This window comes from Lynx canadensis, chromosome F1 (genome assembly GCF_007474595.2).
Source record: "Lynx canadensis isolate LIC74 chromosome F1, mLynCan4.pri.v2, whole genome shotgun sequence".
Classification (NCBI taxonomy): Eukaryota; Metazoa; Chordata; class Mammalia; order Carnivora; family Felidae; genus Lynx; species Lynx canadensis.
The window spans coordinates 43,876,706-43,942,416 of NC_044319.2; the positions used below are offsets into that span (position 1 = coordinate 43,876,706).

General features: G+C 46.6%; 2 protein-coding genes and 1 pseudogene across 9 annotated transcripts; 2 read left to right on the forward strand and 1 right to left on the reverse strand.

The window, feature by feature from the left end:
- The first annotated feature begins 7,981 nt into the window (after window positions 1-7,981).
- Window positions 7,982-8,547, forward strand: LOC115504843 (annotated as a pseudogene).
- Window positions 8,548-18,063: 9,516 nt separating this feature from the next.
- Window positions 18,064-38,084, forward strand: RHEX (regulator of hemoglobinization and erythroid cell expansion). 8 transcript variants are annotated; one of them, XM_030302493.1, is made up of 8 exons: window positions 18,064-18,179; window positions 21,025-21,115; window positions 33,310-33,499; window positions 33,606-33,868; window positions 34,082-34,182; window positions 35,481-35,609; window positions 36,915-36,985; window positions 37,518-38,084. In XM_030302493.1, exons 4-8 carry the CDS (start codon window positions 33,858-33,860, stop codon window positions 37,716-37,718), a joined length of 513 nt encoding a protein of 170 aa, XP_030158353.1. In that variant the 5' UTR covers window positions 18,064-18,179; window positions 21,025-21,115; window positions 33,310-33,499; window positions 33,606-33,857; the 3' UTR covers window positions 37,719-38,084. The 8 variants fall into 8 exon arrangements, with proteins under 8 accessions (XP_030158353.1, XP_030158352.1, XP_030158357.1 ...); XM_030302492.1 differs by having other exon boundaries at window positions 33,313-33,499; XM_030302497.1 differs by lacking the exon at window positions 33,310-33,499 and having other exon boundaries at window positions 33,725-33,868.
- Window positions 38,085-45,251: 7,167 nt separating this feature from the next.
- On the reverse strand, window positions 45,252-50,676 carry AVPR1B (arginine vasopressin receptor 1B). Its single transcript, XM_030303426.1, has 2 exons — window positions 49,737-50,676; window positions 45,252-45,580 (listed from the first exon to the last, which is right to left on the reverse strand). Exons 1-2 carry the CDS (start codon window positions 50,674-50,676, stop codon window positions 45,252-45,254), a joined length of 1,269 nt encoding a protein of 422 aa, XP_030159286.1.
- Window positions 50,677-65,711: the final 15,035 nt, after the last annotated feature.

The following is a 65,711-nucleotide window of genomic DNA, read 5'->3' on the forward strand; positions in this document are numbered from 1 at the left end:
GTTTATTTATTTTTGAGGCAGAGAGAGACAGAGCATGAGCAGGGGAGGGGCAGAGAGAGAGGGAGACACAGAATCTGAAGCAGGCTCCAGGCTCCAAGCTGTCAGCACAGAGCCTGACACGGGGCTCGAACTCATCAACTGCGAGATTATGACCTGAGCCAAAGTCAGATGCTCAACCCACTGAGCCACCCAGGCGCCCCAGCCAAAGGCTATTTAGAGTGAAATCTCATGAATAATATGGGTGGTCAATTGGGTAACACTACATTTTGGATTTTCTTAAGGTAACACTGACTTCTTAATATGTGGATGGTAAATCTACCTTAATAACCATTCCCTAATTCTACACATACATTTGGACGTGTGCAAAATGATGTTCTGAATGCATCCCATAATTGTGCCATCATTTGAAGAGCAAAAATAGGAAACTATGTCAATGTCTACTACTAGAAGACCAGGTAACTAAATGGTGGGCATCCATGGAACAGAACACATGGCAGCTGAAAAAAAGAATGAGAAAGTTCTGTACATATTGATCATGAATTGACTCCAAGATGTATTAAGTGAAACAGCAAGAGGTAGAACATCGTGTGTAGTCTGGTATCACCTGCAGGGAAAAAACTGTCTTTCATGCGCGTGTCTCTGTGTCTGTGTGTCTATGTGTTTGCTTATGTGCACACAAGGCATGCTCTAAACTGGAAATGCTCATTGCCTCCAGGGAGGGGAACAAGCTGACTGGGGCGAAGGGTGGAAAAGCAGCTTTTCAAAGACTCTCCTTTTGGAGCTTTTCCGTTCTAAATGACATGAATGCCACATAATAAAACAAAAACATTTAGAAACCCCAAGCTAAAAAGATTACGATGTTCCCTCCTCCGTCCAAAATTAAAGATAAAAACATTTCCGGGGCGCCTGGGTGGCTCAGTCGGTTGAATGTCTGACTTCAGCTCAGGTCATGATCTCACCGTCCATGAGTTTGAGCCCCACTTAGGGCTCTGTGCTGACAGCTCAGAGCCTGGAGCCTGCTTCGGATTCTCTGTCTCCCTCTCTCTCTGCCCTTCCCCTGCTCAGGCTCTGTCTCTCTCTGTCTCTCAAAAATAAATAAACATTGAAAAAAAAATAAAACAATACAAACAATTAATTCCTAACACTTCGAAAGGCTAGTCTCCAAAAAGGAGTCCTTAGTATTCCTCGAGTAGTATGACTGTGAGAAGAAATGTACAATGTGCAAGGGGACGTGTGCAAAGGGGACACTGGAAGGGGACACTGACATGCATTTGTGAAAAGAACTAGTTATTTTTGTAGTGGTGCCTTATTCTTGTCACCCTTGCCCCATTTCACAAATAGGGAAATGGAGTCCAGGCAGGCGAAGTGACTCATCCGTGTTACCTGGACTCTTGGTTCCAAGTCTTGCCTCGTTAGGGGATTTCCTGTCTGCTCCTGCGGATGTCGTGGTGGGTGGGGGAGACAGAGGGGGACAGATACTCTTTCATCGGGTCTTAAACATACCTTTACCCTCACTTCACACCCTGATCGGGGGCTGGAGGCCAAGCGGGAGGTAAGTGCCTGTGATGGCCCCTGTGGGCCACATCTCCCTCACTCTTCCCCTGGGCTGCCTTCCGCCTCCCGGACACTGCTCTTGGCATGTGGTGGGCATAGCAACCCTTTTTCTAGGATTGACATTACCCACTTGATGCCCTACTTCATTACACTTTATCACCACTTTATCACACAATTTGGTTCGGGGTTCGGGGTGACTTTGGGCTGTTTCAAATCAACTTCCCTTTCAAAGGATAAAGATCTGCCATCAACTAAGGGATGCCGAAGCTCGTGGCGGAGGCTCACCATGATTTGGACAGAGGTTGAGCGGCCCTGGGCGGGGTGCTATAAAGGAGTCTTTCACATTTGTTCATTCATTCAACAATTACACAAGGAAGCTATCCATTGCGTAGGCACTGTTCTAGGCGCTGGGGATATAGGGATGATGAAAGCGGGTAAGTTTCTGTCCTTGTGGAGCTTATGTTCTTGTGATGAGAGACGGACAATAGTAAAAAATATCTACATATGATAGAGGTAAATTCATACACTAATAGATGAGAGGTGATGTGGCAGAGAGGCTGGGGGCGTCCACTTCGGACCATGTGCTTGGAGAAAGCCTATCTGAAGATGCTTTTCTTAGGGAAAAAATGCTATTTCAATGTTTTTAAAAAATATTTATTTATTTTTGAGAGAGAGCGAGAAAGTGAATGTGCACGCATGAGTCGGGAGGGGCAGAGAGAGAGGGAGAGAGAAAATCTCAAGTAGGCTTTGCACTGTCAGCTCAGTCCCCCTGACACGGGGCTCGATCTCATGAAATATGAGATCATGGCTTGAGCTGAAATCAAGAGTTGGATGCCCAACCAAGGCACCCCTGCAATGCTTTTTGAGGTCTTCCCCTCTAGTGCCAAGATTCTAACGTTCTCTTCGCCCAACAGGCTCCCGTGGTGGAATGAGAAAGGTAGACAAGAGGGGTGCCAGTTCCCTGGGGTTCTGTCTCTCCCAGCTGCTGCTAGATGCCTCTGAGAAGCTCTGTTTCCAGGTAAGGAGACCACCTGTCCTAAGACCCACAGGACCTGGAACAGGAACCGGCTGAGTGGACTCCCTGGTGAAATGAATTGGACCAACTGTAGGTTCCAGGACTCCAGAGTCAGCAGCGATGCCTTCCTGAACAACCCCTCACCATTGCTCTGCTCGGGTAAGACCAGCTGAAAACCAGCCCTAGGCCAAGTGGCTATGACTTACTGTTAAGTAATAGTCTGACCACTCAGTTCTCAACCCTGTGGGGTTGGTAGTCTTACTATGTTCATTTCACAGGTGAAGAAAATTAGGCGCAGAGAGGTTAAGTGACTGTCTAAGATCACAGTTAAGAAGTGCCTGAGACCCAAGTCACTGGATTCTAAAGCTCAGGCTCTTTCATGGTATCATCCTTCATGCTTGTTCTCCTCACTCCCACTGACCCTCCTTGCCTTCCTAACCCTGGAGGGACACCCTCATGCTGTCTGTCCTCCTTGCTATAAACAGGTGTGTCCTATCCCAGCCAGCCACCCCCCACTGGTGCCCCAGGCTCCCCTTTCATTGTTCTGGGCTTCTGTGTGACATCTCACTCCCCACCCCGGTCTCCCACACATCAAGCCCTGTGACTTGGTTCGTCATCATGGGTGTTGGTGACATGGGCACTGGGAAGATCTGGTTTCCAAGTCCCCTCTCTACCCCTCACTCAGAAGGTGGGCAGGAGTTTGTCAAAGAAAACCTTGGTGAGGTCAGCTATCTTATTTAGAAGGAGGACAGAAAGAAAGGCAGACGGCAAGTGGACCATTAAGGTGCCTGACACAATTCTATCTGACCTTAATGTCCCGAGTGGTCGTGATTCTTGGTGTGCCTACTCCTAGATGCTATTTGTCATCATGCATGTTAGGTTGCCCCAGTGACCCCCCATGTTCCCTTCACCCAACCTGAGCAACAATCTCTGCATCTGGGTGTCTGATAAGCCAGCTCCCAAGAAGTGTCTGGAGAGGTGCTACCTGCCATGGGGGCTGAATTGTGTAGCCCCACTTTATGGGGAAAAGGAAGAGGGAGGAGCCTGAGTGCAGATAAAGAGAACTTTGGGTTTGGGGTCGGAAACATAGGCTCATGGCTCCAGCACTTGTGTGGGGCAAGTGGTTTGTCCTGAAGCTTCTCACCTGCACAGTGGGAGGGTTTGACTAGGTATGTTTTAAGATTCCTTCTAACTCTGAGAACAAAGGCACAGTCTGTGGGGGATGGGCTGGTGTCTTCATCCTTTGGTGCTGGAGAAATGTTTTCACAGTGTGGAGAATAGCACAGCCATCCGCCACCAGTCTGGGCAAGCTCATACACCTGCCACCTCTGCCCAGTATCAGCCCAACTTTCCAGGGTCCTGACCGCTTCCAACCCCACCACATGCCCCACTCTGGGTACCACTCACCCGTGTCATTCTGGTTACTTTTTTTTTTTTTTCCTGGACATCCTGCCATATCTGGTATCGGTCAGCCCTTTGTAAGAATGGGAGAACTTGGGAGTGAAATGACCACACAAAGACAGCAAAGCAGAGCATTCATAAACACGCAGTTTAAAGTCAGAGAGATGTGACTTCAAGTCTGAACTCTGCCACTTACTAGCTCTAGGACCTTGAGCAAGTCTGATCTCCTTCTGAGTTTGTTTCTTTACTGCAAGATGGGAATAATAATTGTGCCTATTTTATTGTCTATTTATGACAATTAAATGAGATAATGAATATGCCTGATGTATGTTAAATCCCCAATAAATGGTAACTAATATTACATTTATATCCTGTAGAGCTCATTCACATGTGTGCTGAGCCTGTTTGGACTGCTATGACAAATGCCCATTGACTGAGTGGCTTCTAAGCAACAGAAATTTATTTCTAATAGTTCTAGATGCTGGTAGATCCAAGATTAAAGCACTGGCACATTCAGTGTCTGGTGAGAGCCCACATCCTGGGTCATAGACAGCTGTCTTCTCACTGTGTCCTCACATGGTAGAGGGGGTCAGGGGGGATCTACAGGGTCTCTTTTATCAGGGCACTAATCCTATTCATGAGGGCTCTACCCTCATGACCTACTACCTCCCAAAGGACCCATTTCCTATTACCATCACATTGGGGGCTAGGATTTAACATACGAATTTCAGCAGGAGATATTCAGTCAAGAGCATGTGTGTAAAAATTACTCTCAAATTTCCTTTCTACTTCCTTTCTGCCCCTTTCTGTAGAGAACCTCACTACGCTGAAGCCAGAGATCAAACCTGATGAACTCAGCAGGTAGGTGAGAGGAGAGCTGGACCTACTGATGAGAAGTGTCGGGGGCTGTGGGAAGCGGTCTGCTTGGCCCAGAAGGGGGATGGGTGTGACTGGGACCATGGCTCTGGAGGTCGGGGCAGAGGAGAGAGGCTCAAAATGGAGGCAGGAGGTGGGTTTTGGGGAAGTGGGAGCCCAGAGGTGGAAGAGCTCCTGTAGGAGTGAGGAGGCCCCAGGACAATTCTGTGGATGGTCACCAAAGCTGGCCGAGGCGGGTGGAGCGTCCTCATTTCTCTGGTTTGCTTCCCTCAGTTTGGGCACAGCAGCCACAGTCATTTCTGGCTCCGTTGGTGTGGTGGCTCTCATCTTGCTCCTGGTGGGTCTCTTGTCCATGACCCTGAAGAAATGGAGACATGAGAGTGAGTTGAGCAAGCTGGCCCTGGACCTGAGAATGAAGAGATGGGGAAAACTGGGGGTGGAGAGGGGGGCAGCTTTCCTGTGGGGCAGCCTCAGGGACGGGAGGAGTGGGTGAGCTATGGTGTCTGTTCTCCAGAGCCGCCAGACGCTGTGCATAGAGCAACAGATTTATTTATGGTACAAATTATTTATGCCGAAAGCCATATATATGTATGGTTTATATGCAGCAACTAAAAGAAATATTAATGCTACACAATCTCACCTAAATAATAAGTTATAAAGTGCACCAGTGGGGCTCACTCTCCCATCTCATCCTGGGCATCTAGCTTCCTCTAAGGGGCTCAATGGGTTCAATACAGTGAATTTTGCATTTCAAAAGTTTAAGCCTAAGGCTAGTAATCAACCAAGTGAAGATGGTTACTATGCCCACTCAAGCTGACTCTGAATCTATTAATTTTTCTAGGGCTATTTAAGAAACAACTGAGGCACCAGACCAACTTTCTCCATAAAACTTCGGTAAGGAAATAGTCATTATACCTAAAGGAACTTCCAGTCCTTTCTGCCACGATTTGATGCTGTTTCCGAAGTAGACCCCATATCAGAGGTGATGGGGATGAGGCAGGGAACAGCCCTAAAAGAAATGTTTTTTTAAGATCGAGGGAAATCCAAGTCTTGCACAAGAACCCAATATTTCATTGCTGTCCTACAGGGGGCCCAGTAGCTGGCGTTATGTATGGATGTCTCTAGTGCTTAGTTATCTGTAACTGGGGTCCTGTCTCTGAAGGAGTTTTCCTGCCACGCTGATGCCATATATTCCAATGTGATCAACCTGACTCCCTGGAAAGAGGATGACTTCGCTGTCTATGCCAACATGCCCCCTTTCGATCGGCCCAGGAAGACATCACCAGACCAAGTGGAATATGCCTCCATTGTATTCCACTGATGGGAAGCCAATGCGATGCTTCAGGCTGAGAGTCAAGCCTATGCCCCAGCTGGTGTGTGTGTGTGTGTGTGTGTGTGTGTGTGTGTGTGTCTAGTTAGAAAAATGCATTAAAACATTCTAATGACGGTAAATGGCTGGGTATTCTTCTAATTGATTGGAAATAAAGTGCAGTTCTAACGGAAAGGAGTGGCATATGAGAGACAGGACATGTCGGTCTGAGCCACCCCAGCCCCAGAAGCTGGTTCCTGAGACAGACCGGCCCACAAAGAAGTCCTTTCTAGTTCTCACCCCTCCCGAGCTAGGTGAGGAGGAGGGTTCATGCTATTCAGGGCTCTGCTTCTCGGTTGTGTCTCTCCTATTCTGCCTTATCAAGAATTAAAACCCTGCCCCTGACGCGTGAAGAGCTGCCGACCTTGTACATCTGCCTGACAGAACTGCTGGGCAATATAGCAACTGGGGGGCGGTGGTGGGAGGGGCAGCAGGGACACGTGAGGTGCTTCTGACTGAGGGAGCAAGACCTGGTGAGCGCCCGCAGGCACGGAGGGCCACCCGGGGAAGGAGCGCCTAGCCAAAGTGGGCTACCTGTCGCCACTAACCAGGGACCGCTCTTGTGGGAACTTTGGAAGATGTCTGGCATCACAACGGAGTCACCCCTTCTTTTCTTTATTTAAAAACGTGTGTTAAACATCACCATGTTCTAGACTCTGGGAATACAGCCGTGAACCCAAGGGACACAACCTCACCCCCAGAGAGCTTACCTTCTCCAAGGGGGAAACAGTCAAGGGACAGACAGGCAAATACACAGACAGGCAGGTGATGGCATGTGCTACGGAGCAAAATAAAGCAAATCAGGGAATGCAGGGAAGAGCAAGTGGGGGCGGGGTGCTGTTTTGCATCGGACGGTCAGGGAAGGCTTCCCCGTCACTCGCCCTAAGTGCAGAGGGGATAAATAGGGAAGAGCATTCTGGGCAGAAGGAAGAGCAAGTGCAAAGGCCCTGAGGTGGAAGTATGCCTTGCATGGTCAAAGAGGAGCAAGGCGGTGCGTGTGTCTGGAGGGGAAGGGAAGCGACGTGAGGAGATGAGGGGTGTGTAACAAATCAGCACCTGGGTTTGGGAATCAGGTATCCAAGGCAGCACTTGCCACCAGCATGTTCCATGGAGTGTTATGTTCATAACAGCAGCCTGGTTTGGGGCGGGGGGATTGTGCCTCTGGCTGCACCACTCTACACTCTGCTGCTCTTCTCTATTAATCTCCAGCGTTCTCCTCACTTACAGGGGACCCCAGAACCTCAGGCCTTGTCTTCACTCCCCCCTAACCTTGTCATCACCTAAGACCATGTCAGTGGCCAGGTAGCCAGTTCCCCAGCGTGTCCTAGTTATGGGAGACATTAATGGATGTAGGGATGGAGAGATTAAATGGATCTGTGACCAGATGAGTTTGGCTAATGACGAATAAGCAAAGAACAGTGGAGAAAAAGAAATTTTCCCTTAGAACCAAAGCTGATGGAAGCCACTGCTCGTCTTCTAAGGAGGCTGGCTGGGTTCATGTCAATAACACCATACTCTATGGCTCCATTGCATTCATAGGGACTGAGGAGAGGAAGAGAAGGAAGCACTAACATTTCCAACCCTCTGCCACCTTTTCTGTGTCAATCGAGGGCAAGTCCAGGAGTAGACAGCCCTTTGTGTTAGCAGAGATGCATGGTTATCCCGTGCCCTGGTTTGCCAGGGAGCTTCCCGCTGCACACCTGTTGTCCCAGAGACGTTATTATGAGACTGCCTTTCACTCGAAAGTGTCATAGTTTGGCTTTTGACTCCTGGCTCGCAGGAGGCAAAAGTTCAATTGTCTTCGGTCACCCCGAATCCGGTCCATCTGACACCAGCCCCCTCCACCAGGCCGCCTAAGTTTGACCCCAAGGAAATCAGAGTCCTATACCTGAGGTGCACCAGTGCCAAAGTCGGTGCCACATCTGCCCTGGCCCCGAAGATCGGCCCACGGGGTCTGTCTCCAAAAAAGGTTGCCAAGGCAACTGATGATCGGAAGGGTCTGAGGATTACATTGAAACTGACCATTCAGAACCGACAGGCCCAGGTTAAAGTGGCACCTTCTGCCTCTGCCCTGATTATCAAAGCCCTCAAGGAACCCCTGAGAGACAGAAAGAAGCAGAAAAACATTGAGCACAGTGGAAATATCACCTTTGATGAGATTGTCAACATTGCCTGATAGAGGCAGCACCGATCGTTAGCCAGAGAACTCTCTGGAACCATTAAAGAGATCCTGGGGACTGCCCAATCTGTGGGCTGCAGCGTTGATGGCCGACACCCTCATGACATCATAGATGACCTCAATAGTGGTTCAGTGGAATGTCCAGCTGGTTAAGAATCACAAAGGAAACTATTTCAATGAAGGATCGTTTGACAATAAAAAATAAAAGTGTCATAATTTGGATGGTAAAGTGTGTGGTCATCCATCAACAAGACTTTGAAGGTGCAAAGGTAGGTCTAAGGCCAAGTAAGGAGGGGAAAGTGAGGATGCCTTATACAATAAAATGAGAAGGAGTTGGGTGGGGGTGGAGGAGGCTGTGTTGGGGGATAACAAGGAAAATTTTGAGGGGAAGGGGCTAAAATCACATAAAAGATTTTTACCGGAGCAAACCTCAGTAAAGCCTGCTTAACACAGCAATGCCCGATGTGGGTATTTTGGGGAAGGAGAAAGGGGACTGAAATCCACATCTTGGTCAGCATAGAGCACGAATAAGAGGGAAGTGGTCAAAGGTGCTATATGAATGAGTTGGACAATTCGGGGAGGGGCTGAATTCAGCTGGAAGTGAGTACAGGAACACAAACCCTCTGGAAATTCTCGGAAATCTCAGGGAGGGCCCCAGAGTTTCCAACAGCTAGAATAGTGAGCCAATGGTATTTAAATCTTAATGGATAGACTGACCTCCACATAAATCTGAGATGTAAAATTTAAACACGTCTCTTTATGGCAAGACTTCTCGGAGCCTCCAATATGTAATGTGCTTGGTGAATAGCTATGTGGTATCCTTTAAACTCTTCATATCCCCAAGGAGCATCCCATAGGGCAGGAATTATTTCTTGTAACACCTTGTGGGAAGAGCTGGAATAAGGGGGCAACTGCCTAGGTGTCACACTGTCACAGAAGGTCCCCGGGGACCAGGCTAGCTCTGCTTCTGCCCAGGGAGAGTGCAGAGTAGCCTTTAGACTTTCATGGGGGCAAGTGGGGTGACTGTGCCCAGCTCGAAGCCAAGACGCCCCTTCTACCAGCCTTGATTTCTGCACGAGGGCTTCCAATTCTTAATGAGGCAACAAGAGACATGTCTGTAGAGCAGCAGGTGTCAGCTGGGAGAAATTTCATACCCCTTCCAGGGGGCATTTGAAGATATCAGGTGACATTTTTGATTATCACAGTGAGATGGGGTGTGTGTGTGTGTGTGTGTGTGCACTACTGGGACACACTGGGTAGAGGCCAGGGATGCTGTTAAATATCCTACCATGCATTGTATCGCCCTCTGGAAGCTAGAATTAGCCTGCACAAAAAATGTCAGTAACGCTGCTCTTGAGGATGGCTGCCCCGGGGTCTTCCTAGAGCTCGTGTGTGAGTCTGCCTTGTTGCTGGCTCCTAGGCTAAAATACAGATATTGCCCAGCTCTCTCTGCCCCAATCTTGGGACCTGTGGTGATTCTAACAACAGTAAAACGAACACTTAATAGTGATTAAGAAATCTTAGCAACTAGAAGGGAGGATGACCAACCATCCTGATTGGCTGGGGATGGTACTGGTTTTAGCATCGAGAATTCCGGGTCCCAGGAAACCCCTCGGGTCTGAGCTAACAGCTAGGACTCCAATACTAAATCAACGTTTGTGACTTTGGAGCAAGCTTCCCTTCCCACTTCAGATGGGAGAATTCTGGACATCTCCAGCTAAGGTCTGGAGATCAAGTGAGCTATGTGCCCAGGTCTTGGGCTCCAGGATAAATTCCTCCAGCTCATCCTCAGAAATTGTCCACAGATCACCAGCCTGGCGGGGGTAGCTGTCTTCCTCTCTCTGTTACCCACCCGCACCCATGGCTCCTGCATCAGTCTCTGAGGAGCTGCTCAGTGCATTTTGCTGAATGAGTGAATTGATGCTGTTCTTCTGGAAGATTCTTGGGGAATTCTGTTAAGTAGGTGGAGGAGCTTCTAGACGTTGTGGCCATTGTTATTTCCCCTGGAAAAGTACAATTCTGCAAGGCCCTGAAAACCCTCAAAGAAAATGTATCTGTTTTAACAAGGACAGGGATCTGGAACATGAAATGCTTTGCAAAGTCCTAAGAGAAATCTCTCTGTGTGACTGGAAAAGAGGTTTACTTGCTCTCTTAATATTTCTATTACAGGATAGAAAAAACCAGCTTCTCAGTGCCCAGCAGGGAGGAGTATTTTATCACTGACATTATTTAGAATTATTGGCTCAGGGTGATAATAAAAGCAGACTGCTTTTAGTTTCATTGTTTTAAAATCCCCCACAGGGCACCTGGGTGGCTCAGTCGGTTAAGCATCTGACTCTTGGTTTTGGCTCAGGTCATGATCTCACAGTTCATGAATTCAAGCCCCGCATAGGGCTTTGCACTGACAGTGTAGAGCCTGCTTGAGATTCTCCCTCTGCCCTTTCCCTGCTATGCTCTCAATTTCTTTCTCTCTCTCAAAAATAAATAAACTTTAAAAAATTAAAAAAATAAAATCCTCTATAGACAACACACCCCTTTAACACCTGCCTCCCAGATGGACAGCTCCCACTGTCACCTGCATCACCCCCTTGGGTTACCACTGAGCTGACAGCGTAACCCAGCTGTTCGCTGATTGTGTACAACCCTTACCAAGTTAACTAATGTCCAGCTTTTTCCTCTAAAATGGAAATAATAATGACTATCTCAACAGGAGTTGTCCAATGATGTTATACGAAAATATTCTATAAACTGTAAGATGCTATAGAAAATGTGAAGAGTTATTATCGGCTGGTTAATACAATTGATTATGTTCTAAGGAGTTATTGCTCATTGACTAGTAGTCGAGTGAACTAGAATCAGCAGGACTATGTTGCCATCACTCGAAGGGAGAGCCCATTATCCATTAACATGGGTAGTGTTTTTTGTTTTTTGTTTCCAAACCTGCCTCAAGTATCATTTAGCAGCAGCTTCTCATAAAAAGGAACTCGACAAATAAATCAATCACATGACCCCCAATTTTTCACTTCCTTAGGAGCTGATCATCTGAGTGGGAAGCTAAAACAGACACAAAAAAGTAGAAGACAGTTTGTGCACCGGGTGGGCTAGTCTAGATGGAAGAAAGGACACACTCGATGTGCAAACATCGAGTATCCCAAACTTAATGAAATTGACGAGGATCCTTGTTTTTAGAAAAAAATGTATTTCAGGCTTTGGAAAAATAGTGGACTCCTCTAATATACTCTGAAAATACGTTTCTTGGCGTAGATGTTTGAAACTTGATCTAGTAGGGGCGCCTGAGTGGCGCAGTCGGTTGAGCATCTGACTTCAGCTCAGGTCATGATCTCACAATTCATGGGTTCGAGCCTGATGCTGTGCTGACAGCTCGGAGCCTGGACCTGCTTCAAATTCTGTGTCTCCCTCTCTCTGCCCCTCCCCTGCCCACATTCTGTCTCTCTCTCTCAAAAATAAATAAACATGAAAAAATGTTTAAAAACAAACCTTGATCTAGGAAATTCACTGACACCCCCTGGAAACACAGCAGCTGGGACAATCCTGACTGCATGAGGAAAATGGGGGGACATACAGGGGCCGGAACATGTTAGATGAGTGTTCCCTGAGACCTGGTGTCTATGAATTGCTGTCTCATACCTCCTGTGTCTTTTCCATGATTTGAGGGTCTCCGCCCGTCCTTCTGATGTTGGAGCACCACAAGGCTCTCTCCCGGGACCTCCATCCCTTCATTCTACTCCCAAAGGCTTCAGGGACATCTGCTTGTGGAGGCCACTGAACTGTCCATCTCAAACTGTAGATAGAAGCTAGGGTTTCTCTGACAAAGACTGTGATGAGCCTCTGGGTCTGTTTTCCTGACTCCCTTTTACTTTCCAGAATATAGCACTCACCACACCTTTGTGTGATTTCTTATCTGGAGTCTATGATCCCAATCCCTTGAGGATAGTGACCACGTCTATCTTCTTTACTCTGTATTCCAAGTGCTTAGCATAGGGCCAGGCGCATCACGGACTGTCCAGAAACATCCTCAGGATGAATGAATGGTAGAGCCATTTAGGGGAGAACAACACAGTGGTCATGGTAGGAAAGCCCTTGATTTTTTCTAGAATTATTTTTTTAATACCAGCTTAATTGAGGTCGAATTCACTTACCATACAATTCAATGCCACAGTTTGCAGTCTGCCCACAGAGGCATATAACCAGCACCACGATCATTTTTAGAATAACTTTCATCACCCCAGAAGGAGCCCTGCTCTCAGTAGCAGTTGCTCTCCATTTCTATTTTATTTTATTTTATTTTATTTTATTTTTTATTTTATTTTTAATTTTTTTCTAACGTTTATTTATTTTTGAGACACAGAGAGACAGAGCATGAGTGGGGGAGGGGCAGACAGAGAGGGAGACACAGAATCTGAAACAGGCTCCAGGCTCTGAGCTGTCAGCACAGAGCCTGATGCGGGGCTCGAACTCACGGACCGTGAGATCATGACCTGAGCCGAAGTCGGACGCTTAACAGACCAAGCCACCCAGGCGCCCCATCTATGTTATTTTTAAGAGGTAATAGGTTCAGTGGGTTAAGTGTCCAACTCTTGATTTCGGCTCAGGTCATGATGTCACAGGTCATGCATTTGAGTCCCACATCAGTCTCTGCGCTGACAGTGCGGAGCCTGCTTGGGATTCTCTCTCTCCCACCTCTCTCTGCCCCTCCCCTGCTTATGCTGTCTCTCAAAATAAATAAATAAACTTTAAAAATGGAAAAGATATTAAAACCTAATGTTTGCAGAGTGTTTTGCAATGAATGGAGTGCTTCACGTGAACTCATTAATTCTTAAGCAATTCGGGGACGTGGGCATCTCAGTGCATCTGTCACTGAGGTTAAACTTTAGGTTATAGACTGAGATCACGAATCAATAAAAAGTTTGAACTGAAAGGGAGGAGAGGAGTGGAGGGGGTGGCCAGGGGCAAGAAGCTCCTGGCCATAGACTGTTGACTCTGGGAAGGTGCAGGGCTTGGTGTTTGTCATGTGAACTTAGGGTTGTGCACTGCACAACCCCATGGCATTGAGTGTCAACCTACTTGCCGATGCAGAAAATCCATTAGGGGGTATAGAAAGTATGCAAATATTGCAGAAAGCAAGTGGTTTTCAAACTGATAATAAAAGTTCTGAGTTTGAATCCTGGTTCTGCTAGTTACTACAATCCTGAATTTGGGAACCTCCCCAAGTTTCAGCTTCTTTATTTTCTTTTATTATTAAATTTTTTTTAATGTTTATTTTTTTGAGAGAGACAAAGAGACAGCACAAGCTGGGGAGGGGCAGAGACGGAGACACAGAATCTGAAGCAGGCTCCAGGCTTGGAGCTGTCAGCACAGAACCTGATGTGGGGCTCGAACTCACAAACCATGAGCTCATGACCTGCGCTGGAATTGAGAATCCAATGCTCAACTGACTGAGCCACCCAGACGACCCCAGCTTCTTCATTGTAAAATAGTATCCTCCTTATAAGTTTGTTGTGGGGGTCAAATGGATTAGTGTAAAGAAAGCAAGTGGTACAGTTGCTGACACTCATTAAATAATAAAACATTTTATTACTAATGATAAGCAGATTTGAAAAAAGTAAACTAAAACCTTTGTGGCAATAACACGCTGTCATTACTGAAAAATGATCGTTCATTGCTCTCCAGATTGTAGATAATGGGCTCACTCCAATCCTGCTACTGGAATACATCTTCTGCAAGTAGAAGGGCAAAGTGATTCAAAAACCATAAGAGCACTTTCCTTGAACGTAGATATTCACTTCAAGAACTTAATCCTAAGGAAATAGACTGAACTAAGGGGGAAAAAAATCAGTGTGTACAACGTTATCCATGATGGTTTTGTCTGTAATAGTAAAAACACTGGAAACAACTGAGTGATGACCCAAGGAATGGTTTGAATTTGGGTTATACTAGCAGAGTGGGATATTAGGCAGCCATTAAACATACCACAAAGGGAAATCTAGGTGGCTTAGTCAGTTAATCTATCTTGGCTCAGGTCATGACCTCATGGTTTGTGAGTTTGAGCCCCGTGTCAGGCTCTGCACTAACAGCATAGAGCCTGCTTGGGCTTCTGTCTCTCCCTCTCTCTGCCCCTCCTCTGCTCTCTCTCTCTCAAAATAAATAAAATAAACTTAAAAAAAATACCATGAGGGGGCACCTGGCTGGCTCAATCAGTAGAGTTTGCAACTCTTGATCTTGGGGTTGTGAGTTCAAGCCCCACGTTGAGTGTAGAGATTACTTAAAAATAAAATCTTTAAAAAAATGCCTGAAAACTTTTTGGGCCCCGAGGGACCCACCTGAGCAGACACCCTGAGGAGAGAGGGAGCCTGGAAAAGGATGAAGAGAGAAAAGCAAGCAAAATACCTGAGATACGGCTAAAAGGGTGGTGACTGCCAGATAGTGGGAGCCTTCTGGATCTTAGTCAGGATCTTGGATTTCATCCTAAGTGCAATGGGAGGCCATGGGAGGCTTTGGCAGAGGATGCCATCACCAGAGCTGTGGGTTTTAAAAGCTCCTTTGTTACAGTGCGGAAAACAATTTGGAACAATATTTTTAAAGAGCAAGTATGCAGGGGAAGTATTATAAAAAATGGATCAGGAAATGGATTCGGAAAAACGGACTAGGAAAATGATTGCATAGTGAGCAGGGTGTTTTCTCTTTGCCTGAAAATTCCTATTCCTGTTGACACACATTAACGATGGAGAGAGAAAATGCTCTCCTGTAGAGAGTAGCTGCGTTCTCTGGGACACACTGGGTCCCACAGATGTTGGAGACATCGCACAGAAAAGGGCTTTGGAGGGGAAGCTGTCTTATGAACTGTCCGGGGCGGGGAGGGAAAGCATGTTATCGAGGTCCATCAGCCACTCCAGCAGGTGATAAACTATCAAAAATAGCTTCCTGTTGATGTTACAGGTATTATAACTTCATTTATCACTGTTCTGATCTCCCCTCGGATCCTGCCTTTGGGGCTGGAGTCTGTTAGGCTCAAAGCAGAGAGAGGAGAGCCATATCATATGGGGCTCCGCAGATGACGGGGGACTGTGTGAGGAACACGTTCCCGGGGCCTGCGAGCCGGAGCAGGCTAAGCGCTTTTGCGGGTGAATCCTCAGCTCATCTTCGGCAAGTGTGTGCGTGCAGTCAGGTAGTGCATGAGCCCCTGGCATACCCCAGAGCCCTCGAACTCATTCACTCTCTTATCCACGCCACAGACATTTGTCAAGCACCTATTACAAGTGCAGGCAGAGTTCTGGCAACCCGGGACATGGAGAAGAATAAGACAGAGACCCCCAATAATTCTTACTTTGCTATTTAGAGCAGAGTCGTGGATGATCTAACTACAACCCCTTCCACTTCTAGATGAGGAAAATACAGTCCAGAGAGGTCAAATGCCTCAGACCTCTAGGGCACTGAGGTCCAAGTCAAGCGGACTTCCTATTATTCTAACACTGTCTAGAGAGAGTGCACAAGTGGAGGACCCAAAATACATCATGTTCAATGATCCTTAATAACTACATGATCCTGTGAGCCTCAGAGAGGCTCGTGGAAGGTTCTGGTCCAAGAGTGGTCCATGCAAAAGAGCAGAGCTTCGCGAAGTTTGAGCAACTCTGGCTGCTGCCGTAACTACAACGGGTTTGTGTGAGAGGATAATCAAAGTGCGGAGATTTGTCTTGATTCCTGTAGGTTAACTGTAGCTCGAGTTAATCACTTAGAGATCACGGCAGAGTCGGGAGCAGAGAGAAGTGTAGTTGACATTAGCAGTTCAATGTGGAGGACTTGGACAGTCCAGTTAGGAAATCACTCTTGTGTGTCCCCAAATCTTGAGAGATAGCAGGGCTTTGTGTTCTCAACACAGCCCCAAGCAGCAGCTACCGCCACAAACGTATTTCCACAGTGAGCCGATGACACATCGAGGGTCATAGAACACTGAGCCGGACTCAGCCTAAAGAATGGCTTTCTAACTTTCTTTCAGAGAATAAAAGTATAGATCGCTACCATTTGTTGTTTACCACAGAAAGGAACTTCTGTTAAGTGCTTTGCCTAATTATTTATATGACTTCACTTTAAAAAACCTTATGAGTTGTGGCAAGAGCCTAAATGTCCATCAACTGATGAATGGATAAAGAAATGGTGGTTTATATACTACGTGGCAATGAGAAAGAATGAAATATGGCCCTTTGTAGCAACGTGGATGGAACTGGAGAGTGTGATGCTAAGTGAAATAAGCCATACAGAGAAAGACAGATACCATATGGTTTCACTCTTACGTGGATCCTGAGAAACTTAACAGGAACCCATGGGGGAGGGGAAGGAAAAAAAAAAAAAGAGGTTAGAGTGGGAGAGAGCCAAAGCATATGAGACTCTTAAAAACTGAGAACAGGGGCGCCTGGGTGGCGCAGTCGGTTAAGCGTCCGACTTCAGCCAGGTCACGATCTCGCGGTCCGGGAGTTCGAGCCCCGCGTCGGGCTCTGGGCTGATGGCTCAGAGCCTGGAGCCTGTTTCCGGTTCTGTGTCTCCCTCTCTCTCTGCCCCTCCCCCGTTCATGCTCTGTCTCTCTCTGTCCCAAAAATAAATAAACGTTGAAAAAAAAAATTTAAAAAAAAAACAAAAACTGAGAACAAACTGAGGGTTGATGGGGGGGTGGGAGGGAGGGGAGGGTAGGTGATGGGCATTGAAGAGGGCATCTTTTGGGATGAGCACTGGGTGTTGTATGGAAACCAATTTGACAATAAATTTCATATATTAAAAAAAAACCTTATGAGATTAAAAAATAGGTATTTATTGTTAACCCAATTTTACAGATGAAAAAACTGAGGATCAGAGAGGTTAAGCAACTTTTGTCAAGTCACACAGCTACCAAGTAGTATAGCAGGGTTTAAATCTGAATATATCTGATTCTGAAGCCATTATTCTATACTGGTTAACTTGTCCTGCGACAGGGAGGTGATATCACAGAGATTTATAAAATTCTGCTTTCTTGGTTTCCTATCAGGATCATTTTATCCTCATCACATCTTCTTCACTCCCAAATTTCAGTCCTGGGGGTGCAGCTTGAGACCCGCCCAAAGCGGGTCTATCACACAAACTGCAACAACCACCCTAGGCTGGCCCCATTTAATGTTGAATGGCAAAGAAATTGTCCTTGGAAAATGATCCCCATCAGTTGCCCTGCGTCCCATACGCAATCTCTTAATCTATGGCCACATCAAAGATGGGCCAAGCTGGAAGGGACCTTTGCTAATATCTCGAGACCTACTTCTTCATTTTATGGAGGAAGAACATGAGGTTCCTCGTGGGAAAGTGATTTGTCTGAACTCATGCAGCAAGTTAATATCCGAGGTTGGACTTGAACCCAGGCCTCTTGACTGCTCTTGCCCGTGCTCTTTCCCCTCTACCAGGTTATGTGCATATTGGTGGTATTTCAATGTGCATTCACATGGAGAGAGACTACTAATCTCTTCCATCTGTGTAAACTGTCTGCAAAGAGGAGCAGGGTAGAGCCCTGCTGAGGGAGATAGAAGGTGTTATCTATTGCCTCACTCGGTTCTACTCAACAGAGCTAGATTATTATCTTCTGAGCAGCCTGTCCCCGCCCTGTTGGAAATGATGAAACATTTGCGACTGACCTCCAATGAGTGAGGAGCTTCCGGGTGGGGCTGGGGGGTCTGTGGAGGAGATGTTTCCATCATTGGAAACATTGTCGAAACACCAGCTGGGATCAGACCTTGCTCTTGGCCCTGGAGGTAAGTATTGCCTGGGTAGGTAGAATTTTAGATTAGTTGAAGGAATGTGTATCTGTGAACATACGTGTGTAGAAGTCTCAGAGGGGATTCTCTGTTTATGTGCTGGGATTCCAGAGTGTGGAATTCGATTGCATTCAGCTTGGACTGGACCTGAGATTGAGCAGTTTTTACTTAATGGATATTAGTTTCTTGTTCCCAAGATCTAAGGTTATGTCTGTACTAATTGCGGCATGTCTGTACTAATCAGAGCTCCTGGCTGGAAGGTGGGTAGACCTTGGATCCAGACAGAACTAGATCCAAAGAATGCTGCTAGCCCTGTGTAAGCCTCAGTTTCTTCATCTGTAAAATGGGTATAAAACCACCCACCATCCAGTATTGCTATGAGGATTACAGACAAGGAGTAGTTTAGTGCCCAGTAAAGTGCTACTTTTAAAATAAATTTCTTTTTTTAATTTGTTAAGTCTACTTATTTATTTTGAGAGAGCAAGATTAGGAGAGTGGGGGAGGCGTAGAGAGAGAGAGAGAGAGGGAGAGAGAGAATCCCAAGCAGACTCCTCACGGTCAGCAAAGAGCCCAATGTGGGGCTCCAGCTCACGAACCACAAGATCATGACCTGAGCTGAAATTAAGAGTCTGATACCTAACTGACTGAGCCACCCAGGTACCCCTCCATAATGGCTGTTAATTAATTACTCTGGTCCACTGGAAACCAGATCCAAGAGGATATCTCCCTGCAGAAGGTTTTTCCTTCAGGTTCCAGAAGGTTGTTCTGAGTTGCAAAAAAACTGGTGTACGTGGTGGGAAGCGGACCGGGGTGGCAATTTGAAAATGTTATGAATGGGTGCGGGGGGAACCTGGGCGGCTCAGTCGTTTAAGCATTCAACTCTTGATTTTGGCTTAGGTCATGATCCCTGGGCTGTGGGATTGAGCCCCGCGTCAAACTCCTTGCTGAGTTTGGAGCCTGCTTGAGATTCTCTCTCCTTCTCCCTCTGCTCCTCTTCCTAGCTTTCGTGCTCTCTCTCTCTACAAAAAGAAAAAAAAAGAAAAAAAGAAGGAAGTTAAAACAAAAGACAATGTTATAAATGGAAGTCAGAAAATGCGGGCTGTCAAAGAGGAGAGTCATGGAACAACAGCAAAGAATAATAGGTGACCTTACGTAGAGTTTGCTATGCGCCCGCAACTCTTCTGATAGCTTGACATATTCTAATTCATTTAATCCTTACAGAACGCCTGAAAATGTGCTATTCGTAACTTCTCTTCACAGATGAGGAAACTGAGGCACAGAGGTATTAAATGACTTGACTGAAGTCAAACAGTGAAAGAAAACACTTGTGGAGAAGTTAGCTCGGAAGAGTGTTCTGGGAGCAGTCCTCTGGGGGAGTTTGGAAAGCTCAGTGGTCAGAAGTGTAGCTGAGGCACTTAGGGAAGTTGTGGCAGTGGACAGGCCTGTTGCTTGTTCTGTAAACTGACCTTATTATTCAAGCTTTGGCAACTCTACTCAAAATAATACCTCGAGTGGGATTGGCTGTGCAATTGGCAGGGCGGAGGACAAATGGAAATCTGGGGTTCCCTGTTAAAAAGTTACTAAGAATTTATTTATTTATTTTTTAATGTTTATTTACTTTTGAGAGAGGCAGAGAGCAACTGGGGGAGGGGCAGAGAGAGCGATGAGAGATGGAGACACAGAATCCCAAGTAGGCTCCTGGCTCTGAGCTGTCAGCACAGAACGCGAACCCATGAACCGCGAGATCCGAAGCCAGATGCTCAACCTACTGAACCACCCAGGAGCCCCCCAAAATTATTAAGAATTTAAAGATGGCGGGGCGCCTGGGTGGCGCAGTCGGTTAAGCGTCCGACTTCAGCCAGGTCACGATCTCGCGGTCCGTGGGTTCGAGCCCCGCGTCGGGCTCTGGGCTGATGGCTCAGAGCCTGGAGCCTGTTTCCGATTCTGTGTCTCCCTCTCTCTCTGCCCCTCCCCCGTTCATGCTCTGTCTCTCTCTGTCCCAAAAATAAACGTTGAAAAAAAAAATTAAAAAAAAAAAAAGAATTTAAAGATGGCAAGAGCAGAGCCCGAAACCAATCAAGGGGCCCTCGCCCTACGAGGCAGCATAGGAGTCATGCCCAAGAAGCCAGCGCTGGTCCTGAGACCCAGCAGTGAGGCAGGGAAAGTGCTGGAAGGTCTCACAGTCTCCCTTACCCCTCTTGATAGACTCTTTGAGGGAGACGTTTGAATTCCCAATGAGCTGAGGAGGCAACGGAGACTCAGGGACATCAACCCTAAGGTTAAACAGGGTTTCTCCTATGTGAATTGATTTGATTGCAAAGAATGTTACAAAGTGCTTCTCTTACACGTCGTCTCCAAGTATCGTGCCAGCAACTGCGGAGTAAAAAGTATGGACAAGCCCTGGTCAGAGCCACCGCAGCATTCACAAACTGAGCATAATCTGTAGGTTCTTCGTTTCTCTGAATTCGGGTTGCATTTATCTCGAGCAATTGCTGACACAATGACTTCCCCAATATTATGAATTAGACATTTCGTATAACTTGGTTTTCTTCCTCAAAAATTGTCAGTGCCTGCCCCTATGAATATGTATTACTAGACATGTGGCGTATCTGGGGGGAACTCAAAGGTGCTATTTCTGGTTGATTGGAGTCTCATCATCTATGTCCACGTTAGACTCATAGAATCCTAGAACAACAAAACGTTAGAACTAGACACACCCTCCCCCCTCAGTTGTAGACAGGGAAACTGAGGCTCAGAAAGACAAGGTGACCTGTCAAAGGTGGCCGAATTTGCAAAGTCACCAGGCTGGAAAGTTGATCTGGGTTCTGGTTTCATATTCCAGATGTGTCCCAACCACCTGGGTTGAGGCCCCTGCCATGGTAACCGGTGCTGACGGGAACCCAGAGACGATTTTTCTGACACCCAGGACAAAGGTGACGCCCCAACCTTCTGCTGTCCCCTCACTCCTCCCTTCTCACTGGTGGATATTTTGATCTTCTCCGTCCTCCGGTGCATGGACACGGCAGCAGTCGTGGGAGCAGGGACTGTTTAGGACTGACACCTCCCAGGACCATATGGCTCCGTGCCTTGGGTTGCTTATATCTCCCATCTGAAAGTCATGGGTCAGCCCAGTTTCCTTACAGGGCCCTGTGGAAATGGTGTGTTTATATAGTTCAGCCAGTTTGTGTTGAATCCTCTGTTCTGGTCTGAGGATCACTCCCCGTTGAGCACCCATACGAGCCAGGCACTCAGCTGACCTTCTCAAATACTGTGTGCAGTGTGGTGACGGCTCTGGCCCCAAACAGCCTGGGTTTGAATTCTGTCCTCCCCATGCGGGATTAGAGTCCGATTTTCTCATATCTAACCTGGGGACAACCATAGTGGCGACCTCGTAAGTTTGCCATCGTGATGATTAAACGAAATAATTTACGCAAAATGCTTCGCCTGATGCTGGCACATAGCAAGCACACAGCTTGAGTTGAAAAAATGAAACAGGTGCTGTCCCCATTTTTCAGGTAAAACTCGAGGCCTGGGGAAAGAAAGCAACTCACAGCCAGGAGGGCCAGAGCTAAAACTTCAAACCCAATCCCCCTGGCCCCCGAGTCCCCGCTCCTCCGTATTTTCCTGCACCTACTTGTGAGGTTGGCTTGTGGTATACCCCACTTGCTCCCACTCTCTTATTTACATGTGGCTAAATCTGTGTCGAAACTTGTTGAAGACGGTGAGTGGATTTCCCTGTAGCCAGAGCTGGGAGCCACCTTTAGCTGGCCTGCTCTGGCCCTCCTTCTCCATCCAGCCATAGCCTGTTCTTCAGTAGTTCTACTCAGTGACTCCTCTCTGAATATTCTACTGAGCGGGGATCAACTTTTCCTCTGAGATAGTACATAGTATTGACACCACTCCTTCTGAACGTTCATCATGCTTCATGGTGACATCTCTTCTTTTGGATTTTTCGCTTATTAACGTCCGGATTTCCCGACACAGTGTGAGCTCTAGAATGTTCAGACGGCGTTCTCTCCTTCTTCCTGTCCATCAGAGTATTTCGCCCAGGGCCGTGCACCTAGACCTCTCTGTGTGTATTTGATCGATCGGAACTCGGACATTTAGCTGATTGTCTCACTGTTTTGTTAACATGATGAGATATAGTTTAGATTGTAAATAAATTTTTTATGTAGATAAGTTTGGAACTATGCTGATTGAGCAGCTCAGAATTTCTGGGCTTGTTTTCTTTTCCTGATTAGAAAAAAGATACGTGTAAATTGCAGAAAACTTTGATATGACAGATAGTGTAAAGGATTAAATAAAACATCATCCACAGTTGCAATATGCAGTTTTGTTAACATTTAGGTATATATTTTTTCTATTTCCCCTTTTTGAAAAAAGAACATTAAAATAGCCCCCAATTTAATTACCATAAATTTACATTCACGAATAAATCTATATTTGATATGAAAAATTATTGTCAACGAACTATTCGGGATTTGGCGAACCAAATCAGGTGATTGGGGGTTATCACTAAACTAATATAAAAGACAAAAACATTTAATGACCCAAAGTTTTCTTTTTTGTACAAATTTTCATTCTTTTTTAAAAAAATATGTTCTGTAGGTGGCTAACTATAACTGCATTGTTCTTCCTCATGGAACAGATTCCTTCCCCAGATTAATTTTTTCTCAATATAATTTTATTTTATTTATTTATTTATTTTTCAATATATGAAGTTTATTGTCAAATTGGTTTCCATACAACACCCAGTGCTCATCCCAACAGGTGCCCTCCTCAACACCCATCACCCACCTTCCCCTTCTCAATATAATTTTAAATGTTGGTATAATATTCCACTCTATACCTTCACCCTAATTTATTTAATCTTTGTGTTTCAATTCGGTTGTTTCCCATTTTTCACTTTTATAGTCAATAGTGGGTACAGCTACCTTGTGATAATAGCTTTAGTCCTATTCCAGATTGTCTGTAAACTGTTCCATGCCTCCTACCCCTTTATTATTTGGGGATAGGAGGGCTTTTCTTAAAAATTTTTTTAATCTAAAACCTTTTAAAGTTATGTATTGCACACAGTGGTTCTAACATTTTTGTCTATTTGCCTTTAAATTTTGCTTATTTGACTTTAACATGTGAAGTTTTAATATTTTAGAGTGGAATCTATTTTTCCTGTTGCTTTGTGACCTCTTCCATTGCGTATAAGCTGAGACAGTTTTCTCTCATCTGGGGATTTAATAAATATTATTGAATATGTGAATATCCAGTCCCATATCCTTCTACTTTTAATGACTCAACTTAAAACTATTTACTTCTTGAATCCCTTTGGAATTTATTTTGTTGTATCATGTCTGGGTGTAAGTTATTTTTTTTCTTACAGGTAGCTAATTCATTATTCTGTGTGCAACATTTTCTAAATGGCACTTTCCTTTCCTCCCACTGCCTTGTGAACCACTTTTATGATAATATTTATTGTACATCCTAGTGTAGTTTTTCAAATCTACACCACCCTTTAACAATCGTTATGTCAGGAACCTGCCTGGTCACAAATCCTTTTCAAACGTGTTCCAGATCTTCTGGACTGTTGTTAATTTTTTGCCCAGATAAATTTTAGAATTAATTTGGAGTCGTAAAAAATTTCTCACTGTAGTTTTGACTGGAGTTATATTGAACCAACAAATTAATTTCAAAATGATTTTTTTTTTTTTTTTTTTTTTTTTTTTTTTTTTAGTCTTCTGGATTGCCAGTCTGGAACATGGGAATGTTCTCTCTATTAGCATCTCTCTATTAGTTTATGTCTTGTACATCTCTCAGTACGTTTTTATTATTTTCTTCAAAATAACTTTCTTACAATTAAAATTATTCTTAGCTCTATGAGGTGCAATGGCTGCTAAGGTTGCCGGGCCCCCCTCCATGCAATTCCATTACCTCACTGGTTATTGCTGATACAATAGGAAGAAGAGCTGGTAATTTTAGAATATTTATCATGCTTTCAGGACTTTTCCTGAGTAGTCTGATTAATCTCACTGCTTTTTCAATTGACCGTTTGGGATTTTTAGGTATAAAATCACATCTTTTGCAAATAAGGATAAATTTGACTTGCCCTTCCCCAAGCTGTACCTTTGTTACTTTCACGTATCAGTTAATTAGCTTAGGCTCCAACACCCGGCTGCCTGGGCACAAAAACCCCAGTAACTCTTCTTACCACCTTGAGCAAATTACTTAATTTCTACGTGTCTTAGTTTTGCCCTCTGTAAAATGGAAATGACCATTATATTTCAATTAAGAAAAAAAGAAAGAAAAGAAAAAGGAGAAAAATAGCACCTACCTCCTAGGGTGATTGAGAGAATCAGGTGAGTTATAGATGTCAAAGCGTCAGAGAACATCTCAATAAATATTCCACACCCTTATTATTACTCTAGGTTAGAGGTCGGAGGAACTTCTAACTTCCCAGGGTTAGAGTTTCCAGGATTAATTTTTTAAAATGGTTACAGCAGACATCTTTGTTCTTGGCTGCGAAAACATTTTACCACTTGGTAAGATGTCGATTATTGGTACAGAAGGGATATTCTTTATTATAGTAAGAAATTATTCTCATATTCTTATTTTATTAACTTAAAAAGTAAGAAATGAGTATTTTATTTCATCAAATGTTTTTTGGTGTTTTACTGAGATGAACATTTTAAAAACTGGTTCTTGGGGTGCCTGGGTGGCTCAGTTGGTTAAGCATCTGACTTTGGCTCAGGTCATGATCTCACAGTTTGCGGGTTTGAGCCCCGCATTGGGCTCTGTGCTGACAGCTCGGAGCCTGGAGCCTGCTTCAGATTTCGTGTCTCCCTCTCTCTCCGCCTCTCCCCCACTCATGCTCTCTCTCTCTCTCTCTCTCAAAAATAAATAAATGTTAACAATAATAATAACAATAAAATAAAAACTTGATCTATTGATGCTATATTCATATCATGTAAGAGGCAATTTGCTGTAATGATTGAGAGCTGGGCTTGGTTTGAAATTTGGCTCTGGCAATGGTGGGGGGGTGATGGGGGACCAGGGCAAATTGCTCAACCTCTCCAAACCTTTCTGTCTTATCTAGGAAATGGTGGTAGTGTCTATCCTTGCAGAGTAAGGTCATGTTAAATACCCAACATTAGTTTTCATTATTGTAATAACTAATTTCCTGGATGTTCCTGAAGGAACTCCTTGACATTATCCTATATTTACTTCTGTATTTGTAAGTGACAAGATCCTGCAGAGTTTTCCACCTTTTTTATGCTCTGGATCTGCTTATACAGCATAAACATTACGTGTTCCTTAAAAGTTTAAAGTAACGTATTTTCTAAAACTATTCGGGGGGTGCCTGGGTGACTCAGTTGGTTGAGAGTCTGACGCTTGATTTTGGTTCACGTCGTGATCCTAGTATCATGGGATCGAGCCCCACATCGGACTCCCATGCTGAGAGTGGAGCCTGCTTAAGATGATCTCTCTCCCTCTGCCCCACTCTCTAAAATTAAAACAAAACAAAACAAAACAAAAAAACCCCAACTATTTGGACACAAAATTTGAGTAGATTAATGCCAATAATGCTTTTAATTTCTAAATAACAGTAACTCTCTTTTATTGTATGCTTCTTTCTTTTAAAAAAATTTTTTTAATGTTTATTTATTTTTGAGAGAGGGAGAAACAGCATGTGAGCGGGGGAGGGGCAGAGAGAGAGGGAGACACAGAATATGAAGGAGGTTCCAGGCTCCGAGCCATCAGCACAGAGCCCGATGCAGGGCTCGAACTCACAAACTGCAAGATCATGACCTGAGCCAAAGTCGGACGCTCAACCGACTGAGCCACCCAGGCGCCCCTATTGTATGCTTCTTTCTATGTGGCGAAAGTTGTAATAACTACTTCACATAACTCATCTTACTTTATCCTCAGAAGCAGGTATCATTTGTATCCATCTTATTCAAACCTAAGAACCAGTTATTATTGCTCCCATCTTACAGATAAGAAAACTAAGGCTTTGAAGGGTTCAAGAACTAGACCAAGCTCATGCAGGGAATGAGCTGGGGTGTGAACCCACGCTTCCAGACTCCAGTTCTCTGTCTTTAGCGGCTACATGCCATGCTGCCTCCCCAACTTCTTTCTTGTGATCTTGTTTTGGTTTTGGTGCCTTATGGAATCAATTTTGCTCGTTTATATCTTTCTAGAAACTCATGAATTTTATTGAGATTACATTAAAAAATTCCTTAGTAGCCTCACAGTTTTTGATCTCCTCTGTTTCCGTGGTTATATACATAATCGTGTATGTATACGGTTTCCGTGGTTTGGCTGATTTATGTTTCCTCCTTTTTTTGATTATTCCCAACTGCATATTAAATTAAGGAAGAAAAGTCTAGTAATGCGGAGGAGACTGGATGATGTTATAAAATAGAAACAGATTTTGTTTTTCTCTCAAAATATCCCATTTCCATCCAAATTTGCTTCTCTTTCCCCTTCCTGACTTCAGTCTTTAAAGAACAGAATGCTTGGAGCTAGAAGGAGCCTGAGGACTTTCAAGCACCAAGCCCCTTCATTCTCCAGGGCCTAGAAAGGATTCTACCCATCCCAGCTCCCCAGCAGGCAAGCGCAGGAGAGAGAGAGAGACAGAGACAGAGACAGAGCGCGAGCAATGAGGGGCAGAGAGAGAGGGAGACACAGAATCTGAAGCAGGCTCCAGGCTCTGGGCTGTCAGCACACAGCCCGATGTGGAGCTCGAACTCACGAACGGTGAGATCATGACCTGAGTGGAAGTTGATGCTTAACGGACTGAGCTACCCAGGAGCCCCTAAAGCTACTTAATTTTAAAAGATTGATAGCCTAACAATGTTGAGAGTGATTATTGATTATTGCATTCCATATGATTTTCATGTAAATCATCTTCTATTGTGCTCTTTTTTCAAACGACTCTTTGTGACTCTTCAGTGAAAGCATGGTGTCAGCCAGGAGGAGGTGCGTCTTAATTATTTCACCTCTATGTTAGGCTGTACCAACGAGAGCCCCACGAGAGCTCCTCTATCAGAAGTAAGGGGAAACAATAAGATGGGACCCAGGCCTAACTGGACGTATCAGGACTTCCACCCAGGCCTGAAGCAAGCAGAGGAGAGGCTCCCAGCACCCTGTGGGAGCATGATTGGGAAATGCCGGCAGGGCGTTACATTAGTATTGGTCTGGGCATCAAAACTAAGCATGTGAAAGAGGATAGGAGAGTCCAAATCTTGATCATAGAATGAGCCACGGCAAACTTTCACGGTCTAGGCACTTTTTTTCACAACATAATTACTCTAAATTGCTCATTTCCTGGTTATTTGGTATATGTGTGTGTTGTGGGGGGAGTGCAAATGAGCAGATGTTTTTGCCCACTGTCTGATCAGCAATCTGCAATTAGACCCCAAGGAACAACCTGCTCATTGTGGTTAGGGGCCATTAGCCACTTAAATAATGACATCTGTCATCATTTTCATACCTCATCCTGTCCCTGATCTTATCTTCAAACTGTGCTCAACATGAATGCCTGACTTTCCTAAAATAGACCAACTCGATTTTTAATAGCTCTACTCCAGTCACCATCTTGGTGAAGTGTTTCAGGGTTGAACAACGTGTAGTTTGCAACTTCCTCGATTTACGATGGGGTCAGCTCCCGATAATCCCATCATAAATCGCAACTATTATAAGTCAGAAATGCTTTTATTCCACCTAACCTACCAAACATCAGAGCTTAGCCTAGCCTGCCTTAAATGTGCTCAAAACACTTATATTAGCCTAAAATCTAATCATCTGACACAGAGCCTATTGTTTAATAAAGTGTTGAATAGCTCATGTACTTTATTGAATCCTGTACTGAAAGTGAAGAACGGAAGGCGTGTATGGGCACAGAAGGGTTATGAGTGTATTGTTTGTGGACCCTCATGATCGCGTGGCTTATTGGGAGCTGCCCCACATCAGAGAGGGTTTGCACAGCATATCGCCAGCTCACAAAAAGATCTAAGGTCAAAATTCCAAGTACGGTTTCTACTGAATGGGTATGCTTTTCCATACCCATTGTAACATCTAAAAATTAAGTCAAACTGTCGTGGGGCCCATCCGTAATCATCGAGTGCTTCTCACAAGCCTGATGTTGCATGACGTTCCATACAAACAGCATAAAGCACGGAGCCCACACAAGAACTCTCTGAGATAGAGGCTATCGTTCTCCTCATCTTACAGGTACAGGAGCTGAGGTACTGAGAGGTTTAATAATTCACATCTAGAAGGGAACAGAACTTGGATTCAGATTGAAGTCTGTTGGACTTTATGCTATATACTGACACAGGTTCTGTGCACCATTTGGTTAGTGAGATGTTCACAATATACCAAAATGATGGAAGGAAGCGTAGGCAATATGGTTCTGTACAAAGAGCCAAACTAAGATATTGGTTTTACAATAATGGGACATTTATTTAATGCAGCGATTCTCAACCGGGGGCAAAAGTGACTGCCTCACCCTGGGGCATTTGGAAATGTGTGGGGTCATTTTTGGTCATTTTGGTTGTTACATTAGCCTGTTACAATGGTGGTCTTCCAAGATGCTGAATATCCAGTGGGGCGCAAAACAGCTCTAGACAGCAAGGAACTGTCTGGCTCTGAATGTCACAGAGCGCTAAGAAACACTGATAAAGTAGAATAGTAGTATGCCAGAAACTCAAGTGTGTAGCAAACTCAAATGGCTTCGGGGATCAGTCAGGGACGGAAGAGCATATACCCCTTCTTAGGGCATCCAAATCCAAATCTTTAAAGGACTTCATCAGACAAAATCACCTAGGCACCGAATTTGGCCCGAGGGCCTCCAGAGTGGAACTTTTTTTTTTTTTTTTATATATGAAATTTATTGACTAATTGGTTTCCATACAACACCCAGTGCTCATCCCAAAAGGTGCCCTCCTCAATACCCATCACCCACCCTCCCCTCCCTCCCACCCCCCATCAACCCTCAGTTTGTTCTCAGTTTTTAACAGTCTCTTATGCTTTGGCTCTCTCCCACTCTAACCTCTTTTTTTTTTTCCCTTCCCCTCCCCCATGGGTTCCTGTTAAGTTTCTCAGGATCCACATAAGAGTGAAACCATATGGTATCTGTCTTTCTCTGTATGGCTTATTTCACTTAGCATTACACTCTCCAGTTCCATCCACGTTGCTACAAAAGGCCATATTTCATTTTTTCTCATTGCCACATAGTATTCCATTGTGTATATATACCACAATTTCTTTATCCATTCATCAGTTGATGGACATTTAGGCTCTTTCCATAATTTGGCTATTGTTGAGAGTGCTGCTATGAACATTGGGGTACAAGTGCCCCTATGCATCAGTACTCCTGTATCCCTTGGATAAATTCCTAGCAGTGCTATTGCTGGGTCATAGGGTAGGTCTATTTTTAATTTTCTGAGGAACCTCCACACTGCTTTCCAGAGCGGCTGCACCAATTTGCATTCCCACCAACAGTGCAAGAGGGTTCCCGTGTCTCCACATCCTCTCCAGCATCTATAGTCTCCTGATTTGTTCATTTTGGCCACTCTGACTGGCGTGAGGTGATACCTGAGTGTGGTTTTGATTTGTATTTCCCTGATAAGGAGCGACGCTGAACATCTTTTCATGTGCCTATTGGCCATCTGGATGTCTTCTTTAGAGAAGTGTCTATTCATGTTTTCTGCCCATTTCTTCACTGGGTTATTTGTTTTTCGGGTGTGGAGTTTGGTGAGCTCTTTATAGATTTTAGATACTAGCCCTTTGTCCGATATGTCATTTGCAAATATCTTTTCCCATTCCGTTGGTTGCCTTTTAGTTTTGTTGGTTGTTTCCTTTGCTGTGCAGAAGCTTTTTATCTTCATAAGGTCCCAGTAATTCACTTTTGCTTTTAATTCCCTTGCCTTTGGGGATGTGTCGAGTAAGAGATTGCTACGGCTGAGGTCAGAGAGGTCTTTTCCTGCTTTCTCCTCTAAGGTTCTGATGGTTTCCTGTCTCACATTTAGGTCCTTTATCCATTTTGAGTTTATTTTTGTAAATGGTGTGAGAAAGTGGTCTAGTTTCAACCTTCTGCATGTTGCTGTCCAGTTCTCCCAGCACCATTTGTTAAAGAGGCTGTCTTTTTTCCATTGGATGTTCTTTCCTGCTTTGTCAAAGATGAGTTGGCCATACGTTTGTGGGTCTAGTTCTAGGGTTTCTATTCTATTCCATTGGTCTGTGTGTCTGTTTTTGTGCCAATACCATGCTGTCTTGATGATGACAGCTTTGTAGTAGAGGCTAAAGTCTGGGATTGTGATGCCTCCTGCTTTGGTCTTCTTCTTCAAAATTCCTTTGGCTATTCGGGGCCTTTTGTGGTTCCATATGAATTTTAGGATTGCTTGTTCTAATTTCGAGAAGAATGCTGGTGCAATTTTGATTGGGATTGCATTGAATGTGTAGCAGAGTGGAACTTTTTAATGAAGGCTTTTCTGATCTGGAAACATGTTTACGATATACTCAGTGAAGAGAAAAAGCTGCTGATCGGTATGATGTTTAGAAAAGATTGTACACGTGTAAACACGGATTTACATGCACACCTATGCACAGTACATACATGTATGAGAACCTGTGGAAAGTGCTCTGGAGTCAACCGTGGGGTGATTTTGTGAAATGCTTTGCTTATTTGCATTTTGAATTGTACCACAAATATCTATTAGTGGTTTAATTTTTAATGAATAAGGAGAGAAAGGAGCCTTAAAAGAAATTAAAATTTAAGTGTGGTTTCAGAACCCAGCCCTAGTGGCTTTCTGGCCATCCCCTTGGATGAAAGAAGGAGAATAATTTCTGTGATTAAGGACAAATGAGACACTGAATGTGAGGTAATCAATACTGACACACCAGAGGGGCGCCTGGGTGGCTCAGTCGGTTAAACGTCTGACCTCAGCTCGGGTCACATCTCACAGCTCATGAGTTTGAGCCCCGTGTCGAACTCTGTGCCGATGGCTCAGAGCCTGGAGCCTGCTTCGGATTCTGTGTCTCCTTCTCTCTCTGCCTCTCTCCCCTCGTGCTCTGTTTCTCCCTCTCTCTCTCTCTGAAAACTAAATAAATACTAAACAAAAAATACTAACATACTAAAACGCCTTTGAAAATGAACACTGTTGGTTCCCAGACACACCAGCCTGTGATTTTTGTCTTTCATGATGCCATACAGCTTTCCCGGTGAAGTCCGATCTTTTGCAGCTGCCCCAGAAATCAATACTGCAATTTGCTTGAGAAATCAATGCCTGTCGAAATTTCAAGAGGGTTTATCCAAAATAAGACAAGAGCCAGGCATTTAAAATATAACTATGCCCTTTTCCATCAAGTTGCCCAATCCTTCAAGATCACTGTTTTTCCTGAAAAATCCCCATTTTGCTTCATCTCCATCGTTTCTGTGTTTTATTTCCAGCGTCTTGACTCTGCAAATTTCATTTTGTGCACAAGTCTCTTTCGACTAAGCTTTCTTTCTGCAGTTTGCTCATCCTGCGGGGGTATATTGGATTTTCTACCCACTGGTCTATGGACTTCAGGGACTTCCCGGAGTCCTTTCTCACCTGCCTTCTGGGGTGTGTTCACCTCCTGCTCCCGCCCCCCCCCCCCCCACTGTAGCCCCTTCTTACCAGCACCTGATGCTTACAAGGCAACCGGGCACATTTACCCTGACAAGCAATGGGTAGATAGCGTTAGGTTCCTTTGGGAGAAGTATCTAGAATTAATTATGTAGGGAAGGCGGTGGGTTAAGGAAGTATGAAGAAGAAATTGGGTATGTGTTGCTTCCAACTTTTGATCTTGTGAAGAAAAGCCACTGCCAAGGGCTAGCGTGTTGGTATGTGAAAGGAGATGGTGTATTTTCTCTCTGGAAACTTGCAGCTGGCCGACGCCCACAGTCCTGGAGAGGGTTTGGTGGCAAACCCCACAGCCTTCCTGCCCCTCATTGCCTTCTCTCTGTCTTGATTCTTGGTCTGAGTTCTGATCTTAGAAAGCCCCAGTGTGAAAACTACAAATAAAAACAAGACTTTCAGGACTTTCCCACTGCCCTTAGTCCTTGGAAACACTGATGGGGAAAATAGGTGTCAGGAACAGTGAAAGGCTGTTTAAGGTTTATGGTCTGCAGCAGGGCGGTGGGTGGTTGTCTCCCCATCTCTGCTGAGTAAGTGTCATCTCAGAGGCTTTGAAATTATCCTGCCTTTGTCTTTTAGTAAATTCCATATTCAGCAACATGCTGATGAAATTCATAAGCTGATTTTTTAAATTAATTTTTTAATGTTTATTTTTTGAGAGAGAGAGAAACAGAATATGAGCAGGGGAGGGACAGAAAGAGAGGGAGTCACAGAATCCGAAGCAGGCTCCAGGCTCCAAGCTGTCAGCACAGAGCCTGATGTGGGGCCCGAACCCACTAGCTGTGAGATCATGAGTTGAGCTGAAGTCGGACGCTTAACTGACTGAGCTACCCAGGCACCTGATTTTATTTATTTATTTATTTATTTATTTATTTATTTAAATATTTTTTTAAATTTATTTTTGAAGGAGAGAGAGAGACAGAGCATGAGCAGGGGAGGGGCAGAGAGAGAGGGAGATACAGAATCCGAAGCGGGCTCCAGGCTCCGAGCTGTCAGCACAGAGCCCGATGCGGGGCTCGAACCCACAAACTGTGAGATCATGACCTGAGCCGAAGCCGGACGCTCAACCGACTGAGCCACCCAGGCGCCCCCTGATTTTTAAAATCAACATATTCATGAGTGTGTAAGAGCATCCAGAGTCTAAACCCCACGAAGCCACGAATGGTGTGCATGTGATTTCTTTCTTTTTTTTTTTTAAGTTTATTTATTTATTGAGAGAGAGAGAGAGAGTGCAAGCAGGATACGGGCAGATAGAGAGAGAGAGGGAGAAAGAATCCCAAGCAGGCTCAGCACCGTCAGTGCAGAGCCTGATGTGGGGCCTGAGCTCACAAACTGAGATCATGACCTGAGTTGAGACCAAGAGTCTGTCGCCTAACGGATTGAGCCACCCAGGCACCCCAAGATTTGGATTTCTTTAACAAATCTCTCCTGGCGTATTCGCGCATGTTCAACCCCTTGGTGCTTTCCAGCAGCAGGTGAAGATTCTCTGAAAGCCAAGACCAGTGGTTGAACGTGCAGGCTTGGACTTAGAGCCCAAATCCAGGCCCAACCACTTGCCAGCTGTGCGACCTCAGACATGAGCCTCTGCTCTCTGAATCTCATGCTGCTTGTTATCGAAAGAGCGTACTGATATCTCGGCCATGGGACCGTGTGAATCAGGTAGGATGGTGGGTGTGCCAGGGGCTCAGCGCTGGGGCTGTCATCGAGTGCGTGCCCACCCCATTCGATGCTAACACCGAACTACGAGATACTGCCTGTTTTGTAGATTCAAAGCTTGAAATCTGGGGAGAGGAAAGCCAGTGACCCCCCGAGCAGCTGAGTTCGCCTGAAGGGAATTGGAGCGTAGAGCCCGGGAGTCCTGACCCGCTGCCTTCCCTCCTGCAGGTCGGTAGGACGGTCCCGCGGGTGGCACTACGTGGAGACGAAGTGCCCAGAGTGGTTCCTTCCAGGTGTCTTCTTCCTGCCCCCACCAAAGCCTGAGCCTCACCTACGCCCACAGCTGCCCTGCAAGTTCATCATGCTGACGGAGTGAGTGGTTCCCATCAGACTGTGCACCTGGCTTCCAAGCATGCACGCCATGTTCCCTGGCTCCCTACACCTTCCCGTCCAGAGAGGCAAAGAGACCTGCCCCGAGACACACGGCAACACCAGATGGCTGCCTCTGGCTGGGGGCAGGGTGGGTTTGCAGCCGATTTAGAATTTCCACAACCTCTAACTCCGACCCTGCTCCGTTCCCAACAGAGACATGAAGTTCTGGCATGGCTTAGTGATCGCAGTGGTGTCCCTCATTCTACAGACCTGCCTCTTCGCTGCCATCAACTACCTGCTCAGCAGGCACATGGGTAAATAGCCTGGCGCTCTTTCCTCCTAGTCACGTGTAGGGACCACCCCTGAGCCTATAGCAAGACGAGCCCCGGAATACCCCTTGAATACCTACTTGAGGATCCACTAGCCGGGTCATCCCTTACTGGGTAATCCCCACTCTGACCCAACCTATTTCTGGTTGGAATGATGGCCCAGAGCCCTTCCACCACCCAGACCTTCTACCTAGGGATAAGCTTCTGCAGTACTCTTGAGGGTGGGCTCATTTTAGCCTGGGCCTAACTTTCTTCATCACCACCAAGGGACTCAAAATGAAGAAAGGACTTTGAATTCCAGGAGAAGGGAATATGGCTAGACTAAAAGATGGACTTAAATTCTTTTTTTTCCCAATATATGTAATTTATTGTCAAATTGGTTTCCATACAACACCCAGTGCTCATCCCAAAAGGTGCCCTCCTCAATACCCATCACCCACCCTCCCCTCCCTCCTACCCACCATCAACCCTCAGTTTGTTCTCAGTTTTTAAGAGTCTCTTATGCTTTGGCTCTCTCCCACTCGAACCTCTTTTTTTTTCCTTCCCCTCCCCCATGGTCTTCTGTTAAGTTTCTCAGGATCCACATAAGAGTGAACACATATGATATCTGTCTTTCTCTGTATGGCTTATTTCACTTAGCATCACATTCTCCAGTTCCAAGATGGACTTAAATTCTTGAACTGATTTACTGTGTTCTGTTCTGGGATGGCATTAAAATTAGGGAAAATAAAATAAAGGGACTCTAGGCTTCTCTAGCCATTCATTCATTCATTCATTCATTCAATATGACAGGGAACCAAACAAAAATCTGTGTCCTTATATAACTTACATATCATGGGCACAGACAACAAACTAGATAAACAGGTAATATACACATGTTACATTATGGTGAGTGCTAGGGAAGAAAAAGATGAAGCAAGGCAAGGAGGTATGAATTGGATGATGGCCAGCATCACTGAAATGCCAACATTTTAGTATAAACATCTGGCAGTGAGGAAGCGAGCGGCACCTGCAAAGGCCCTGAGGCAGAAAGCTGTTTGGAAGAGAGGCCAGTGTGGCTGGAACGGAGAGAGCGGGGAACAGCGAGGCCACAGGGGGCCTTGGAGGCTGGGGCTTTGGCTTGTCCTGCAAGCGAGGTGAGAGGTGCTGCAGGGTTGTGAGCAGAGCTCTGAGGTTTGAAGAGGTCCCTCTGAATGTTTTGCCGTCTCGAGGGCAGTGCTCAGAGACAGGATGTTCCTGACCTGGAGAGCTGGCACTTTTGACCCTTGCCCTGTCCCCTTTAGCCAGCCAGAGTGAGCGGATCCTGAAAGGGGCCAGGCTCCAGGCCCCCTGGTCCAGCCTTGCGCAGCGTCAGCCATGTGCTGCCACGGAGGAGACGCGAAGCGCTCCTGTGTCTGCGCCCCGTCACAGGCGTGAGTAACGGGGCAGGGGAAGAACTTGTCATAAAGCTTATTCTGCTCTGTCCGGGCCGTGGAGAGCTGCTCTGCCGCAGCCGGGCTCTGTCCTGGCCAGCCCAGCCCCTGGCCGGAAGATTCCTCCCACCCGCCTCCCCGAAGGCCTCACCAGCCTAGCTTTTCCAGCAAGCTACTCTTTCATCACGCAGAGCAGATCTCGCTGGGTTTGGGTGGGTCTAAGTTCTTTTCCCCCTCTGGTCATGTGTGAGCCACTGCAGAGGGGGCTTGGGGCCGTCTCTGCTCCTGTCTTTGTCATTGATACTATGGCACCTGTTTCCGTCTGGCCGAGATTTCAACTGCCTCTGCCTGCCTCTGGCTGTGGTATCCAGGGGTTTTAATAAATGCTAGTGTTGGTGATGGTTCAAGTCTACGTTCCCCTATGGCAGGCGAGCCAGCAGGAATACCACCCACTGGTTTTCTCTCTCGAGGTTTGGGAGACCCACCAGGTCACCGTTCACACAATGGAAATTGCTGCTTCCGAAGCAAGACAGCTACCCCTGGGTGCTCACTCCCCAGAGATCGCACCTTTTCCAGCGGGTTTTCTCTTGATGGATTCGCATCCGCTCCGACCTTCCGATTTTATCTTTTCAGTTGGAGAGATCTGGTTGTCAGGCTTCCCTGGCACCGAGATAAGACCTCGGCGCAGGAGAGAACCAGAAGAGACCGCTCATGTGAATTCGGGTGTTTCTGCGAAAAGGGAGGGGCACTGGCCTCATCGTGACCCTGGCCCTAGAGCGTCCCCGAAGCCTGGCCAGAATCAGAGACTCTCTGGCAGGGACCTCAAAGATCATCATGCAACCTCCTTGTTTCACAGGGAGCAAAACCAGACACAAAAAGGGATGTCACCTGCCTAGAGTTAGTGACAGGTCTAGAGCAAAACCTGTGGCCGGGACTAGGGAGGCCAGAGCTACGTGCTCGGGGCCACACTGCGTCAGAGTGTTCCGGCTTCTCCCTCCAGCACAATCAAGTGATATTAGTCTTAGATGGAGCTGGACAGCGCGGCAGGGTCTGGACTCTTGGGCACATTCTTGCCTATTTGGCGGGGTGGAGGGGGGCGCTTTCTCTCCCCACCCTTTCTCTGTTCAATGTCTTCTTTCTCTATTGGGGGCTCCGTATCTCTCTTCCCCGCTTGTCTTTGCATGGCTGGCTCTGCCTGACTTTGTCCCCTTCTCCTTTCCGTTGTGCCCATCCCCTCCTAACACCCCCCACCCCCCACCCCGCTCCCCAGTGTTCCTTAGAAGAACAGTTTCTATTTCTCCCTAGATGACAGTGACACGTCCTCAGATAGCTCCAACAGCGCGGACGTCTCCGGCAGCTTGCCTCCCACCTGCCAGGTAATGGACACCCCTAGTGGTCCCAGCCCTTCATATGCAGTTGGGGTCCTTGCTGTAAAAGACTGAACATCCAGGCCACCCCAGCTACAAGGATGGGAGCAGGGATGGAGGGGTTTCTTGAGTCATTACAACATCCTCGGGTGACGGGTGTCATGATCCTCGGGTTCATGGCATCCCCACAAAATGGGTCTGAGTGAACTATAAAAATGCAAATGTCAATGGACCACCTCCTCCTCGCCATATCCCAGTCACCAGGCCAAAGTCTGCTCTGAGTCCTGACCTCACGGGGATTGAGTCTCCACATCTTTCCTGAAACCCCTTAATTCCCTGCAGACAGAGGCACAGAGCTGTTGGTAGTGTTCCCCCTTGGCCTGGCCCTGCTCTCCGACACAGCCACCCGGAGCCAGCTTCTCTCCCTGCCAGCCTAGGGCGAGACGAGGGTCCTTCAGTGAGAGTTCAGTCCTGGGGGGGGTCCCCTCCTCCAACCCTGGTAGGAATCTTGACCCACATTTCTCTGCTTTTTTCCCCTAAGGCCACCAAGGACGTGAATTACACACAAGTGGTCTTTTCAGCCCCTGGAGGACTAAAAACTGAACCTGCCCTGGACTATGAGAACATAAAGGAAACCACAGACTATGTCAATGTCAATCCAAAAAGCCACAGGCCCAATTTCTGGACTTTTGTGAACCCTGCTAACTCTGAGTCGGTAGAATACACTCAGGTGGCCATGTGAATTCTGGGGTTTTAATGGGGTGCAGTTCTCTACAAATTTTTGCACTTATTTTGGAAGGGAATGACTGTTTTTTGTGTTTTGTTTTGTTTTGTTTTGTTTTTTAAACAAGGCATAGGAGAATAAGTAGACCTGTATCTCATTCAGCAAGAAAGATTCAGGTCAGCTGTCAAGTAGAACTTCCAGGATAAGTATGAATGAGTGGAGATATCAGTAGAGAAAGCGGTAATGTCTTTCTCCACAGAAAATTGTGGAAAAAAAAATGTTCGATCAGCTGTAGCAGAGTTCTGTTTGGTAACCTTACCGTTAAAATGACTCTCCGGGCTTTTTAATTTTTTGGCAATAAACAACTTCCTTAAAAATTTTAAATGAAACGGCAACTACCAATTCCCCTTTTCCTTGTGCCTAACCCTGCACGCTGCCCCTTTTCAGAGCTACGTCTAGCTGAGCAATCCCGCTCTGCCCTCAGCACTTTAAATAGGCCACTTAGAAAGCCTGCCATCATCCAACCTTCGAATTCCCTGTTTTTTAGGGAACAAAAGATGACAGACAGAGTTCTGGGTAAACACCAACTAGCATCACAATCTGGGATTCCAGAGAAAAATCTCCCCAAATTCAATCCAATGGAATGTAATAGTCTTTTCTGGATTGTTCTTTGTGTAAAGCCAATTAGGAATACAAGGGCACTTTCTTAGCTTGATTAAGAATAGCTTGTCTCAGGGGCGCCTCGGAGGCACAGATGGTTAAGCATCAGACTCTTCATCTTGGCTCAGGGCATGATCTCACGGTTCGTGAGTTCGAGTCCCACATGGGGCTTTGTGTTGACAGCATGGAGCCTGCTTGGGATACTCTCTCTCTCTATTTCTCTGCCCCTCCCTCTCTCTCTCTCTCAAAATAAATAAACGTTAAAAATAAAAGAATAGCTTATCTCAAATCAGCTGACTTCATGATATTTATGGGTAAGGACCTCGAACATAATTTTATTGAATCGTGAATGGAGTAAGTGTCCACAAACCTGTCGTTTCCTTCATCTAACATTGTTCTAGAAGTCCTAATTGGTACAATAAAACAGTTGCCCAAAAGAAGAACTGTCACTACTGGAAAGGAGGATAAACTTGGTCACTGTTTGCAGACAGTCTAGTCCTACAAAGTCGCAGAGAATTAACTTCAAATGTTTTTAAATTGATAACACGCAATAAGTAATAACCAAATAAATATACAATATACTTTTTTGAATAGCTAATTAAGACTTGAAAGGCAATTTACTCACATTAGCTAAACAAACATCTCAAAAGATGAAAGCCCTAGGAACGTGCCGAAGACAAATCCCAAGTCCAGATGAGTGGCATCCAGGTCTTAGAGACATATGTTACCTGTGCTCCACCTGCCGGCTGTACGTGACCTTTCCAGTCAACTTCCATGTTCCCAGCTTCCTCTTCCCCAAGATGATCTGAAGAAATGGTTTTGGTTTGGGTTTCTGGGACTGTGCAATTTTGCTGGCCTACGTGTCCCTCCACCTTTTGACTCTCGTTCCTCTCCTGCTATGATTTGAATGTTTGTGGCCTCTTAAATTCATCTGTTGATATCCTAACCCCCAAGATGATGGGATTAATGGGGCGGGGGAGGGGAGGGGGGGCTCCGGTGGGATTAGATGGAGAGGGTGGGATTGGATGGAGGGGGTGGGATTCTATGGAAGGGGTGGGATTAGATGGAGGGGGTGGGATTGGATGGAGGGGGTGGGATTGGATGGAGGGGGTGGGGTTGGATGGAAGGGGTGGGATTGGATGGAGAGGGTGGGATTGGATGGAGGGGGTGGGGTTGGATGGAGGGGGTGGGATTGGATGGAGGGGGTGGGGTTGGATGGAGGGGGTGGGATTGGATGGAGGGGGTGGGGTTGGATGGAGGGGGTGGGGTTGGATGGAGGGGTGGGGTTGGATGGAGAGGGTGGGATTGGATGGAGGGGGTGGGGTTAGATGGAGGGGGTGGGATTAGATGGAGGGGGTGGGATTGTATGGAAGGGGTGGGATTGGATGAAGGGGGTGGGGTTAGTGCTTTTGTGAAAAAAGACCCTACAGAGCTCCTTAGCCCTTTCGTTTTGTGAGAATACAACCCATGTGAAGTCTTCAACCCAGATGGGAGCCCTCACCAACTGTGCCAGCACCCCGATTTTGGACTTCTAGCCTCCAAAACTGCAAGGAATAAATTTCTCTTTTTTAGAGGCCACCCAGTTTGTGGCATTTTGTTATGGCAACAGGAATGGACTAAGACATCTTAGGAAGCTTTTCTTTTCTTTTTTATTGAAAAAAAATTTTTTTTACATTTATTTATTTTTGGGAAACAGAGTGAGACAAAGCATGAATGGGGGAGGGGCAGAGAGAGAAGGAGACACAGAATCTGAAGCAGGCTCCAGGCTCTGAGCAAGCAGTCAGCACAGAGCCTGATGTGGGGCTTGAACCCACGAACTGTGAGATCATGACCTGAGCCGAAGTTGGACGCTCAACCGACTGAGCCACCCAGGTGCCCCAGGAAGCTTTTCTTAATAAGGAAAAAAAAGATGTTGTTGATTAGAGAGGCAGAATGAAGAATAAACACTAGCAACACTGTCTCTATCTAGAAATGAAACTCTATTTCTTATTGATCTCTTTTAACAAGAAAAAAGACGTCAAGGGTGTGTTGAAGAGGTTCACAAGAGTTACCATGCCTCTGAGAGAGGCTGGGCAGGGACACGGCTGAGACCGCTCCCACACCAGGGGAGGGCACAACTGAAGTACTGCCTGCTTTCTGCAGGATTCTGGAAAGCCCTGGGATTGGGAGGAGCACATGTTAAAAGAAGACTTAAACATCAGGTGAGTGAGGTCAAGGCACTTAGGACCTAGTCCCAGGGACAGGCAAGAGCATGTACCAGACATGTGACAAAAGAGAATTGACATAGCGCAGTGAGAGCAGAGCCTCTAACTGCTTGGGCAGATTGGGTATGGAATGTTAAAATCAGACTTCATCCAAGGAAACGTCCCAAAAAAGGTGATTTCTGACCTCAGTTTAGAAAGAAGGGTGAAAAATAAATTGATGGGAGAAGAGGCAGAAGGAAAGGGAGCAGGTCTACCTGTTGCTCCTGTTGCTGGGCTCCCCAGCAATGCCCCAGGGACTGAGCCAGACAGAACTGCATGGAGAAGTGTTTGTACTAGGTCTCCTGGAGCAGGGAATTGATGTCGGGGGGCACAGAGATCTGAATGCCACTGACCATCTGATTAAGATCTGTAATGAACTCTGCTACGATTGGTTTCAAAGCTATGACATTTGTAGCAAATAAATACATCGTGGAGGTTAACATTAGCACCTGCCCCAATCGCTCGTCCAGGGAAGGCATTCTTGGAGAGTGCTGTTTCTAAATAGAGTCGAACGTGTGACTAACAGAGATTGGATTGAACTTTGATGGTGCCGTTGACTTTCAGTTGCCCTGATAAGGAAAGGGGAGGGCTGATTTCATGTCCTAAGGAGTTTGGGCCAACAAGCTGATGACTGCGGCCAGCTAATAATTTGAAGTGATCCTCAAATTCATTGTTATCCGTGTTGCTAGAAATAAAATGTCCCTATTGTATGTAATACCTCCGTGATCTTAGAAGGTCAGCTGTGTAAATCTGTATGAGTGGTCGCCCGAGTAGTCACCTCTTTGAGGAACTCAGTGTCCAGCAGAATGAAGTCACTTTCTCCCATGTTGTATGTCATCGGAACATCCAGGGAAGGACCGTGCTGTGCCACTCTGGGTTCCTCCGTGAGTGTGGACTGGATTAAAAATCTCTTCAAATTTATCTTACAAGATGCAGAGAAGCTGATTTTCTGCTGGCAACGAGTAAATCGTTGATTACATACCAATAATGAACTGGGACTATATAGTGGGCAACAATAAACGTGACCTGTCTTCGTGTAAAGAATCAAGCATCCAAATTCCTACCATGACTCCAGCAGAACCCCATAAGCCGCACTATATCACTGGCCAACAAGACCCAATAGGGTAAGGAGGTATTTTATGCCCACCATCAGTATGCTTTTTGCTTCCGGGATCAGGACACATTTCCGGGCCCAGAGGGGCTCCCAAAAGGCCTTCTACCCAAGTCCCAGCCTCTAAACTGAACACATTATAATAACTACAGCTCATCTGCGTTTCTGAGGGCCCACTAGCTTTCTCAAACACTCATTTTCAGGCAGGAATTTCTACCCTCAGTCCCTCACCCTGCCCTTGTTCTCTGCCCTTTCTTGGCAAATACATCCTCCATGAGCTTAGAGACAGAGAAACATGCGTCCAGGTATCTCTGGACAACTGGGTCGAATGAAGAGCCAAGACTCCAGATCTGTAAGGAAAAGGTAGCAGGTATTAGAGCTGAGAGGCTGGGTGATTTTCCCAGCCTGTCCTGTGGGTCAGCTCAGGACCCACTTTCAGCTCCACACTGCCACCTTGTGGCTCCAGGGCAAATCCCAGGACACTCCTGTTTCCCTCAAGTGGGAGAAGGTGGCTCCCCAACCCTCAAACTCTCTTCCCCATCACCACCCCACTCAAGAAGAGCGAACCTGGGGCACCCAGGTGGCTCAGTAGGTTAAGCATCCATTCTTGGTTGTGGCTCAGATCATGGCCTCCTGGTTCCTGGGTTCGTGCTTACCGCACAGAGCCTGCTTGGGATTCTCTCCCTCTCTCCCTGCTTCTCCTCACAATAAATAGATAAACATTTAAAAAAGAAGAAGAAGAGCAAATTTTATTTCATATTGCATATCTCATTGTCACTGCCCCTAGGAAACAAAGATGCCCAGGAATTTCCTGGTTATCAAGGAGTTTTATTGGTCAATTTAAACCGCATCTCCAGGTTCTTGACCCCAAGTGAGCTACTGCAGCCTGGGCTGAGTCTAGAGCTCCTTGATAAATAAAAGACTTATTTACATACAAATCACAGACATAGACATCTGGAAAATTGCTGGTTTATACCATACATCAGAAAAAACCATTCTGAGAAATCTCCACAGTCCACCAATTCACCTCCTCCTGCCATCTTCTGCCCTGCCCACCCTCTGCCCCTTGCTCCCACATGGGTTCTAAGGGACTGAAGTACTGTATTTCACAGAGTCCACAGGATGTATAAATATTTTACAGAAGTGCCTAGCCCAGAGACAGCATGGTTCCATTTTGCCTGTTTTTAGCTGTCAGAAGTGAGATTGACCTGAGAGAGCAGAGACCATCCTTCTTGCTTCCCACAGGGACCCTGGAGGTCACTCACCAGAGGCATCGTTATCTTCTCTAACATCAGTAGAGTGTTCTATAGTTTATGGTCTTACAACCTTCCCGTCCCCAACAAGGTTAGTTGTTCCTGTTTAATAAATGGGGAAACCATTGCTCAGAGGGATTAGAAGACTTGCCCAAGTTCATATGTCTAGAAAAGGAGTGAGAGCAGAGCTCAAACCCAGGTCTTTGGAGTATAAAGCTGGTGTCCCAGTCATCATGATGAGCAATGATTTACTCGGTACGTACTTAGGCACTAAGGACAGGGATTTGGGGTGAGGGACAGGGTCATTGGCTTACACACGAAGGCCAGGAGAAACTCCAGCACTCATACTGCTATGGGAGGCTCCTAAGCCCAGCTCTGCCAAGACAGATGGACAAGGAAGAAGTGGCTGGATGTCAGAAACTGACAGGGGCAACAGAATGCAGTGAAGAGAGACCATGGGCCCTCACATCTGCCTTGAGCCTTGGCCCCATCCGGGTCTGTGTCCCACTCTCTGGTTCTTTAGCACTGAAGGCTTGGGACACTTTGCTTACTGAGTTCTTATCTTTAAAGGAAGCCTAAGGAGGCTTCTCAGAGCTGAGTGACCTCTTAAAGCCCAAAGTTACAGTCATTCCCTACAGCTTCCTTAGGAGTAGAGGGAAGAGAATTTGTTCCCTAGAGCTGCTCTCAGGATAGATAATCAGCCCCTTACATTAGTAGAGAGCTCATGCCTCTACCAACCACTTTTACATCCACAGTCTTATTTGACCCTCATAACAGAGATGAAGGATAAGCCAGACTTCTCCCCATGTTGGTCATCAGTGGTGGTAGAACCAGGATCTGGTTCTTCTGACTTTTCAGCTGATGCTCTTTCCATTATCAAGGCTATCCCTTAGATTAGAATTGGAATTAGGGTGGGGAAACCACCCCATGATCTAAGTCCCACTGGAGGTAACGAGGAGGAACAGGGCAAAGCCTCAGAGTCTCCCCACGCCACTGCCTCTCCCAGCTTCAACATCACAGAATTGAGACCAAAAGTAGACAGTGTGGCCATGGAGGGATCCATCATGACCAGAATTGAGTCAAAGGGTATAAATATCATTGTCATGAAAATCCAACAATTCTTCTAGAGCCTGTTGGTTAGAAAGGCTCTACTGTAACACCATAGAGTGTAGTCTTGCAAAGTCATGACAGTTTAGAGCTGGCAAAGATCTTACAGATCATCTGTGTCCTAACAGGTCAGAAGATGGAGTCCCCGAGAAGGGAGGGGACTTGCCCAAGGTCATGCAGCTACCTGAAAGCAGAGCTGAGTCTCAAATCCTGGGCTGCGGACTTCATCGCGGCATGCATGGTTCGTAGGGAAGCTCTGAAGAGCCTTGAGGAAATCGAGAGCCATGTTCCAGCCCCACTTTCTGTACGGATGTCCCGTCTGGGTGGCCCCAGAGGAAGGTGCAGTGTGGATCCCTTCGGGGAAGAAGAAAAGAAACCAATCCCTGCTGCTTCGGAGGCTTCGTCCACTCTTAATTTTATTGTGACCATTTTCATCTGCTCCTTTCTTCTCGTCCTTCTCATACTCCCTCCCAGGGGGTCATTCCACTGAGCATCTACTTTGTCCTGTCACCCCTCCTATAGAGGTGGATGGTACAGGGAGCATTGGCAGAATTTTTGCTAGTTATAGATGCTGCACTAAATCCCACATCTCCCTTCACTAGACAGGTGGGCATAGCAGGTAAAGCTGATCTATCTGCTCTACCCACCTCCATTCGCTTTCCTTCATTGAAGAAGCCTCCTTCTACAAAACAAACAGACAGACAAACAAACAAATCCAGTATCTAGATAGAGAAACAGGATACTTTTCACACTTTTTCACTTCTCCCCTCTCCTGGTTGGGCTGGGTGTGCTAGTCAGATTAGGATGGGGGACAAATGGTCAAGGTGGGAGACCAGCCTGAGTCCCTGCCCCCTGCGGAGGCCCAGATAGGGCCGTCCTCGGCCTGCCTGAGATCTGGGGTGAGTTCCCAGACACTCTGCGAATGCACAGGGTCAGGGAAGCAGATGTTTTGACTCTCGCTGACTCCCAGCCTCTGAGACTGGGGGCAAATAAGGGCAGCCCACACACCAGAGGCAGCTTCAACACCAAGGGCAGCCCTTCTGGGCCCCTCACCCTACCTCAAACTGGGCTCCCCCAACTCCAACCTTGGCCCTCCCGGCTTTTACACCCAGTGTTGAAATGAGCAGAGACCCTCCACTAGCCTCGCAGGCATGCCAGACTTCGGGGAATGTGTTCCCTAAAAGACACCGGTCTCTGTGGAGGCTTCCCCATCCACCTGCGCAGAGTCCTTCAGTGACCCTTCGGTCCCAGGGCCCCCACCGAGTCTGGGGCTGAGGGTGAGGGCGGGCAGGCCGCTGGAGCAGGTCAGCAGTGTGGTGTGGCGGCTGGAGAGGCTGAGGCTGGAGAGTTGCCGGCGTGGCCGGGGCCGGGGACCCCCGCAGCAGTCCGGGTGGCACAGCGGCCATGGCCGCAGGTGGCTGTTGAAACCCATGGAGACCCAGGGGTTGCAGCAGCTGCTGAGGTTGCCCAAGAGCATGGAGATGGTGAAAGCCACGTTGGTTGAATCTGCAGAAGGAGAAGCACAAGAAGCCTTAGAATCACAGAGCTGGAAGGGACCTGGGAGAGAGTCCAGGCCCCCACCGAGCAGAGGACGAAACAGAGTTCCCAGAGGAGAGAAAGGACTTACTCGAGTTCTCTGGTTAGAAAGGAGCCGGGACACCTGGGTGGCTCAGTCAGTTAAGCACCGGACTTCAGCTCAGGTCATGATCTCACGGTCAATGAATTCGAGCCCTGTGTCAGGTTCCGTGCTGACAGCTCAGAGCCCAGAGCCTGCTTTGGATTCTGCGTCTCCCTCTCTCTCCACCCCTCCCTCACTCACGGTCTGTCTGTCTGTCTCTCTGTCTCTCAAAAATAGACATTAAAAAAGTAAAAAGAAAGGAAGAAAGAAAGAAAGAAGGAGAAAGAAAGAGAGCAGCACAGCTGGGACTTGAAGCTGGGACTCCAGCTTCAGAGTCCTACCTCACTGGGTTTTGTTTGCAAGCACAGAGTAAGGGTAGGAGCTAAGGTTTGCTCCAAGCTGACTTTCTTTCTTTCTTTCTTTCTTTTTTTTTTTAACGTTTATTTATTTTTGAGACAGAGAGAGACAGAGCATGAACGGGGGGAGGGTCAGAGAGAGGGAGACACAGAATCTGAAACAGGCTCCAGGCTCTGAGCTGTCAGCACAGAGCCCGACACGGGGCTTGAACTCAGACCGCGAGATCATGACCTGAGCCAAAGTCGGCTGCTTAACCAACTGAGCCACCCAGGCACCCCTCCAAGCTGACTTTCAAGGTGTAAACACAGCCAGGGAGGGACAGGACCAGCTTAAATAGGAGACAGTGTCTTTGTTCCAAAACCTAGAACTTGAATCCCCTCATGGATGGAGATCTAGAATGAGCAAACTTCTGTATGCAGGGAAAATACCTGTGATTCTAGGCCAAGCTCAGGCCCCTTTGACCCCCAGTCTCATTTATGTTGTAGATACAGGTGCACACTGTCTTCTGGATTCTGTCTTCTTTGACCCCTCAAGGACAGTCCCACTCATTCTGTCACTCAGTCATTGAGCATGAGAGCACAGACAGTGCCAGGCCATTGCTGGGGACCTGGGTGGGCAATCTAGAGTCTAACTGCCCTGCAGGTGCCATGGCATCATCTCCAACTGCAGTGGAGGGTCAGCTTCCAGGTACAGGGCCCCCAAGCATCCCTTTCTGGATGAATACTTGTTCTGTGTCGAGATTGTACCCAGGGAATGGACCATCCTGCAGGGAAAAATGAACTTCTCTCTTGGACGGTCAAAAGGGGAGAGTGCAAACTGGTAAGATTTTTTCCAGACACAGTATTCTTTCTGAAGACTACATGAGCGCCACATGCCAGGAGGAAAGCTTCTGGGACAGGCCTTGACCTCTGGCTGGACACACCCTGTTACATGAGGCGTAGATTGCACACTGCATTACCTTGCCCTTTGGCAGAGGCTGTAGAATCACTGAAAGCCATGTCAGAGCTTTAAGGAAGCACAGACTTGAAGCCAGGTCTACTGACTCTAAGACAGCAGTCCTGTGCCTCTGTGAAGTTTCAACCAACACACTCAAAGGCAAAGCCCTTTGCCTCCTCTGTGAAGCACTGTGACGTCTTCAGATACTCTGGTTCTCCCATAGGTGTGCTCCTAGGTGTGGCTACTCACGGCCCGAGCAGAGGGAAGAACATTTGATAGAAGATGTAGATCACAGGGGTGAGAAGCTGAAGGCGTCTGGATTGACCCATGTAAGGCAGAGAAGTGAGGGCAAGGGGCGAGTACCTGTCGGTAGTGGAGGGACCAGCCTCAGTAAAAATAGATCCTCCTTCATTTTTCCTACATCCTGGCCTGCTCCCCAGCTAACATAAAACCTGGATGATGCGAAAGTTGTGGGAGGTTGCTTTGGCCAACGGGGTGGTGTTCACCCTATCCACTCTATCGATACATATTTAGTGCCTAGATTAGGTCAGGGATGGAGGGGTTCCACAAGCGCCTTGCCTGAGAAACATCTGTTTGATTTGGCCCCATCTAAGCCAGGCCCAACGCAGGGCCTGGAGATGTGCCATGAACACCAGAGTCTACAGAGGCTCCACCTCTCAGCCCTTGAGGGCAGACCCACAATGCTCAACCCTAGGCAGCCACCGCGTCTTGGCAGAAACTCAGCCGAGAGTTGGGGGGCAGGAGCAAGGCCCAGGAGACAGGTAGGCTCTAACCAGACACTCAGGGACAGGAGGTCAGGAGGTTGGCGTGCTATGGAGAGGAACTGGGAAAGTAAGTTTAAAGTAATGGATCTCAGCCCAACTAGAAGGGCCCCAAAGGGCTTCCGCTTTTCTGAGAGAGCATATTGTCTGTAAGGTAACACTTTGTCTCTGTTCTCTTGGCTCAGAGAGGCCCTTGGTACACAGGTGAGGGACGTGTACTGAGGGACAGGCTTGTGATCATAGTGACACAGCAGGCAAGCAGGGGAGCCTGCACTGGCTGGGTGGCAGGGTCTGCATCCTCTTGTAGGTTCCTTGATAAAGGGGCAACTGACTATGCCCTGCCCCCCACCCTGCGTCATTAGCTAAGCTGGACTGAGAGTAAAGCCATGTCATGGATAATGCTTGACCTATAAAGACCTTGACTCAGGTCCTGGCCCCACCTCTTACTAGCAGTGGCACTTTGGACCAGTGTTTTCCCCTCTGCGAGTCTTGGATTACTCAGACATACAGCAGAGAAGGCCACCACTAAGCACCAAGGACTGAATGTGCTTGGCACTAGGAAGCCCTCTCTTCTTCTATTCTGTGTGTGAGTAGAGCAGGGAGGTCTCTACAGTTGGTTAGAATGAATACATTCATTGCTTAAAGGGTAATTTGCAAAGAGCCTCTTGTCCAAATGGATGTCCAAAAGAAGGGATAAAATGGGACCATAATAGTTTGGTATCATTCTCACAATTCTCTTGCAGGGTTGTGTTAAATTCATGAACAGCCTGGCCCTTATTTAATCTCTCCAGAAAAGCAAAGTATATTTGGCTTGAGAGTGTCCCAGGATGAGCAAAATGAGGTTAAAAACAAAAGCACAAGGGAAGGGGGAACCACTCCCTAAGGGCTGGTAGGAATTGATAGCCTGGATCTGCTGGTCAGCAAACTCTCGGGAAGCTTCCAGCTCCCAAAACCTGTGCGCAGGGCCTCCCTAGGGCAGTCACATGCTGTACCCAATATACATCCCAGGCTATGCACAAGACGTGCACTGCCACACTCTTCTTAGGAGAGGAGGAACACTACTCTTCAACATTTAGGCTGCCCAGACACAGCCCTACCTTCCTGAGTACACACTCATCCCCGGATAGCTGGACCATCTGGCAGTATCTAAAGCTCAGGAGGCTGCCATCTACCTCCCCCCAGAAAAAAGACAATGGCACGGCCTCCCATGTGCCAATTGGAACATGGTCTTCATGGTGGGTCCCATTTTGTTTTTCACCTAGAGGAGGAAGTCCCCTCTCTTCACCACTTCCAGAGTCAGGATTATGAACAGGGCGTAGGGTAAAGGAAAAAGACGAAGACACAGCAGGCCTGGGTTCTACCCCTCACTTTGCCACTCCCTAGCTGTGTGGCCTTGGGCAAGTCACATTTTCTCTCTGAGCCTCTCTCTCCCATTAGCAAAATGAAGGGGTTAAAATTTCAGGCTTGAAATTTTAGGGTTGTCGTGTGCCAACATGCTAATTAATTAGAAGTGGTTGTTGGGAAGGAGTTTAAAGTCTTGTCCAGCCTCGAAAGGGAAGAGCACCGACAAACACAGCTCATGGGTCACAGATTGTCATCCTGGACAATTTGAAAATTCTTTTCAACGCGGTCATTCTATGATTCTAATGCTCATGTATGAAACTGGGAGTTGGTTGACCAAAACTGCCAACAGTCATGCTTCATTAAGGCCACATGTTATTTTTAAATGTTTAAATTAGGTGCCCAAATTGTAAAGTATGGAGATTTTACATAAAAGATACACAGCATCAGGAGGCTGGTCAGGAGTTGTAGCTTCTCACGTGAAACAGGGACACCCCCACCCCTTTCATAATTGCTTCACTCATCTGTTACCTGCCTGGCCCGGAAGGCCTTATAACTCTCTCGTTGCCCTGCTTTCTCCCTTCCCTGCTCCTTTCCACTCACGCCTCCCACACGGACACACACTTGCCTTCGTCAGGGGCATCTTTGTCCCACACGGACCACATCTGGACGCTGAAGAAGGGTGCCCAGCAGGCAATGTAGGCCAGCACAATGACGAAAGTCATCTTCACGGTTCGGATCTTAGCCCTCGAGATGGTACTGATGCTGCTGACCCGGGATGGCAGGCCCCGTGTGGCGGCAGCTGGGACAGAAGGCGACATCCTGTCCCAAGTCCTCCAGCCCCTTCCTTCCACCTTGCGGGCCTGCGTCTTGACTTTGAGGTTCTTACAGATCTCGTGGTAGATGAGGCTGTAGCAGGCCGTGAGCATGACCACAGGCAGGACAAAGATGGCCAGGGTGGTCCAGGTGATATAGACCCGAGGCCCCCAAGGGAAGCGGAAGTCTGCCCAGCAGTCCAGCACCCCCGTGCCCTGGAACACCTCCCGCAAAGAAAAGATGAAGATCTGAGGCAGGCTGAGGATGGCAGCCAGCAGCCAGGGAGCGGCGATGAGAGGGTAAGTGGACTGGCTGGGCTGCTGGAGGCTGCGCAGGGGGTGACAAACAGCCAGGTAGCGGTCCAGCGTCATGGCCAGTAGCATGTAGGTGGAGGCGAACATGCTGAGCACCTGCAGATACTTGACGGCCCGGCAGAGGAGGTCAGGGCCCTGGAAACGGTAGGTGATGTCCCACAGCAGCTGGGGCAGCACCTGAAATAGGGCCACACCCAGGTCAGTCACGGCTAGGTGCAGAACAAACAGGTGCATGCGGGAGCGCTTGCGGCCTGGCTGTCCCAGGGTCAGCAGCACAGTCAGATTGCCCCCTGTCGCCAGCACCAGGACCGCGGCCAGGATTCCGATCTCCACCTTGGCCAGCTCCTCATCCCGGCCCATCCAGGGTGTGGTGGCATTGGGGACGGAGAAGGTGCCCCCGGGAGTGGGGTTAGCAGCCCAGGCAGGCCCAGAATCCATGGTTGAGTGTGCTGGGGGTGGGGGGAGGGGAGGGGAGGAGGGAGAGGGAAGGACCTACGGATGGTGTGGAGGCTAGTGGAGAGTTTTGATGGCTGAAACGGAGTGGGGAGGGAAAGGTTTCAGACGGGGAGAGAAGAGAAGGGGGATGGCAGGAAGATGGTGAAAATAGAAATAGTTAAGAGGTTCGGGATAGAAGGGAGGAGAGAGAAAGAGACAAGGACGGAGAAGAGGCTGATCGACGATGTGGAGGGGAGACCTAGGAGAAGAGAGAGAAGGGCTCAGGGAGACAGGGTGTCAGGAAAAGAAGAATGGATGGGGCTGTGCAGGGTGAGGCTTCTGGAAGGGAAAGAAGCCTGGGGAGCTGCTACCACTTCCCAATCCACCCCAAAGTCACTTTCTCCCAACTTTTCTGGAAGTGGAAAGCGGATGTCCCTAAGCTTGCTTGGAGGCGAGGTCCACACCATCAGCGTCGCATGCTGGATGACCCTGCCAAGCCAGCGCCAGCCCCCGGGAGCAGCGACCAGAGGCAGCGGGAGCGCAGCGCCGGGAGCCGGGTTTTATGGGCTCGCAGCGGGAGCCCTGCGCCCCGGGCGCGCCGGTTGGTTCCCGCAGAGAAGGGCGGAGTGAGGCTCCCCCGCACGCAGCCCACAGGAGGACCGAGAGGCGGGGTGGGGGGGAGTGGTGGAGAGGGATGGGGGGGGGGTGGACAGCGGGGGCAGCGGACCAGGGACAGGGAGCCAGAGAAGCAGAAGACGCAAGCAAGCGCTCACCCGCTGGCCAGACAACCTCTTCTGCGCTCTCACCCTGGAACCGTCGGACCATCTCTCAAAACAGGTGCGCACGCGAAGAGTGGAGGGTGGTAACCCCCCCCCCCACACACACACACACACACGCGCGGGGCCCCTAATGCTGGCAGCGCTGTTGGGCATGCCCCCTGCTCCGGGGTCCCTGTTAGTTCGCGAAGGGTCCAGAATCTGCAGGGGTGGCCAGGTGGGCGAGGTGGCGCCCCCAGAGGGAGCCCTCGAGCCCTTGGTAGCGACCCCTGGCCACAGCCACTGGTGGAAGACATGGGTCCTCAGGGAGGAAGAAAAAACGAGGCCGGGCGTGGAGAGGGAGCGGTGGTGGAGATCCGACCCAGGTGCGGAGCGGAAGGGGCTGGACCTGGGAGCCCGGGGCGCTGGGTCCGAGCGGCCCTCGGAGGAATCCCGCAGGAGACGTCTTAACCCGCCGCCCCCGCGCAGTGTTTCAACGGCAAAACAACGAACGCACTTAACCACCCTGTGGGGCAGAAAACCGGTCCAGAGAAGTGACAGGTGCTGCTCTGGAAGGTCGCAGAACCGGCAGACAGGAGAGGCAGGACTAGGCCCGCGCGGTGCGCCCTTCCGACTAACACCCGGTATGTGAGCGGCACCGGCGCTCAGGGGACAGATAGCTAAACGAGGTGGATTATTGGGACAGTCTCCTGAGCAGATTAGAACTTCATTAGGGGTGACAACAGCAGGGGCGCCTGGGTGGCTCAGTGCGTGCGCCTTCTACTCTTGGTTTGGGCTCAGGTCACGATCTCAGGACTTCGAGATCCTGTGCTGTCTCGGACTCACCCTGTGCTGTCAATGCAGTCTGCTCTCCCTCTCTCTCTCTCTCTCTGCTCCTCCCCCTCTCACGCTGCCCTCTCTCTCAAAATAAATAAATAAACTTAAAAAAAAAAAAAAAGGAGTGACAACACCCTTAGCGCGCGGTCCATGATTCCTCGGAGGCCCCCTTCTCTCACCTTTTAATCAAACCACATGCCACTTTCTGGCGTCACCCACATACCCGCCCACACAGTTACCATCGCCTTTTGAAGAGATGATCTCCTAGACACCTAGAATTCATCTCCACTCCATCCCACTGCCACGGTTCACACGATTTCTGCCCCCAAATACTGTAGCATAGTCTTGTGCACCTCAGCCCGGGCTCCGCCTTCTCAGGGATTTCTTGCTGTCTATGAATGATAAGTTCAAGTCTGTACTGGCCCATTCCTATCTGCAGGCAATCTCTAGTGTTGCTCGTGAAAAAGAAAAAACAAACAACATAACCCTCCCCAGACACTCCAGCTGTAGCAATCTCTTGTCCTTCACAGCAGAATTTCTCTAAGGGGCTGTCTAGCTGGTCTCCGTTTTCTTGCTCCCATTTATTTCTTGATATAGCCATTAAAATTATATATATTTAGAGGTGCCTGGGTGGCTCAGTCGGTTGAGCGTCTGACTTCAGCTCAGGTGGTGATCTCGCAGCTGGTGAGTTCCAGCCCTGCCGTCGGGCTCTGTGCTGACAGCTCAGGGCCTGGAGCCTGCGACGGATTCTGTGTCTCCCTCTCTCTCTGCCCCTCACCACTCGCCCTCTGTCTCTCTCTCTTTCTCAAAAATAAATAAATGTTAAAAAAAACTATATATATAGTTAAACATGTTTTTAAAATACTACATATTGCGTAAATGACATCATACTCGAAATACCACTCCAGAACTTGCTTTTTAAATTCTGCTTTATTTTTTATATCCGTCCTTGACGGATAGATCTAATTCATTCAGTTTATATGCCGCATCGTATTCAAGTACAAGAACATAACACATTTATCCCAAACCCTATTTTTACAATTGATTTCCAGCTCCTTTTTTTCCTGTTTTTTTAAATGCTGCAATGAATATTCTTGTGAATGCCTCCTTGTGTTCATGTGTGAGAGTTTTCTGGGGTGTACAGCCAGAAGTATATGCTGGGTATTCAATATTCTTGGGTCATACAATGTATGAATTTTCGATCAGATAGGACCATATCCTAACTTTTATCTCTAAATTTGTTGTACCGATTTATTCTCGCACCAGCTGCACTTGACTTTCTCAACATCCTCACAGTCAAGTGTTTCAGCTGTTTTCATTTTCACCCATCGACTGGTGTGCAACAGCATCTCATTGTGATTTTATTTTTTCTTTCTCTGATCTCTAGTTATTTTGGGCATCTTTGCCTATATTTATTTGTTGTTTGGGTTTCCTCTTCTGAGAATTATTCATATCCTCTGCACAATTTAAAAAAAAATTTTTTTTAATGTTTATTTAGTTTTGACAGAGAGAGAGAGAGAGCATGAGCAGGGGAAGGGCAGAGAGAGAGGGAGACGCAGAATCCGAAGAAGGCTCTGAGCTGTCAGCACAGAGCCCGACGCAGGGCTCGAACTCACGGACCACGAGATCATGACCTGACCCGAAGTCGGACGCTCAACCGACTGAGCCACCCAGGCGTCCCTGCACAATTCTTGTTGAGGTTATTTTTCTTACTGATTTGTAGGGCTCCTTTACACATTCTGATGTGAACTTTTATGTATTGTGATATGTCACAGCTATAGTTCTCTAATCTGCCACTTATCTTTTAACTTTATTTATGGAGTCATTTGTGACACAGAAAATCTAAATTTCAGTGTCATCAGTACTTTCTTTTATCACTTCTGCTTTTCTGTCTGTGTTCCCTGTCTTGAGAACAGAGATAGCCCCACAATATTTCTTTCTAACATGTTTAACGTTTTTTTTTTTCATATTTAGGTCTTTAAGCTACCCAGAATATTTTTGTGTATGTTCAGGTAAGAATCTAACTTCATTTTTTTCTCCACATGGTGAACCAATTTCTTCATTTATTTATTATTATTTTTTAATGTTTTACTTATTTTTGAGAGAGAGAGAGAAAGAGAAAGAAAGAAGGCAAGCAGGGGAGGGTCAGAGAGAGAGGGAGACACAGAATTGGAAGCAGGCTCCAGGCTCTGAGCTGTCAGCACAGAGCCTGATTCGGGGCTCCAACCCATGAACCACAAGATCATGACCTGAGCCGAAGTCAGTCACTTAACTGACTGAGCCACCCAGGAGCTCCCTGCCCCCCAGTCATTCTTCATTTATTGAGTAGTCCGTCATTTCTTAACTGTCACCTGTATAATATATCAAGTTCAAAATATGTATGAGCCTATTTCTGGGATCTCTTTTCTGTTCCATTGGTTTATTTTCTATCCCTGCTCTAGTATTTCACTATTTTAGGTATTGAGGCTTTATAATAAACCCTAATATATGGTAAAAACAAAATTTCCTCTTTTTTTTTCAAAACATCTTTCACAATTTTAACATTGTGGGGACCCCTGGGTGGCTCAGTCGGTTGAGCGTCCAACTTTGGCTCAGGTCATGATCTCCCAGTTTGTGGGTTGGAGCCCTGCGTGGGCTCTGTGCTGACAGCTTAGAGCATGAGGCCTGTTTCAGATTCTGTGTCTTCCTTTTGCTCTCTGCCCATCCCCCTGCTTGTGTGCACGCACAATCTTTTTCTCAGGAATGATAAATGAATAAGCTTTTAAAAAATTGTGAAATTGATATGTTTAGCTCCACAAAAAAATTCTGTTAAACTTTTGGTTGGAAGCATTGAGTTTAAAGAGTAATTTGGGGAGAATTCACATTTATGATTTTAACCAGATTTATTTTTATGTCCTTAAATAATGTTTTATAATTTTCTTCATAAGTGTTGTTCCATCTTTTGATAGATTTCTTTTTCTAAGCCTAACAGTTTCTGTTGACATTATATACAGAATTTTGTTTTATCACATTTTCTAATTAGTTATGGCCAGTGTATGGGAACAATATTGATTTTTGTACCTTGTTCTTATATTCAGCAATTTTGCTACATACTCTTATTGTTAGTAAATTACTTTGGATTTTCTGTGCATTTAATATCGTCTACAAACAACAATCATTCTTTGTCTTTTATTCTCCATCCATTTGCTCCTATTTCTTTTTCTTGTCTTATTGTGATGGCTAAGTCTCCACTACAAAGTTGAAGAACAGGCATCATTGAGTTTCTGACTTTAATGAGAATGCTTCTAACATTTCCCCATTAAGTATCGTATTTATGTCGTTCTCTTCACTTTTAATTTTAAAAATATACTTAGTTTTGCATGTACATAGTATTAAAAAATCAAATGATTCTACAGTGGTTGTTATGAAAAAAAGCAATCCCCTCCTCCCTATTGCTCTATTTTTAACTCCCTAGAGGTAATCAGTTTCTTCTGTTTTTAAAGGCTTTGTTAAAAAATTGTAACCGTTTACAAAAGTAGAGAGAATAGCACTTCATAGGAGAACATAGTTGTTCCTCTTTCCTTTTTGTAGTTGCGTGTCACTCCAATTTGTAGATGTATCGTACTTAGCCAGGCCCCTTTGATGGGGATTTTGGTTGTATCCAGTCTTGCTATTACAAGCAGTGCTTTGGTAAATTGCCTTGTATATGTTTCTTGCCATGTTTTGCCAATATGTCTTTGTGGTAGGTTTCTAGAAATGAGATTGCCGGGTTAAAGGGTGTTTGCATGAACAGTTTTGCTATATATTGCCGAATTCTCCTCTCTAGGGATTGGATCAACTTGCATTCCTACTAGGAATATATGGGGTGTGGTGCTTGTTTCCCCATAGTCTTGCCAACAGTGTGTTCCTAAATCATGGGGTTTTGCCAAACTGATAAGAATAATATCTCAGTGTAGTTTTAATTTGCATGCCTGATATTATGAGTGATGCTGAACATCTTAATGTCAGGAGCCATTCTTATTTCCTTTTCTAATGATTATTGATATTTGTAGTGAATTTTTCTGTGATTGTTGGCCTTTTTATTTTATTTTTTGGAAACTTTATATACTTTGGTAATGAACCCTTGTCTGACATTTAAATTACAAATTCTTTTTCCCATTTTGCTGTTGATCTTTTTACTTGATTTATTGTGTTTCTGGACAGAGATCACCCTTTTAAACTCATTATTAGATTTATTTGCTATCAAGCTCCATGTTTCTAAATAATAAACATATACTGCTTCTTCATTTCACGTATTAGCCTTCTCTTTGGTAGATGAGCATATAAAACCCTTCAACACTGACTCACCACTCACATACATACTTCCTCTATCCCTATCTTCCCAATGTAGTAATGGGAACATGACTTGTGGGTCCCCATTGGAAACTGACCTTGTATAAATTGAAAGTTGAGTCTTTAAGTAATAATAAAGATTTTGAAAGTCTTCCACCAAAAAAAAAATCGTAATTTAAAAAAGACATGATTTATCCTCAAATATTAAAAAAATTTTTTTTAATGTTTATTTATTTTTGAGAGAGAGAGAGAGAGAGACAGAGCACGAGTGGAGGAGGAGCAGAGAGAGAGAGGGAGACACAGAATCCCAAGCAGGCTCCAGGCTCTGAGCTGTCAGCACAGAGCCTGACGGTGGGCTTGAACTCACAAACTGTGAGATCATGACATGAGCCGAAGCTGGACACTCAACCGACTGAGCCACCCAGGTGCCCCTATCCTCAAATAATTTAATCTAACCATTTACAAAAGGACTTACTTCCTTGGATTTGAATGTTGGTTTGTACATTACTAACTAGTAGACTAAGATGCAGAGAAATCAAAATGATTTCTAGGCGTCACTGTAATTAAAGAAGAAAGGAATGTTCTGTTTCCATACATTCAACTTGAACATTGTATTTTCAGGAATAGGCTATCATGAAAAATGAAGTTTGTTTATTAGAATATATATTTAACAACATCTCTTCCCTTAATAATGTTCCATTTTGGCCAGATGGGTGAAATCAAAATCCTTCCTGTGTTATTACTGGCCAGTGAACAATGGAGTATGTACCTCTCTTATGCCACACCATGACCTGGGCAAAAGAAAGTGGATAAGGGCATTTTTCTCCTGTAAACTCTGGGTGCCTGGTCTGCAGAGATCTCTTCTTGGTTGGGACTCAGAACACATTGAGTTAATTACCAGAGCTGTCATTTCACAGAGTTGCCTGGTCCCTTCTTGACATACTCGTCCTCCAGCAGGCACTGGTCTTTCTGTCTGCCTGGGTAACCCTTGATTCACAGTCCCATAAATGTGTAGATGGAGGAAGTGGTCTGGGTGATGGGCCATTACTGGGACTAATGCATCTTTTACAGCCGGGAGCAGGCCTTGGTGTTGCCACTGTCTTCTGTTAACTCGGTTTAACTCTGAGATTGCGGTCAGCCAACGAATAAAAAGAGTGGGTGTAGAGAAAGGGAGGATAGCCTAATCAGTGTGGATTCCAGGGACTCCCAGAAAGTTTCCACTTTGTTCCTCTCACCATAAAATAGCTTGTACAGTCACAGAATGTTGGAGTTGAAAGGGACTTATTTTTGGTTCAGACCACGAGGCTGAGGAGTGATGGAAAGGACCTCAGAGACTGTCCAGTTCCATTCTCTCGTTTTCCAGAAGAAAGTCCAGCCTGAAAACCAAAGACACAAGTGAAGTTCTCAAAATCACATGGCTATCAGAGGTGAGAGCCAGAACCCAAGTCCACCCATGTGCTGTTTGCCCCATCACCCCCTTAGGGCAGTGATTCTCCACTCTGGCTGCACATGACAATATCCTGAACAAAGTGAAAAATGCCCAGACCTCACCCATAGAGAACTGACCCACCGCCATGAGGCAAAAGTTTCAGTACTGAATCTAATGAGGCCACTCAGTGCTTGGTGTGTAACAGAGAAGCTCAATAAACTTTTGTCAAATGTTAATTCAAAATTTAATAGGTACAAATGAGTAAATGAAATATCCCTGCCAGTTAATGTTCTTTTAATTTTTTTCAACTTTATTGTAGAAAATTTTAAATATTCACAAAAGTAGAGACAGAAGTATAATGATTTACATAGTATATAATCGACCTTTTGACAGGTTTTCTGGAGAGTAGATCAGACGAGTGATTCTAACGCCACTGAAAATTCCAACAGTCCCAACGGGCCAGGGTCAAATGTGCAGCGTCTTTGGGAAACTCTCAGACCACATCCCACTCAACACGTGGCTGTGAGAGGTGCAGGTGAGAGGATCCAGGGCCCGGGCATCTCAGCGCTCAGAAACATAGCAGGCAGCTAAAGATGAGTGGCTTTTATACAGTATGGTGCTCCCTCTGCCTGGCCCCGGGGCAGACCTCAGCTCTCAGGGAGGAGAGGCCAAGTGAGTGCTGGAAAGTGTCACTGATGCTGGGGCCGAGTCTCCCAGGGCTGCTTAGCTCTCTGGCATGACTTCTTAGAACAGGAGATGATTCTGTTGTGCTCACATAACAGCACCCTTGACTTCCTTTGCAGGATGATTGAAACTTTTCCGATTAGTTATCATCAGTTCATGAGAAAGTTTTAGTTTTTCTTTTAAGCTCGTTGTAGCGATCAGATCTCCATTCAGTTTTCTTGGAATTTAATAAAATGATGGCAGTGACTCCCAGAGAGTCAGATGCACAGTCCCCATCTGACTTCGTAGGCTTGACTGTTTGAGGCTAGGAGCCCTGAAGACAGGCCCTGGGGTTGGGGGCAAAAGTTGGGGCTGGGAGGGGCACAGCTGCTGAACCCAAGAGTTGGGGAGGCGGGGGGGACAGCTGCCAAGTGCCATTTGCACCTCCAGTGCTCCCCCTGCTCCACCTCAGAGAAATAGAGTCTCAACATGCATCATTAGGAAGGCCCATGTAGCTACCCCACTACCCTCTTGAGCAGGCAGAGGGAAGTTTGTTGCCAGTGTCCTCACATGCCTGTTTTCAGAGACCTGCACCTCTTTCCTTTTTCTTCTTGCCCCACCCTCCTTCCATGTTCCCAATATATGCCATGGCCAGCAGTCCAGGGTCCCCCACGGCAAGTTTTCTTGCCCAGGTTGGGCAGGTGGATGGGTTGATGGTAGCCCACGTTAGCAACCTTCCTTCTTGTTTATCTTCTCATCAACCTTTCCCTACTCCGTGTCCCACTGGTGGTGGGTGGTGGGGGGAGCTGGTTCATATTGCTAATGGGTACAGGTAGGCCATGTGAAATGACCAAGGGGTCTATTATTCATCCTCTATGACGGTACCTCCAGCTCTTACCATGGTTCTTGGCACACAGTGGGTGCTCAAGAAACACTTGCTGGAAAGATGGATGGAAGAATGGGAAAGATCGTTGGGTCTAAAGCTGGGAAACCCGACTCTTCCCTTGTTACTGTCAGTAGTTGGATGTGCCCGTGATGAGGTCACCTCTTCACTCTGGCCTCAATTTCCTCTCATATAAGCTGAGGTGGTCGGATTGGTTGAGCGCTAAGGTACCTGCTATGCCTCTTCTGTGATTCTTTGGTGGAGTGATTCCACCCTATCCTGACCTGTGGTGAGCTGTTAAAGCCAAATATTATCCTTCTCAGGAGATAACTTATGTTTAAAACAGACCATCTGAAAAACAGTACCTAACCCAAGAGGGAGCGCTGCTTCCAAAAAATTCAGAGCTAATGGGGCCAGGAAATTCAAAGTCATGGGCCAGATTAAATTTGTGGGGACAGTTCCTGAGCCTGAGTCCTGACCAGCAGCTGGTCTTAGCAACTGCCCCACAGAGGGCATCAGCACGTCCCATTGCAGCGTCAGGCTGCAGGGGGTTGTGGGAACGTGAGGTGACAGAATTTATCCTGAGAGGCCGTGCCACTCTCTAAGATGCCTCCCACAGCCGGGTCCACTTCCCAGGGTTGGACCTAAATTCACGCCTGGATTTAACACATTTCCTTTTGGTCACTGATGAGGCAGAGCTGAAGGAAAAAGTGTAAGGCGCAGAATGAACATTTAGCAGAGTTTGACATGGGAGCCAGGGCACCCAGGACTGAGCAAAGGCATACGGACGTCACACGGTGTGTGGGGTCAGGGTTTGGGCAATCTTCTCCACATCCGGAGCAGCGGGTGGCTCAGCTGCTACCCAAACAAGGACATTAGCCCCTAGCTGATCTCCTGGCCTCTGAATGCCCCTCAAATGATCCCACTTTTTCTGCTGCCTGATCATTTATCCTGAAACACTGTTCCCATCACAACCTTTCCCTGTGCACGCAGCCATGTGGTTTCCTGCTTATTAAATCACGCTAAATGTCTTAAGCCCGGCCTCTCACACCACTGCTCATGAACCTTCTGCTTTGCTCAGGCTGGTCTCCTGTGGCATCTCCTGTCCACACTGCTGCCTTTGTCCCCACACCTTTGCTTTGACATTCTCCTCAACTGAAAACGCTGTTTTCCCCCTGTTGCCTTATCCAGATCCTACCAGCTTTCAAGGCTCCCCTCCTCCACAGCCCTGAACTGCAAGGAAGGCTCTCCTTCCCAGCCTCACAGTGCCGGTTAACTGATCTTGCTGGGAATTTGGTCACGCTCGATTTTCCATGCCTCCTCACCAAAGTAGTAAATGTATCACTTGGTGCAGAGAGCTGCTGATAGATGTCTTTTGTGTCTTAAATAACTTATGACCACATGTCCCAGGCTTTCGGAGACATACTCGATTTCAAATGGTCTGCTTCTTGCAAGACTTATCTTGGATTGTGCATCCTAATTTAGGGTTCAGAGAACATAGACCGTGTGCCAGCAGTGTGAGTCAATAAATATATGTAGCAAGAGATTCATTTGTATACTCATTATGAATTTGGGCCAAATGGACTGAGTATGGAATGGTAGGCTGGAGGCTGTATTTGCTTAGGGCCTTCATGGAGCATTAATGACTAGACCCACTGGGGCTGATGGCTGTTTATAAGGCTCAGACCCTGAGATGCCGGGGATTGATGGCCTTCTCCCAACCTTCCAGACATTGTCCCCCATGGGAAGGGAACTCATCCAAGGAGGAAAGGGTGACACGCAATGTGTGTGTGTGAGAGCCTCTCAAAGCAGCATAGATAGCATGGTGGGCCCAGAAGCCAGCTGGGCTGGGATCCTCAGGACAGGAATATTTATGAACTAGAAGAGCAAGTTAAATGAAAAATACCTGCCAGCAGGTGTGCTAGAGAACACAGAGCAGAGGCCCCTCTGGCGGGACACCTTATAACCCATCCTAGCACCTGGTGGGGTGACTTTGGAAGCAATACAGAGAAGTGAGCATGTCCATTTGGCCGCAGGAGACATTCTTGTCATGTGACCAAGCACGCCAATCCTGTGAGAGGAGAACGCAGGGTGAGGGTGAGGAGTGGAGGGTAGAAGGAGTGAGTGGAGGACGGTGGGGGGAGATACCAACCAGGGTCTAGGAGCCACTTGGTGAGCATGGGGAACCCCAGAGAGGGAACCTCACCAGGTGGCCAGAAGCACTATAGTTCAGAAGTAGAGGTGAGGAGGACATTCCAAGATGAGCAGAGATTTCAAGCCTGGGATTACAGCGATTTTGTTGATGGGTGCTCTGAGCCAGAGAGTTGTTTTTATTTTTGAGATATGTAACATTGATCTATTAAATGGAATCAGTGCCCGAGGAAGTGTCAATTACCTTTAAGGACTCATCTTTGGCTGTAATGAACTAGATTACAGAGCCCCCAAGCACTTCAAGGCCTGTTTGGGGGTATTAATACCTATGCAAGGAAAAGTCAGCCTGTGAGCAGTTGGGAACAGAAGGGTCATTTCCTACCTCTTTCGGAAGAGCTTTTAGACTGAGTTTTTCTTCCCTCTTTACCTCTTTCTTCTTCTGGAGCTTCATTACAAAGGTGGCTGAAGATTAACTCTGGAATATGTGGCTATGTTTTCATGCCCTGTTTTGTTTTGTTTTTTCCCAGCTTCCCTTGCGTGAGTCTTTGTGATGTCATGGAAGGTAGGCAGGCAGTTTCCCTATCTATGGAATGGGGACACTTAATACCTACTTGCAGGTTATTTTGAAGATGAGAGATTATGTGTGCATGGTGCCTACAAGAGCTCAGTACATAGTAAGTGCTCAATGAAATGCACACCATATTATTTTTTAATGCTACTGCTGTTCTCTGCTACTCCTCCTAGCTATGGCTCTCTTTTTGATTTTTAGGAAATGAACTTTCAGGTGGGAAATTAGGGCCTAAAATATATTTCTGTTAATTAATAGCTACTTTTGGCATTGTGGAGCAGAGGGGCAAATGATGGTGTGGGCAGTCAGATATGGGAGGGACGGATGGCCAGATATCACTGACAATGCCATTTGTCTCCAAAGTATCACTTTGCTAACCACCTCCCCGCCTCCAGGTGTGCAGTGAAAGCCACTGAGAAGCCCCTCTCTCCTCTTTTCTTCTCAGAGTATTTTTAAAAATCACTTAAGCATGAAACTAATCAACACTCTACCAGATGCTGGGGTGAAGGAAATGGGGAAATAAAATCTTTTCAGGGAAGGTAAAGTACACTGTTCATTAATTCCAGAACAACTCAACTTTTATCCATTTATTAGGTCTATACCAGATTTAAAAAATAATGCTTCTCAGGGTGCCTGGGTGGCTTCGTGGGTTAAGCGTCCGAGTTCGTCTCAGGTCATGATCTCGTGGTTCGTGGGTTCGAGCCCTGCGTCAGGCTCTATGCTGACAGCTCAGAGCCTGGAGCCTGCTTCAGATTCTGTGTCTCCCTCTCTCTCTGCCCCTGCCCCACTCACGCTCTGTCTCTCGGTCTTTCAAAAATGAACAAACATTTTAAAATTTTTATTTTAAATAATGCTTCTCAGTTTGTAGTCTATAGACCTCTGGCAACACAACATTCTGCAAGTACTTGCCCGGAAATAAAAGGCGGATTCCCAAGTTCACCCTGGTCCTACCGGATGAGAGTCTTTGGAGATGAGAACCAGGCAGCCCCATTTTAAATGAGTTCCCCACTGAAGTCTGAGAATCACCACGACATAGGAACTGTAAAGAAGTATAATTAATGTGTTTAGGCAGCTTGCAATGTAGGTAGGTGGAGATGACAAAAAATCAGGAAGGTAATATATTATCACTGTGTGTTTTAGAAAGATTATTCTGGCAGCCAGGCACACGATGGCCTTGTGAGGGATGCTGGGTGCAGGAGGTCTATTCAGAGGTGTTGGCAGTAAGCCTAGCATGAGATAAGGGCTGGGCTGCTGCAAAAGAGAGACAGAAGCCACATGTCGACCCCGGTCATAGATGTGGTTTTTTATGGCAGGCAGTCTCCAATTCCTTCTGGACGCTAGAAGCCTACAGATGACAAACAAATAAAAACAAAAAAAACCCTGATTCCATTTATGCTGGCAGAGACCCCAATCCCTACAAAGATGATGGTCAGCCTTTTCTGAGTTCGAGTCAAAATGAAACAACCCTGAAGGCTCACATGGATGCTGACATTTGAAAAGCTTCCTTCTGGATTCTCTGGTTGCAACCTTCTGGAAAAATTCATCAGAGCTGCTCTTTCCTTATCTTTTTGGTTTCTGCTTTGCTGGGCCCTAAATATGGGCCTAGTCTTTCTATGAGATTATCTGAACCAGCTAGGGAGGCGGGTGGGTGGAAGGAAGTCAGGAGGTACTTCTGGAGGGGTTGGTGGTGGTGAGTTCTGAGGCAGATTTCACACGGGATGATGGACATGGGATAAAGCAAGAGTGAAGGAAGTCATTATAGGAGGTAAGACTGACCAGGGAAGAGGAACTACAGCTTCTGGATAGAGCTAAACTATTCTAGGGGCGCCTGGGTAGCTCAGTCGGTTAAGCGTCTGACTTTGGCTCAGGTCACAATCTTGTCGTTCATGAGTTCGAGCCCCACGTTGGGCTCTCCGCTGTCGGCAGGCCTGCTCTGAATCCTCTGTCTCCCTCTCTCTGCCCTTCCCCTGCTTGCACATGCTCTCTATCAAAAATAAACATTTTTTTAAAAATAGCTGAACTGTTATAGAATCTGGAAAAGTGAGCTAGGTAAGAAATATGAACATCCCTCTAGAGTGGGGACGACGGTCTCTGATCTTGAATTCCATTGCTGTCAGCATGGGTGCCTGGGCTCTGAGACCTCAGAAAAAGGTACCCCTTGGCTTAGGGGAATGACCAGAAAAAAGCCACAGACTAAAATGAAGCCAAATGAGCTACCGGAAATGGATACACCTGGCCACCTTTAGACCCTGATCTTAGGGCTTTGTGTGAAGCCGCTGAGCCTGAGTTGGAGATCAAACACACATCTCTCTCTATCCGTGTTTGTCTATCTTATCAGTGTCTAAACGGCCTTGTTAAGCTCTATGGTTAAAAAAAACAGCAAAAATCCACCTGTTTTTTTCTGCCTATTTTATTTTGTTAAACTAGCATTTTTTAAAAATATTCAATCATGGGATCCTTTAAAAATATGCAGCAGAAGCTTTAAACTAATTGACTGACTAAACCTGGCCTTGGCATGTTTTGTTTAGTGGAGCATTTGCAAAGATTTTTGAACCGGCTGTCAATATTAATCAGGTGATTTCACCCAAAAATCCAGATCACCGACTTCTCTTGAAAAAAAAAAAAAAATCAGATCTTATCATTTCAGGACCTCATTTCCATGTGGCCACTGTCAGCTGAGCAGTGGTCATTTTGAGAAGGGAGATGGCCTCTTCGGTTTGCCAGAGTCCCCAGGACTCACAATTGTGTTCCCCCATCCCCCACAATGAGTATCAGTTGCCATTTATTCTCACACCTGTGCTATTTTTTCTTAGTAAAGAACATCAGGAAGCATATTTATACCGAAGTTCCCATTGAAATTGTTCTTTTATCCAGCCTGCTTTCCTCCTTTATACGTACCTGGCCCTTGTTGCATCCAAGTTGGGAACCCTGGTGCCTGAGTGGCTCAGTCGGTTAAGTGTCCAACTCTCTTGGTTTCGGCTCAGGTCGGGATCTCACAGTTCGTGAGTTTGAGCCCTGCATGGTGCTGACAGCATGCACCTAGCCTGCTTAGGATTCTCTCTCTCTCTCTTTCTCACTCTTTCTGCCCCTCCCCTGTTTGCTCTCTCTCCCTCTCTCTCAAACTTAAAAAAAAAAAAGAGTGGGGAACCCCTGTTCTGACACCTATTAATAGAACCAGGCTGCATTCCTCACTGCTGCCTCCATATATTGGTATAGAAATGCCAGAACTTCAAGGGGATGAAAAGTACAGCACAGGGAATATAGTAATAATATTGCAATAACTTTGTATGGTGACAGATGGTGACTACGCTTACCGTGGTCAGCACTTCATAATGTATATAATTGTCTATACTATGTTGTACACCCTGAAACTAATATATGTCAACTATACTTCAATTAATTTTTTAAATTAAAAAAAAAAAAGAAATGTTAGAACTGGCA

Coding starts and splice junctions, on each gene's coding strand:
- RHEX (XM_030302493.1), top strand. Junction 34,183..35,480: donor CCTGCTCAGCAGGCACATGG/GTAAATAGCCTG, acceptor TGTCCCCTTTAG/CCAGCCAGAGTGAGCGGATC. Junction 35,610..36,914: donor GTCTGCGCCCCGTCACAGGC/GTGAGTAACGGG, acceptor ATTTCTCCCTAG/ATGACAGTGACACGTCCTCA.
- AVPR1B (XM_030303426.1), bottom strand. CDS start 50,676: ATGGATTCTGGGCCTGCCTGGGCTGCTAACCCCACTCCCGGGGGCACC. Junction 45,581..49,736: donor CAAAGATGCCCCTGACGAAG/GCAAGTGTGTGT, acceptor CTCCTTCTGCAG/ATTCAACCAACGTGGCTTTC.